Genomic DNA, 67,748 nt, shown 5'->3' with positions numbered 1-67,748 from the left:
CCGACGAGCTAGGAACCAGTTGACCACGATCCTGAGGAGAAAAAAGCGCCAAAAGGAGGACAGAGATCGTGAAGAATTAGAACAACTATTCCGAGCTAATGACACGCGCAAGTTTTATGAGAAGGTGAACCAAACTCGGAAGGGCTACACACCGAAACCTGACATGTGTAGGGACGAGGGAGGGAATCTAATTACAAACGAGCGCGAGGTGGTCGACAGGTGGAAGCAGTTCTTCGATGAACACCTCAATGGCGAAGTCGCAGAAGGAGGCGGAACGGAAATTAACCTAGGAGCGCCCATGGAAGATAGTGATGTCCTAGCACCTGATCTCCAAGAAGTCAAACGAGAAATCAGGTTGCTGAAGACCAATAAAGCCGCTGGGAAGGACCGCCTACCGGCAGAGCTTTATAAACATGGCGGGGAAACGCTAGCAAAGGCTCTACACTGGGTTATTTCGAGGATTTGGGAGGAGGAAAAGCTACCGGAGGAATGGATGGAAGGAGTGGTTTGTCCCATCTACAAAAAGGGTGATCGGCTAGACTGCTGCAACTATCGTGGTATTACGTTGGTAAACGCCGCCTACAAGGTACTCTCCCAGATCCTGTTACGCCGGCTGTCACCGATAGCACAAGGTTTCGTAGGGAATTATCAGGCGGGTTTCATGGGGGCTCGCGCAACTACGGACCAAATGTTTACTATCCGACAGATCTTGCAGAAATGTCGGGAGTACAACGTGCCCACGCATCACATCTTTATCGATTTCAAAGCAGCATACGATACAGTCGATCGAGACAAGCTATGGCAGATAATGCACGAATACGGTTTTCCGGACAAACTGACGCGACTGATCAGAGCTACATTGGATCGAGTGATGTGTTTCGTACGCATCTCTGGGACACTCTCGAGTCCCTTCGAGACGCGACGAGGGTTGAGACAAGGTGACGGTCTATCCTGCATGCTGTTCAACATCGCTCTTGAGGGGGTGATCCGACGAGCGGGCATTGAAACGAGAGGCACGATTTTTACCAAGAGTAGCCAACTTCTAGGCTTTGCAGATGACTTCGATATCATAGCCAGGAACTTTGCGACGGCGGAGGCAATCTACGCCAGACTGAAAGCGGAGTCTAGGAGAATTGGGCTAAAAATAAATGCGTCGAAGACCAAATACATGAAAGGAAGAGGCTCAAAGGAAACAAATGCGCGCCTCCCACGGACGGTAACCGTTGACGGCGACGAACTAGAAGTGGTAGAAGAGTTCGTGTATTTGGGATCGCTGGTGACCGCGGACAACAACACTAGTAAGGAGATCCAGCGGCGCATCCAAGCGGGAAATCGGGCCTACTTTGCCCTTCGTAAAACGCTACGATCAGGAAGCATACGCCGCCGCACGAAGCTAACAATGTACAAAACCATTATTAGACCGGTAGTTCTTTATGGACTTGAAGCCGTGACGCTGCTTACGGAGGACATACGCGCCCTTGCCGTGTTTGAGCGGAAAGTGCTGCGGACGATATTTGGCGGAGTACAAACTGAAAGCGGAGAGTGGCGGAGGCGTATGAATCACGAGCTACAGGCACTGCTTGGGGAGACTCCCATCGTACATCTAGCGAAAGTTAGCAGGCTACGGTGGGCCGGACACGTCGTAAGGATGCCGGACGACAGTGCGACGAAAACGGTCCTCTTCAACAACCCCACCGGCACCAGGAACAGGGGGGCCCAACGTGCACGATGGCTCGACCAGGTCGAAAGCGATTTGCGACTTCTGAGACGACTAGGAAATTGGCGACGAGTGGCCCAAGACCGAGTTGAATGGAGACGAGTGCTTGAAACAGCACGAGCCACCCCGGCTCTATGCTGCTGAAGAAGAAGAAGAAGAAGGTTAATTTGTGGCAATACGAAGTTTGTCGGGTCAGCTAGTATTCAAATAAACGTTCAGGTTTTTAACGAACACATGAGATGTACAGTAGATCATTTTGCGATGACGTCATTTTTCCGTCAAATGACACCACTTGGAGGTTTGTTTACATATTTTTTGTCACATCCAGCAGTTTCGATTTGAAATTTCGTGAAGGATTACTGCATAAGTTTTTGTAAAATGCATGTACGGCACTTTATCTTAAATAAAAACTATAAATTTTTATCATTATCTGCCGGACAAAGATAGAAAACTCAATTCAAAATTTAACACCATGTAAACAAACCACCAAGTGCTGTCAAAAAAGTGTGGTTAGGAGCTCCCGTGTAATGATCTGTACAGTGTTTGTCGCACTAACACAATAACGTTAGCCACTTTCGGTTCCGCCTTAAGCGTCTTCCATAACAAGGGGTTTCCAGTAAGAGATATAAGTGCGTAGTAATCAGAGATTACTTTTGTAAACATTTACGAATTAATTAAGTAATCAATGGTAATCAGATAGTAATCAATGATAATCTTAAGTAATCATTGGTAATCATGATTAATTTATAGTAATCACAAAAGATTGATTACTGGTAATCAGAGGTAATCTGTAAAGTAATCAAAACTAACTGTTATGAAAGGTACGTAGTAATCATTGCTGTTGGAAACCCCTTGTTCCATAAACATATAGCTTTCCAAGCTTTCATGCACTGAAGAAAAACCTTTCGATTACCGAAATTGCAGCCAAGGTTGATCTTCAAGTGCTGCTTAATCACTGGATAGCATTGCAGAATTTACCAAAGTATTTTTTGAGCAAATGCCGCTTTTACAACTACTTTGGTAGTTATACAGCCGTCGGCAACCCATATAATGATGAAAAACTTTTGCAACGCTTGCGTATAAATATGGCGTTAGAGCAAGGGGTCGGTCACTCGGCACAGCCGTTTTTATGTTAGGCGACTTGAAACGAACCGAACTGTGCCGATGCTGTACCGAAAGTGCCGAACTGCAAGATTTGTTAAATTCGTTAAAATCTGATAGATCTGGCAACCGTGCGAGATGATTTTGACAACTGGCAGTGCTCCCATTTCATATGTAAAATTGTACCGGAGGTGTGTAAAGCCCTATAAATGTTATTTTTATAAGGCTTTAGAGGTGTGCCGTTTAATATCTCTGCAGTGCCGGGGCACTATGTGCTAAGTGTCCGACCCCTTGCGTTAGAGACATTTTTGGCATTATGTAAATAACAGACCTCATACCTCTAGACAAGTAGTGGCGCTAGTGTGCCCCCATTGTATTCCTGGGAAATCATCGTCAGCAAGCAGCCAGCTCTTTCTGAGCTACAAGTGTCAAAAGCAAGTCAAAAGTATGTTTACGTTTACCAAAAACAGCTGTTCGGTGTCGGTGTTTGCGGAATAGTGTAAATCGTATAATCGGATTCCTTTTATCAAACACTCGACCGTGCTTAAATTTAATTTCTATCTATTTCGAAATCGCTGAGGGTGCCTGGAGCAGCTGCTGGTATTGGAATAAGTACAGTCTGTGCGGCCGCCCGCAGAGTTACCGGCTATCGCGCCGAAATAGGTCGCTAAAGCAGCAGTTATTTAGGATATTTTTGTGCTAGTGTTTACTACTTCGTGATTATGTTTACTACCGAGAAGTTGCCGAATATCAGTCAGTTTATTGGGTTGCGGTTAAATAAAAGTACGATCCAGCGCTCAATTGTGGAAAGTTTCACCAATTCCCTAATGATGGAAAATAACAGCGCATGAAGCTAGCGGTAGTCCACATTATTCTGTCGTATATTTGAAATTATGTATCAGCTAACCGGTAAAAATCTGCTGCAAATTGTCGTGCAGGACGTTATCAACTCGCCAATTGAAAGCACCTGCAGTTTGTCCGCATCCATTTGGGACTCAATCCGTTTCGAACAGACATATAAAACGATGCCGCCGGACCCACTTACCGTTTAGATAATCAGCAGCCACGTCTGCAGCTGACTACGTAGAATTTCCGCACCATTTTTCGCAAGAAGAATCTTCAAGTGTATTTAACCTACCAACGCTGTATTTTTTTTGTAACCAGTAGGGAAATCTGCTATCAGACATTTGAGAAGACAACTCAGGGAGTGGGGTTTGGTATCCCGACCCCCTACTGGGGCGTGTCCCCCCTGGCACCACCTTATCGGTATTACTTCAGGGAGGGGCAATTGTGCTTAACGCACACTCTTAGATAACTACTGGACTATAGTAGTTAGGCTGTTTATTCGCCGTTGATCGGCTTTCCAGCTGTTTTGTAGCTTAAGTACGATCTGGGTAGCAGCCGCGTTGACCGCTCCCCAGACGTCCGAGCTAGAACACATCCTTTGGACTAAGTTATCCGGAGTAGTGTCCTGTCCGCTCACTGCCATCATGTTGCTTCTCACGCCCGCGAAGCGAGGGTATATGAAGAAAGCATGTTCTGCAGTTTCCTCAACGTCCACGCATTCGGGACACGCGGGGGACTCCGCATGCCCAAACTTGTGCAGATACTGTCTAAAACAACCATGCCCTGACAGAATTTGTGTCAGGTGGAAATTTACTTCGCCGTGGCGCCTGTTGACCCACCCGGATAGTTCCGGGATAAGTCGATGTGTCCACCGACCTTTTGTGGTATTAGACCATGCCCGCTGCCATGTGGTCATCGAGGCCGATCTTGTGGTACTCCGTATGCCTCTAGTTCCACGTTGCTTGAAGCACTCTACGTCCTCGCTGATGATGATACCAATAGGCATCATACCCGCTAAGACGCAGATTGCGTCATGTGAAACTGTGTGATACGCACTCGCCACTCTTAAGCACATGAGACGATAGGTGCTTTCCAGCTTGGCTAGATAACTTTTGGTACCTAACGCCGATGACCACACCGGCCCGCCATACCTGAGTATGGACTGGACCACGTTAGCTAATAGCCTTTGCTTGCTGCCATATACCGCAGAGCTATTAGATATCATACGAGACAATGCCGAAATAGCTGTGGAAGCCTTCTTGCAGGCATAGTCGACGTGGCTCCCGAACTTGAGCTTGTGTCCCAGGAGTTTTAAGGACCGCGTTGACGAAATAGTGCAGTCCCCGACGCTGATATTTGCTTGCTGCACCGACTTGCGGTTGTTCACCACGCCACGATAACCTCCGTTTTATGATGCGCTAGGTCCAGGTTCCTGGATCGCATCCAATCTTCAACAATACCAACGCTGTATGATTGTTATTGATCTGCACAAGTTAAATCTAAACAAGTTTGACATTTGTAGTACAGTACATAGCAAAACAGAACATAACCCAAGGGGTCGGACACTCAGCACATAGTGCCCCGGCACTGCAGAGATATCAAGCGGCACACCTCTAAAGCTTTATAAAAATAACATTTATAGGGCTTTACACACCTCCGGTTCAATTTTACATATGAAATGGGAGCACTGCAAGTTGTCAAAATCATCTCGCGCGGTTGCTGGATCTATCAGATTTTAACGAATTTAACAAATCTTGCAGTTCGGCACTTTCGGTACAGCATCGGCACAGTTCGGCTCGTTTCAAGTCGCCGAACATAAAAACGGCTGTGCCGAGTGACCGACCCCTTGACATAACCTGTAAATAACCAGCGATGCCAGCGCCAATACTGGTCTATGGACTATGAGGTCTCTTATGTAAGTATTTTGATTAATGCGACCACCCCATCGACATCTCTATATCGTGCTGCAGTGAACGTCGCAGTGAACAGTGAACTTCAGATCGTCGCATATACATAAACGAGAATCTCACCGTGAAAGCGAGAGCAATTAAGCGTGCTGCGTTAAAACTACTTCGAGAGAATAAGTTGGCTGGCGTTTCGACTAAACTGGGTACGGTGCAAGTGAAGACTGCAGCTGGTGGACCTGCCATTCCTGTAGCATCTATTGAGCAACTGACGTCAATGTAATGTATGTTTTTTACTGTTTGATTAGTGTACTGATTTGATTTTTTTTGTGACTAAGAAAATTGTAACACAATGTGTAGAATTAGAAATAGTACTAGTATTAGGCAGCTTATTTATATACATTGCTTCCCTTACAAAACATGATGTCAACACAAACAAGTTCCACACTCTCACAGCACACTATACCTAGAATTGTGATGGATACTATTCTCAATGATCGTAAGCTGAACCTGTGCCATGCTAACGTTCAGAGCCTTTGTGCCCGGCGGTTTTGTAAATTTGAGAAAATCAAGCTTCTGCTTATTAACTCCAAGATCACGGTCGCGTGTTTTACGGAAACGTGGCTAAGTAATTCGATCTCTAATCAAGCAGTTTCCATACCAGGCTATCGCTCTATCCGTAACGATCGTGTATACAGAAGAGGTGGTGGTATTATTATTTACATCCGTGATAATATTCCTCACAGAACGGATTACACTTCGGCAGTAAATGATGGCTCCAAATCCTCCAATTATAAGACTGAGTGTTTAGCAGTTGAGCTTAATATTAATAACACTATAGTACTATTAGCGGCGATATACAATCCACCAGAAAATGATGTGTCTGATTTTTTGGCGAATGAGCGTGCTACGATTTTTGCATCTTATGAACATTGCGTTATTGTTGGAGATTTAAACACTGATTGGTTGCGAAGGAGCGCAAGGCGGGAACGCTTGGAAGAATTCGTCACATCCTATTCGTTGGAGGTCGTAGGGACCGAACCGACTTACTTCTACGACAATGGTTGCTCACAGTTAGACTTGCTGATCACGAATCGTCCGGACCTGTGTACTGCTGTCCATAATTATATGAATTTCGATGCAAATGAAGTGTCCCGGAGAGTAAATGACATTCCTTGGAATACCTTCTACTCGTTAACTGACGTCAACTAAACTGTAGATTTCTTTAATAGAAGTTTATCATCCATCCACGATACTTGTATTCCATTGCGGACAGTTCGTCGCCGCCAGGTCTATAATACTTGGTTTAACGAGGATATCCGGAAAGCTATAGTGGAGAGGGACATGGCATACAAGGACTGAAAAATTGCACCCATAGTTAGCAAAGACCGGAAAAAAATGGTTTATAAGCAACTAGCTGACCCGACAAACTTCGTATTGCCACAAATTAACCTGTGTTGTACATAAATCATGAATCTCGGATGATCTTTGTCACAATCTCGAGTTTTGCTAGCCCCCCAGTGGGCGGCGCTTCCGACGGCGGGTCACCGGCAACACTCGCGACCGTCTCGTCCTGAATGATCTAGTGTTACTATAGATAGTTTTTGTGGTCTTGTATTGACTAATGTTTTATGGAAGAGTCTTGAATTTCTCGAGTTCGATTAGTTTTTGAGTTTCGCAAAAATTTCTGTTTTATTTGTATGAGAGTCTATATCCCCCTACCACAGGGGTGAGAGGTCTCTAACTATCGTAAAATAAATTCAAGACTCCAAAATCTCCCACATGCCAAATTTGGTTCCATTTGCTTGATTAGTTCTCAAGCTATAAGGAAATTTGAATTTCATTTGTATGGGAGCTCCTCTCTCAAAAGGGGAAGAGGTCGTAATTCATCATAGAAAAAATTTCGGCCATCTAAAACTCCCACATGCCAAATTTGGTTCCATTTGATTGATTACTTCTCGAGATAAGAGGAAATTTGCATTTCATTTGTATGGAAGCCCACCCTCTTAAAGGGGAGATGGGCCATAACTCGCTTTCTAAAGAAGAGAGGGGTCTCAATTCACCATAGAAAAAATCTTGCGTCCAAAACCACTTACATGTCAAATTTGGTTCCATTTGCTGGATTAGTTCTCGAGTTATGAGGAAATTTGTTTTTCATTTGTATAGGAGCCCCCCTCCTAAAGTGGGTAGGGGTCCCAATTCATCATAGAAAAAATTTTTGTCTCCAAAAACACCCACGTGCCAAATTTGGTTCCATTTACTTGATTAGTTCTCGAGTTATGAGGAAATTTGTATTTCGTTTGTATAGGAGCCCCCCCTCTTAAAGTTGGGAGGGGCCCTAATTCACCATAGAAAATATTCTTGCCCTCGAAAACTTTCACATGCAAATTTGGTTTCATTTGCTTGATTAGCTCTCGAGTTATGAGGAAATTTGTATTTCGTTTGTATAGGAGCCCCCCTCTTAAAGTGGGGAGGGGATCTAATTCACCATAGAAAATACTCATACCCTAGAAAACTTTCACATGCCAAATTTGGTTCTATTTGCTTGATTAATTCTCGAGTTATGAGGAAATTTGCATTTCATTTGTATAGGAGCCCCCCTTCCTAAAGTGGGGAGGGGTCCCAATTCATCATAGAAAAAATTTTTGTCTCCAAAAACACCCACGTGCCAAATTTTGTTCCATTTGCTTGATTAGTTCTCGAGTTATGAGGAAATTTGTATTTAGTTTGTATAGGAGCCCCCCTTCCTAAAGTGGGGAGGGGTCCTTATTCACCATAGAAAATATTCTTGCCCTCGAAAACTTTCACATGCTAAATTTTGTTCCATTTGCTTGATTAGTTCTCGAGTTATGAGAACTTCAGTTCAGTTATAACTTCAGTTATAACTGAAGAATATGAGGAAATTTGTATTTCATAGGTATAGGATCCCCCCCTCCTAAAACGGGGAGGTGTCCCAATTCATCATAGAAAAAATTTTTGTCTCCAAAAACACCCACATGCCAAATTTGGTTCCATTTGCTACATTACTTCTCGAGTTATGAGGAAAATTGTGTTTCTTTGGTACAGGAGCCCCCCCTCTTAAAGTGGGGAGGGGTCCTAATTTACTATAGAAAATATTCTTGCCCTCGAAAACCTTCACATGCCAAATTTGGTTCCATTTGCTTGATTAGTTCCCGAGTTATGAGGAAATTTGTATGGAAGCCCCCCCCTTTTGAAGAGGAGAGGAGTTATAATTCCCCTTATAAAGAGGGGAGGGGTCTCAATTTACCATAGAATAAATTCTTGTCACCGAAAACACCCACATGCCAAATTTTGTTCTGTTATGCAGAAATTTGTGTTTCATTTGTATGGGAGCCCCCCCTCTTAGTTGGGGGAGGGGTTTCTAACCATCACTAAAACCTTTCCTGGCCCCAAAAAACCTCTACATGCATATTTTCATGCCGATTGGTTCAGTAGTTTTCAATTCTATAAGGAACATACGGACGGACGGACGGACGGACGGACGGACGGACGGACGGACGGACGGACGGACGGACGGACGGACGGACGGACGGACGGACGGACGGACGGACGGACGGACGGACGGACGGACGGACGGACGGACGGACGGACGGACGGACGGACGGACGGACGGACGGACGGACGGACGGACGGACGGACGGACGGACGGACGGACGGACGGACGGACGGACGGACGGACGGACGGACGGACGGACGGACGGACGGACGGACGGACGGACGGACGGACGGACGGACGGACAGACAGACAGACAGACAGACAGACAGACAGACAGACAGACAGACAGACAGACAGACAGACAGACAGACAGACAGACAGACAGACAGACAGACAGACAGACAGACAGACAGACAGACAGACAGACAGACAGACAGACAGACAGACAGACAGACAGACAGACAGACAGACAGACAGACAGACAGACAGACAGACAGACAGACAGACAGACAGACAGACAGACAGACAGACAGACAGACAGACAGACAGACAGACAGACAGACAGACAGACAGACAGACAGACAGACAGACAGACAGACAGACAGACAGACAGACAGACAGACAGACAGACAGACAGACAGACAGACAGACAGACAGACAGACAGACAGACAGACAGACAGACAGACAGACAGACAGACAGACAGACAGACAGACAGACAGACAGACAGACAGACAGACAGACAGACAGACAGACAGACAGACAGACAGACAGACAGACAGACAGACAGACAGACAGACAGACAGACAGACAGACAGACAGACAGACAGACAGACAGACAGACAGACAGACAGACAGACAGACAGACAGACAGACAGACAGACAGACAGACAGACAGACAGACAGACAGACAGACAGACAGACAGACAGACAGACAGACAGACAGACAGACAGACAGACAGACAGACAGACAGACAGACAGACAGACAGACAGACAGACAGACAGACAGACAGACAGACAGACAGACAGACAGACAGACAGACAGACAGACAGACAGACAGACAGACAGACAGACAGACAGACAGACAGACAGACAGACAGACAGACAGACAGACAGACAGACAGACAGACAGACAGACAGACAGACAGACAGACAGACAGACAGACAGACAGACAGACAGACAGACAGACAGACAGACAGACAGACAGACAGACAGACAGACAGACAGACAGACAGACAGACAGACAGACAGACAGACAGACAGACAGACAGACAGACAGACAGACAGACAGACAGACAGACAGACAGACAGACAGACAGACAGACAGACAGACAGACAGACAGACAGACAGACAGACAGACAGACAGACAGACAGACAGACAGACAGACAGACAGACAGACAGACAGACAGACAGACAGACAGACAGACAGACAGACAGACAGACAGACAGACAGACAGACAGACAGACAGACAGACAGACAGACAGACAGACAGACAGACAGACAGACAGACAGACAGACAGACAGACAGACAGACAGACAGACAGACAGACAGACAGACAGACAGACAGACAGACAGACAGACAGACAGACAGACAGACAGACAGACAGACAGACAGACAGACAGACAGACAGACAGACAGACAGACAGACAGACAGACAGACAGACAGACAGACAGACAGACAGACAGACAGACAGACAGACAGACAGACAGACAGACAGACAGACAGACAGACAGACAGACAGACAGACAGACAGACAGACAGACAGACAGACAGACAGACAGACAGACAGACAGACAGACAGACAGACAGACAGACAGACAGACAGACAGACAGACAGACAGACAGACAGACAGACAGACAGACAGACAGACAGACAGACAGACAGACAGACAGACAGACAGACAGACAGACAGACAGACAGACAGACAGACAGACAGACAGACAGACAGACAGACAGAAATCCTTCTTTATAGGTATAGATTACGGAATAGAGCTAACACACTTATACGAAGAGCTAAAATCGAACACCTTAGTGCTAATCTTGCTTCTGACGAGTCTTCAACCAGCCTTTGGAAAAGTTAAAGCAGCTTGGAATTGGTAAATCAGTGGGTGGTGAAGAGTGTTCCTTTGATCCCAATGTGGCAAATGCTAAATTCGCAAGCCATTTTACCAACGATAGCAACCATTACATACATTCAAATATAAGGCTTGAAGAAGGATTTCGGTTCCAACCCGTAAGTGAACATGAAGTGATAAACGCTTTTCACGATATCAAGTCAAATGCAGCTGGATCGGATAATTTCTCAAAAAAGTTCTTGAAACTCGTTTTTCCATTAGTGGTCAACCAAATCGTGCATTTGTACAACAAAATAATCGAGACGTCTGTTTTTCTCGATGCCTGGAAACGTTCAATAATCATACCATTACGTAAGAAGAAACATCTTAACTCCATTGACAATCTCCGCCCGATTACATAGTTTGCTATGTGTACTATCGAAAGCTTTTGAAAAGCTGCTAAAAATACAACTTAGTTCTTTTCTATCTTCTGCTCAACTCATCTCCGATCATCAAGCAGGTTTCCGTCAGGGACAAGGAGTTAAATCTGCACTATTAAGGGTTCACGACGATATTGCGGTTGCAGTGGATAGAAACGACAAGGCTGTTCTTCTGCTCATAGATTTTAGCAAGGCTTTCGACACGATCTCTCATCACCGTTTATGTGATAAACTTCGAGCATGTTTTTTCTTCGAACCGTCAGCTGTTCGCCTTGTTCAATCGTATATAACCGACAGGAAGCAAGCTGTGCACTGTAATGGAGCTATATCTGAATCTTTGGCGGTCATTTCCGGCGTTCCGCAAGGATCTGTACTTGGCCCCTTGCTTTTCTCTCTATATATTTCTCTCTATATATTGACGATCATCCAGGAGTGATAAGACATTACCGTATTCAGATGTTTGCTGACGATGTCCAACTGTACTGTATTCATCATGACTCCTCCACAGCTGTGGCCCAACTAAACGATGACTTCAACGTGTTACTCGGTGGGCTTCCAAAAACTCGCTTAGTATCAATCATATGAAAACGAAAGCCATTCAATTTGGGACATCTCAACGTGAAGATTCATCGGAATTACGAATAATGCTTGATGGGAATCATATCCAGTTTACTGATGATGCAAACAATTTGGGGATCATATTCCAAAGCAACCTACGCTGGGATAAAACAGTATCGCGCCAGTGTGGTAAAATTTATGCTGCACTTCGCACTCTAAGGGCTACCACGTCCGATCTTTCGCAATGCATAAAGCTCAAACTTTTTAAGACGCTGGTATTAATGCACTTCATCTTTGGAGATGTTATACATCTTAGCATGCGCTCTGCTATGATGTCCAAACTGGAGGTAGCTCTAAACGATTGTGCTCGTTATATCTATAACGTAAACCGTTACACTTCCGTTCGCCATCTGCAGAAAAACCTACTTGGATGCCCCTTTCGAAGTTTATGCATTGACGTGCATTTATCTTCATAGATTAATTCAGCGCCAGGGTCCATCGTACCTCTACGACAAACTGACAGCTCTCCAAGGACTTCGTACGCGTGGCTTTATAGTTCCCACTCACCGGACTTCATTGTATGGAAACACCTTTTTTGTGAGAGGTGTGGTAGATTGGAACGCGCAACCTACTGCTTAAAACAGCTGACTTCAGAAGCAATGTATAAAATAGCTGCCAAAAATTATTTTGCTTTATTATGATATGTTGTAGTTAGATGAGTTAGTGATGTGTTGCTAGAACAAAGTAATGTTAGATTTGATTTTCTTTATTTATCCGTTAATGACACAAAAAAGACTTGTCTTACGTCATATATGTTCAATAAACTAAACTAAACTAAACTTTGAGAGTAATACAGAACAAATGATGCCATGCCAGCTACCGTATTCAGTTAGGTCTCCTTTCTTAGGGACTTTGACCAATATGCCCTGCATGCAGTCCACCGGAAAAGTTTCGGTTTCCCATATATTGCTGAAAAGCTAATGCATCATCTGGGCTGACAAAGATGGGTCAGCTTTGAGCATTTCGGCTGAAATACAGTCTATCCCTGGCACTCTATTGGATTTCAAACTCTTGATGGGTGCTACAATTTCATCCAGCGATGGCGCCTCCGAGTTGACGCGATTAAATCGACGAACTCTAGGCCTCATACGCTGCTGGTTTTGTTGGTCTTCGACATTTGAATCATCGGAAGAGTTGTTCGAAATGTTCAGTCCATCGCTTAAACTGTTCTGTACGGTCAGTCAGTATCTGATCAGCTCTGTCCTTTAACGGCATCTTTGTATTTATTCTGGCACCACTAAGGCGACGAGAAATATCGTACAACAAACGGATATCACCATTGGCGGCGGCAGTTTCTCCTTGTTCGGCTAGGGAGTTAGTCCAGGCTCTCTTATCCCGCCTACAAGCACGTTTAATAGCCCTCTCCAGTTCGGCGTATCGTTGACGGGCAGCTGTCTTAGCCGATCTGGTTCGCGTTCGCTCAATGCCGGCTTTCGATTCGCTCCGCTCGTCGATCTTCCTCCAAGTTTCATCCGAGATCCACTCCCTCCTCCAACTGCGCGCTTTGTCGAGGGTTACATCACTGGTCGTGATGAAGGCGTTCTTGATGCCGGTCCATTGCTTTTCGACGGTTCCACTAGGTGGCACCTCCGAGGCTCGGGATTCAAGTTGCTCGATAAACACCCTTTTCACCTCAGAATTCTCTAATCAGACGTCGTCGTCCTCCCGTTCTTGTACACGTGCGACGCGCAAGCGTATTTCAGCGTTAACAAGATGATGGTTTTTGGTGGTCTTGTTATTGACTGATGTTTTATGGAAGAGTTTAAAATTTCTAGAGTTCAATTAGTTTTTGAGTTATGTAAAAAAGTTTGTTTATATGTATGAGAGTCCTACCACAGGGGTGAGGGGTCTCAAACCATTATAAAAATGTTCCTACCTCCAAACCGCCAAATTTGGTTCCATTTGCTTGATTAATTCTCTAGTTAAGAGGAAATTTGTATTTCATTTGTATGGAAGCACCCCGTCTGAGGGGAGGGAGGGGTCTCTAGCCATAAATTTTTAAGTAAATAATTAAGCATGTCTGACTAGAATGAAAATATGAAATCCAACAGAGCGCCAGGAATAGACGAAATGCTCAAAGCTGACCCATGTTTGTCAGGCCAGATGATGCATCTGCTATTCAGCAATATATGATAAACCGTAACTCTTTCGGTGGACTGGGAATGCAGGGCATATTGGTCAAAGTCCCAAAGTCCATGGTAGTGAACACGGATAATCTCATCAACTTCCGAGCAGCGAGACAACAGGTTGAGCAGCCAGACAACGCCCGATGGTGGCACCAAGACTGATATAGCCACACGGGTCAGAAAGGCCAGGAGGCCTTTGTAGGTCTGCGAAATATCTGGCGATCAAAATAGATCCCTCTACATACCAAAACCCAAATTTACAACTCAAACGTTAGATACGTATTGCTGTACAACTGTGAAAGTGCCATCTCAGCGGAGACAACGCAAAAACTGCAGGTATTTAAAGCGTATGGAATGACATTCTGTGGTGAGACGTAGTCCTACATCAAAACCAAAACAATAATCTTAACGACATTTAGCGGTATGCGTACATATTTATACCGTTTTCTACGTTACGGCTCTCAATGCACTCATGCATGGAGACTACGGTGGGCCGGCCACGTGGAAAGGATGCCGGACGACTGTGTAGTGAAATCAGTTCTCTTCAAGAACCCAACTGGCACCAGTAATAACGTTAGAGGGGCCCAACGTGCTAGATGGCACGACCAGGTTGAAGCTGACATGTATGTCTCGAGACGCGCAACGAATTGGCGACGAGTAGCCAAGGACCGAGTACAATGCAGAGGAATTCTTGAAACGCAGAGGTGGGCACCGCTAACCGAAATTTTATCTTCGCTAACAGCTAATCCGACAAATTCAAAACGTTAGCTTCGATAACCGCTAACCGCTAAAGTAACCTAAAATTTAGCGAAGCTAACGCTAACCGCTAAATTGCTTAGCAGCGCATGCTTGGCAATACTTTGATAAGCACCAATTTTGGCATAAAAAAAATCTTCGTTGCAAAGGTCTATGATATAGTATATACCAGAAAAAACATGAAATAATGCCATGAAAAAAAATGACAGGCGTTCGTAAAATTTTTTTTTGAAAAGCATAACCACATTGAAAATAGAAGAATTGGAAAATATTTCCATGAGACAGGCTATAGTTTTTTCAATTTTTCTTTGCAGTTTTTTGTCACTGTGGAAAATTTTGTAAAAGATTTTTCCAATCAATATTTTATCCGGATTGCTCAAAAATTTGATTTATATTTTCATTTAATTTTTTTTGTTAAAACAAATATTTGGTTCCTAAGATATAAATTTTTAAAGTAAAAAAATGGTGTTGGTGTAACAGGCCCAGGGATATTTTAGGAATTGGACTATTTTGGTCATCAATCTATTGTCACTATCGTGAAATTTGCTTGATTTGCTTTTATTATTTCTCGAGTTATGAGAAAATTTGTATATTATTTGTATGGGAGCCCCTCCTCCTAAAGAGGGAAGGGGTCTCTATTCACCATAGAAAAAGTTCTTGCCATCTGAAACCCCCACTTGACAAATTTGGTTCCATTTGCTTGATTAGTTCTTCTAGAGTTACCGCCATCCGGGGTGAGATTGTGCCACGGGGGTGAGATTGTGCCAAAAACCAAAAGTGTTTATTTGTGAAAATTTATTATAACTACAGAAACTGGTGAGCTCAATTCAAAATGATGATGAACATAACATATTTATTCATAACTTAGAATGGAACACAGATAATATTAGCAAACTATTTAGCCTAAACAGGGTTTCAAAGTTCGCGATCAAAAATACTCGGAAATAACGCTTGTAAACAATGTCCCGCATAAACCAACCCAAACAAGAAAGCGCATCAACTTGCTATTTTGAAGGTATATAAACTAATCATTTACAATGTATTGAAAGGTTATTATGTATTGGATAAGTTTTGATTACGAAAATAATATTTTTCGAAACTTTGTACTTTTCGAGCTTCACGGGGGTGAGATTGTGCCAAGCCATAATGATCGATCCAATTTATGGATTTCACATACACAACAAAAATACGTCAGTATACACCAGTACACTCATATTCTTTACTATTGAGCACAATATTGTGACAGATTAGATTGCATCATCCATTTTGGAGCAAACAGCATCATAGGTCTGCTAAATAATTTAAACTAATTTTTACGTTGGGAAGAATAAATGCTTAATGCGAGAAATGTAGATTCAGGCAAACTGAAAATTCTTGATACTAGGCCAAAAATATAGACTTAGCGAAGGTGAGAGTCGAACTCACAGCTCCCAATCTCTAGTTGAGCGTGTTGTTTAACCAATTACACCACTAAGCCGTCTATACTCTGTGGTCTTATATCAAGGTTTTGTTATGACGCTTGCCTGATTCTATCATTCATTCGCACATTTATTCAGCGCGAATACTTTATGTTAAGCTTAACTTTATGTTTTTGGCACAATGTCACCCCCTAGAAGGGGTGAGATTGTGCCAAAGTTTCTGCACTTCCAGTAAAATTAAGTTTCATTGTAACTAAACCATCTCTACGGTAGTTGTTACATGAACAATTTAGTATATATTGACAGGTTTGAAATCAACTTAGTTCCTAAATTGTGTGTATACTGAGCTAAAGAACGAAAACATATCCTTTTTTGGCACAATCTAGCCCCGGATGACGGTATGAGGAAATTTGTGTTTCATTTGTATGGGAGCCCCCACCCCCTCTCAGAAGGGGAACGGGTCACAGTACGCCATAGAAAGAATTCTTACCTCCAAAAACCCTCACATGCCAAATTTGATTCCTTTAGTTTAATTAGTTCTTGAGTTATGAGGAAATTTGTATTTCATTTGTATAGGAGCCCCACCTCTAACACCCTCCATAAAATTGTTCTTTTACTTCCTCCATAAAATCGCTGGTCAATTCATCTATCCAACGGCATATAAATTGTTCAGTTTCTTTCAGTAGTTTAGTAGTAATTACAATGTTACACGTCTATTTTCGTTTTAGTCACGAATGACCTAAGCTGTTAAAGTGACTATAATCAAAAAAAAAAAAAATATTTTCGTTTTCACAAAGTGCCAGCCACGTAGCCAGGGGGGCGTAGTATGGACCCCCAAAAATTTGAATGCGAATAACAATACAACTAAAACTGTAGCACAAGTATATTTTTGATGAGTGCGCCTTCGAATAACAATATAACCGACATCGTTTTGTATCTCTCATAGTTTGGAAATTATCAACTATGTAGCTCTCCTAACTCGGAACATTCGGCATAGACAAAGACGACGAAATAAGGACATGGAATGGACGCTTGGTACCTGGAACTGCAAATCGCTAAATTTTGTTGGTGGCGACAGGATGCTGCTCGATCAATCAGAACCTCGAAAGTTTGGCATCGTGGCACTGCAGGAGATCTGTCGCAAAGGCGAGAAGGTGTGGAAGATCCGTGGCGGCAAAGCCCAATTTTTCCAGTGCGGTGGAGCGACCAACGAGCGCTGGGAATGGGCTTCGTAGTATTGGGCAAAATGCAGGATCGCGTAATGGATTGGAAAGCAATCAACGAGAGGATGTGTGTGTTCTGTGTTGAGGATGAAAGGCCGTTTCTTCAACTACATCATTGTAAACGTGCATTGTCCACACGAAGGTAGACCCGACGACGAGTACGAAGCGTTCTATGCGCAGGTGTAGGCAACGTACGACAGCTGCTCACGACAGGGCATCAAGATCATCATCGGGGAAATGAACGCCCAGGTCGGATGGGAAGCTATGCATAGACCGGTGATCGGGCCCCATAGCCTGCACGCCGACACGAACGACAACGGCCAGCGATGCATCAACTTTGCAGCTTCCCGAGACTTGGTGATCAGAAGCATTTTCTTTTCCCACAACCTGGAGATCACCTGACCAACGAACTATGAACCAAATCGAGCATATTCTCATCGAGGGTCGGTTTTTCTCGAACATCATCGCTCCCTACGGGGTGCGGATATCAACTCGAACCATTACCTAGTAGCAGTCCACGTGCGCTTAAAACTATCGACGGTTAATACCTCGCGACAAAGCCGCCCTTCTCGGTTAAACATTCGGCAGCTAAACAACCCGCCAGTTGCCGAAAACTACGCGGGCGTACTGGATGAGGCTCTCCCATCTTCTGTGGAGCTCGATGCTTCAACCCTCGAAAACGAATGGACTATGATACGCTCGACCGTCAACGAGGCCGCAACCGCGGTGCTAGGAGTGGAAACCTCGAATGCACGAAATGATTAGTTTGACGGGAAATGAAAACAAGCGATAGAAAGGAAAAAAGAGCTTGGAAAAACTGTCTAAGCATATCCACGAGAGAGAATTTGGCCAAGTATCGACGAGCGCGGAATGAGTTAACCATGATCCTGAGGAGGAAAAAGCGCCAGAAGGAGGACAGAGATCGTGAGGAGCTGGAACAACTATTCCGGGCTAATGACACGCGTAAGTTTTACGTGAAAGTGAACCAAACTCGTAAGGGCTACACACCGAAACCTGACATGTGTAGAGACGAGGGAGGGGATCTAATTACAAATGAGCGCGAGGTGATCGACAGGTGGAAGCAGTATTTCGATGAGCACCTCAACGGCGATATAGAAATAGAAGACGCAACGGAAGTTAACCTCGGAGTGCCTACAAATGACAACTGCGTGCCGGCTTCCGATCTTGAAGAGATCCGGCGTGAAATTCGTCAACTGAAGAATAGAATTACCAGTCTGATTAGCGCTTTGTACATCGTCAGCTTTGTGCGGCGTATGCTCCTTGATTGAAGCGTCTTGTGGAGGGAAAAGTAAGCTCGATGCGAGAGTGCCAGAAGCTACGCAGTATTTAAATAAGCATTAAATATATTCTTAAACAAATGATTTTCTGCATAATAACTTGGCCTTTCACCAGAGGCGAGTGAACCTCTTAGGTTTAAAATTTCTCTAATAAAAAAGTGGCTTGCCAATAATACAAAGACGTCACGTCAAAAATACGTCAAAACTACGATAGACTAATAAGTTGCCGGTAAAAACAATTTTATATAGAACGTTTCAACCTGTCGACAGAATAATCATTCGCGCTTCAAAATACTCTATAAATGTTCTACCGCTTCGTTCGCGTTCGTCAATGTTCAACTTTATGCACCATGTCGTCGGGGTACTGGTAAAATCACATGTGCGCAAGCTTGTGGAAATATGTAGGAAGACGATCACAATTCCAGGCGCCGCGACGCCACATAAACTTCTTCTTGTTGCAAGTAATTCGCGTCCGCCGAGAGCATAGTTCTAGTTTGAAGAAATTCAAAATCTTCAGTTGCGTGCTGACGATCGAACCGAATGGACGTAGGAAGGACCAAGTGAAAACGAGTAAACGGGAGAAAAATTTAAACACTGAATCAGATAAGAGTTGAAGTGGAATATTTAGCATTGTGATTTAGTGATAATTAACCTGCGGTCGGAGCCTGGAGAGTTTGGGTAAAGTGAAACGTCTAGTCGAATTTGAATATGCAAATCACGTTTTGTTACAAGTTGTCGTGTTTGGTTGCCGTACTTTTGATAATTTCAAAGGCCCAGTTTTATAATGAAGTTTTGTAAATCATTTCAAAGTGAAAAATCATAGGCTGATAGCAAAGGCAGCACTTTAAAATTAGCCATATCGAAGTGCACCCTAACAATTTTAGTTATGAAATATGCTTGCTTATGCATCCTGCTGTAGTCATCATCGCCAACGCGTTCGAATTCATACGAAGCATGTGAGAATGAGGAAAACGAAGAGGATGCATTCAAAGCTGATTTTCAACCAAATCATGTTGGTCGTCGTTAATCTTTCTTTTCGCGTTGACAAAGAACCGAAACTAAGAAAAATAATCCTAAAAACGTAACATATAAGAATGATTATAAAAGTTGAATGGAAAACTCAAACGAAAAGGCTGAGAAGATCAAAAAAGTTCCAAATTCGTGTCATTCGTTCCGTAGTGTTAGCTCATTCTGGGAATGTGTCGATGATGTGTTTTTTAGTCTTGATGGGTTGGGCTGGTTTGTGCTGAGAGAAGCGTATATGTGGTATATTTAGAATTTTATGCTCGTTAGTGTTTTACTACAGTTTGAGGCGAAGGACCGGTTGTGTTATGCACGTGTGTGAAGTTTCTAATGGAGATGGATTTTCACGTTTCTTAGGAATGTGTATGCAAAGCGAAGGTGTAGGAAGCATGGTAAAGGAACGAGTTCAAACAATCAAAACAATGTTTGGATTACGCATGGTGAATCTCACATTCGATTCACATGTGAACACATGCGTGCGAGTTATATGATTCAATAGATACCTTAAGCGTAGATATGATAGAATAATTATATAACTGATTAAGACATTATATAATTCGTGTCAAAAAAATTCTCCTGAATATTCAAAATACCAACATAAATATTATAGCTTATCATTGGAAATGATTTTAATTTTTTCTGATTCAACTAGAGTCGTTCCGTTAAAACGCGATCGAGCGATGGGTCGCTGTTACGCACCCACAATTACGATCGCACTGTTGCTATCCGTGGCGATAGCTTCGGTCCGGTCGGAACTCACGCCACCTTATTTCAATCTCGCCGAGGGACGTAAAATCACTGCATCGGCCACTTGCGGTGTAGACACTGACGGTGCCGAGTTGTATTGCAAGCTGGTTGGAGCAAATACCGAAAACGATCATCTTAATCAATACTCTGTTATTCAAGGACAGGTAAGTTTTTTTTTCAATTCAATTGTTGTATGTTAGCACCGCGCAGACATTTTATACAAAGACTCATGGAGTCAGTCGAGCTTTAACTCTTATCAGTTTTTGAGTTTTAGACTGCTTGACCGGAAATGAGCATAAAGTTCACTCTTCGATAGTCCTATCGCAAGCATGTTTAATATTTTTCTCGCATTTTATTCTGAAATAGGTTTGTGATGTGTGTGATCCGAGCGTTCCAGATAAGAGCCACCCGGCCGAGTATGCCATCGATGGAACAGAAAATTGGTGGCAGAGTCCTCCACTCTCGCGTGGCATGAAATATAATGAGGTCAACCTTACTATCGACTTTGGACAGGTTAGTTATTATTAAAAATATCAAAGTTATCGGCACGAATATTTTATAAGCGTATGGCTTTGCTGTATTTCCAAATGAATGTGCACGTGGTGGTCTTGATTGAAAAAACTTTGTAATAAATAGAAATGACATAAACTTTTCTATTCAGAAAACTGGTCGTGCATGTTTGATCTTCTGTTTTGTATAGCTATGACTTCATTCTTTATTCAAACAAACGTGATGGAATACAACAAGCGTCTACCAGGGAGTAGTACAGTGAATGCCAAAATACTAATAACGGTTTTAAATTTTTCAATGTAAAAAAATGTAGAGTGCAATGTGTTGACAATGACTGGCGATGAGTAGTTTTGGAGACTACAAACAGGTGCATGTTACCCGGTTTTTGGCTATTCAATAGTTGAAAAAGTTACTACATTCAAATAACATGTTTGTTGGTTCCTAGTTCCCGAATCAGCACAGGTTAGACGTGGTAAATTTTGATTGATCGAAAATCGTAATTGTAATTTTGGTATAATGAATATAGTGTTGAGTTTTATTTTTATCTATCTATAAAACCGACCGAACGCTATTTCTACCAAACAAGTGTTTAATTATTTGAAATCACACTGATAGTAGATGTAGAGGCAACCATGTAGATCGCGTTTCAATTTTACTGCATGTGAGATCATACTGCATGAAAATATGGTGCAGAAATGAGCATTACTGAATTGCGGCGTTCTACATTTACATTTACTTAAATGCTTAAATATAGAGCAGCAACAATTACTGCACTGAATGCACTTCAACAATTATTCCCTTCGTCAGCAATTTACTAACAAGAACGGCTGTATCTTTTCTGAATCGTTTAGGAGTTTCATGTGGCGTATTTGTTCATTCGTATGGGGAACTCACCCCGACCTGGCCTGTGGACACTGGAAAAGTCTATCGATTATGGTAAAACATGGCTTCCATGGCAACATTTTTCGGATTCTCCATCTGATTGCGAGACATATTTCGGAGCCGAAAGTCTACGTCCCATAACTAGTGATGATGATGTTATTTGCACCACTGAGTACTCAAAAATTGTGCCACTAGAAAATGGTGAGGTGAGTAAAACATTGCGTTTGAGAATAGAGAATTATACGCCGTTGATCATTAGTATCAGCTTCTTAGGTAGTTTCTTACGAGCTAACAAGGAATTTATTTCAGATTCCCGTTATGCTTCTGAATAACCGTCCATCAGCCAACAACTATTTTAATTCGACAACGCTGCAGGAATGGACTCGTGCAACTAATGTAAGAATTCGTCTTCTTCGTACAAAGAATTTACTGGGACATCTTATGTCTGTTGCGCGACAAGATCCAACAGTGACCAGACGAGTAGGTTTTTGTGTCATATACGAAAATAAATAGGTATTGACGGTTAATTTTTCCAGTACTTTTACTCAATTAAGGATATTTCGATCGGTGGTCGCTGCATGTGTAACGGTCATGCAAATACTTGTAACGTCTTAGATCCACGATCACCAACGAGAATCTTAGCCTGTCAGTGTCAACACAATACCTGTGGTATTCAATGTAATGAGTGTTGTCCAGGCTTTGAGCAAAAGAAATGGCGGCAAAATACAAATGCTAGACCATTCCAATGTGAAGGTACGTTATGAAAGGAAAATATTGATGTTTCGAATTAATATTTTTTTGAAAACGGTGGTCCTACAATTGATGGAGGGACGGTAGGGGTAAAGTAATGAAATTTTTTTTGGAGTGGAGGGGAAAGAGCGGGAAGGTGGGAGGGGGGGGGGGGGTTATTAGTAGCTCCGCTTAACAAGTAGTCGTTATGACTCCTATCTTTTGTCCAATGCTGGAAGGTGCATGGGTCGAACCAAGCTATAATCTGAGATTATAACCGGATTTGAACCCTTTGAACCGCAGAGGCGCTGGACAAAAGGAGACTGCAAAACCCACTTTTTAAGGTAGTAACGTATCTGGTTGGGTTATTTTTGGACACAAATTCTGCCTCTTCCTCCGTCTACTGTAGAAACCACCGACCGAGAAGTTTTAATCTCCGCATTTCAAGGTCAAAGACTAAAAACACGAGTTTGGTCTATTTCATAGGAACGGAGCTTTTCTCCGTTCGCGGCTAACACGCTGACAGACGAACAGCGTCACGCGCAGTACCTTGCAAGTCGTAAGGGCCTGCATAGTGTCGTCGTCCTGACAGTAAAAACAAATTAGATTAAAACTTCTCGGTCGGTGGTTTCTACAGTAGATGGAGGAAGAGGCACAATTTGTATCTAAAAATAACCAGATACCAGATACGTTTTCATTATTTCCCCCTACCGTCCCTCCATCAATTGTAGAACCAACGTTTTCAAAAAAATATTAATATTAATGCCTGACCGCATTCAAGATCAAAGACTAAAAACACGAGTTTGGTCGATTTTTCGAAGTTTAGAAGCAGATTTCGTGCTAAATCTGATCATGAAAATATATTCATTATATTCAACCAGAACCAGAATACTGTAGAGAATCTATTTTCAAACACATAATTGTTATTTTATTCGAAAAAGTATTTTTAATATACGATTAGTGTTTCGACTAATTTGATGGCTAATTTCAAATACTATACCAATATTTCTGCATTGTAGCCTGTAATTGTCATGGACATTCAAATGAATGTACATATTCGGAAGAGATTGACGAACAACGACTTTCCTTGGATATTCATGGTTTCTATGAGGGCGGTGGTGTTTGTCAAAATTGTCAAGATAATACCGAGGGTATTAACTGCAACAAGTGCAAGAATACCTTTTATCGGCCATATGGAAAATATTGGAATGAAACTGATGTATGCCAGCGTAAGTATTTGCAAGGTGCTGTGCATCCATTGATAAATAGGTAATACCATTGATCTTCATCTTTCAGCATGCAACTGCAATCACTTCTATTCAACCGGAAATTGTGAAGAGGAGACAGGACATTGTGAATGTCGACGTGAATTCAATCCTCCGAATTGTGATTCCTGTTCGTACGGGCATTTCGGTTATCCCAATTGTCGCCCATGCGAGTGCAACCTAAACGGCACGATCGGATATCATTGCGAAGCTGTGAATGGAGAATGTCCCTGCAAACCAAACTTTGGTGGGGCACACTGCAGGCAATGTGCGGAAGGCTATTACGACTTTCCGGAATGCGAACGTAATTGTTTAGAGTGTGTCTATGTGGTGTGTAACTAACTGTTTTTCAATTTTCAGCTTGTGGGTGTAATGAGATCGGGTCAGTAAGTCACGTTTGTAGCTATGAGTCGGGTCAATGTCAGTGTAAGCCGAACTTCGCTGGTCAACACTGTGATAAGTGCAAGGATGGGTTCTTCAACTACCCGACATGCTCATGTATGTACTCACATATTGTAAAAGGTCGAAAATAAGTCTTAACCAACTATACAACTTTCAGATTGCAACTGTGACGTTCGAGGAACACAAGAAGAGGTTTGCGACAAAGGAAATGGAAAGTGTCTGTGCCGGGAAGGTTATGGGGGTCCACGTTGTGACCAGTGTATTGCAGGTTATTACAACTACCCAGATTGTGTACCGTGCAATTGTTCTGGAGCTGGAAGTGTATCCACAGTTTGTGACATAACCGGAAAATGTGCATGTTTACCAAATTTCTCTGGGCGACAATGCACAATGTGTCAACCAGGGTATTATCAATATCCCGAATGCTTACCGTGTAACTGTAATGCTCACGGATCAATTGGATTGTCTTGTAATAATGAGGGTCAATGCCAGTGCGCTGATAACTTTGATGGTAAAACATGCAACCAATGCAAAGAAGGATTTTACAATTTTCCTGCATGTGAGGAGTGTAATTGTGACCCAGCTGGAGTAATTGCAAAGTTCGCTGGATGTGGATCTGTACCTGCTGGAGAGTTGTGTCAATGTAAAGAACGTGTTCAAGGAAGAATTTGTGACAAGTGCCGACCTCTATACTGGAATTTGAATGCAAGCAACCCTCATGGGTGTGAAGATTGTGAATGCTTCATTGATGGTACAATTGGCGCATTAGACACATGTGATACTAAAACCGGTCAGTGTGCTTGTAAACCATCTGTAACTGGTCGTCAGTGCTCTGATTGCAAAGACGGCACTTTTGACTTATTTGGGGCAAGCTTATTCGGTTGCAAGGATTGTGGTTGTGATATAGGAGGTGCAGCTGATGATATTTGTAACAAAGAGACTGGTCAGTGCAAGTGCCACCCAAGGATTTCTGGGAGAACTTGCACGTATCCGTTGACTACCCATTATTTTCCTACACTATATCAGTTCCAGTTTGAATACGAGGATGGATATACTCCTTCCGGAGCACAAGTACGTTATCAATTTCACGAGGATGTGTTTCCTGATTTTAGTAAACGTGGTTACGCAGTTTTCTCTGGTCTTCAAAATGAAGTTATCAATGAGGTTAGCATAAAGAAATCTTCGGTGTATCGTCTCGTAATTCGCTATAAAAATCCAACGCAAGATAACGTGATTGCTCAGATTTTGATTACGCCGGACAATCCAACGGAGTTAGAGCAAAAAGCGAAAGTTCTTTTTAAACCTAATGGTCAGCCCGAGTTCGTTACTGTATCTGGAGCAAAAGGTGAGATTCCTTCTCCTGTTGTTTTGGATCCAGGTCGATATACAATCAGCATCAAAACCGATAAAAATGTGTTTTTGGATTACTTCGTGCTGCTTCCTGCTGCGTATTATGAAGCCCCACTGTTGACTAAGAAAATCGAAACACCTTGTGAGATAAATGATCGAGGCCTGTGTCGGCACTACAAATATCCAAATATTATTGAATTTAAACCACAAGTCGAAGCCTATGTTGCTGAGGGTGATGAATCATTCAAACCAGGAGAGTACTTCAAAGATTATGAACATCTGGATGTCATAAAAGAAGAAAATCTTCCGTTGCTTACTGTTGATCAAAATGAACTCAACTATATACTGGATGTTCCACGACCTGGTAGATATGTTTTGGTGGTTGACTATATTACTAATCGGAACTATCCCGAAATTTCCGTTCTGCAAATCAACCAAATTGGAGATATTGAGCAAGACGGCACAGTGACAGCTTATCCATGCACATACACCACAATTTGTCGCCAGCCGGTTATTGATAAAGAGTCTCGTGAAAAAGTATTCTATATAGACTCGAACAACAGAAAACCAATTACCGTCTCGAGTCAAGAACCAAATGGGGCAGTCGCGATAACATCTATCACTGCAATTCCATATGAAGAATGGTCAATTGACTACATCAGTCCCAGCCCGGTTTGTGTGATGGAAAATGAAAAATGTGTGCTGACAACTTATCGTACTGCCCCGGACTCTAAGAAGATAGAATTTGAAACTGATAACGAAGACCGTATTGCCGAAACCAATCCAAGTGATTTGTTTGATAATGCGACCAAGCTGATTTATCTAGATAAGGATGAGCAGCCGTTAAATATCAAAACAAAAGTTCCTAACAACCAACGTTATGTAGTGATTGTGAAATTCTACCAACCGAACCATCCGACGTTCAATATTCAATATCACATTGAAGCGGATCGACAGAACTATGATGGCAAGCTACACCTGAGACATTGTCCAGCCAATTCTGGATGTCGCGAGATTCTTAGGCAAGACAACGGCATGATTTGGTTTGACTTGGAAGATACGTTTGATTTAACTTTGTTGAGTGGAGTTACCAAAGGCGTATGGTTGGATTATATTTTATTGGTACCAGCGGATCAGTTCTATGACGATTTGCTGCAGGAGGAGACTTTTGATCAAACTAAGGAATTTATTCAGAAGTGCGGGCAGGATCATTTTCATATTCAATTGAATGCAAGCGAATTTTGCAAACAAGCTGTATTTTCGCTAACGGCGGATTACAATAGCGGAGCTTTGCCTTGTAACTGCGACTATTATGGTTCCACTAGTTTTGAATGTGAACAATTTGGAGGTCAGTGCCAATGCAAACCTTTTATTATAGGACGACAGTGCGAAGCATGTAAGACAGGTTATTATGGATTCCCGGATTGTAAGCCATGTGATTGCCCATCAACGGCTCTATGCCAAAAAGATACTGGCGAATGCATTTGTCCAGACCGGGTTACTGGCGAAAAATGTGACCAATGTATGCCCTTCACTTTTGGTTACGATCAGATCATTGGATGTGAAGAATGTAACTGCAATCCCTTGGGTGTAGCAAACAACAATCTTCAATGTGATCTTGAAAGTGGAGAGTGCGAATGCAAATCCAACGTAGTGGATAGAGCTTGCGACCGTTGTCAGTATGGATTCTTCAACTTTCCATATTGCGAACCCTGCAAATGTGATATCCGTGGAACAACATTTGAGATTTGTGATCAAACTGACGAGACGTGCTTCTGTAAGAAAAATGTACAAGGCCGGGAATGTAGTCAGTGTGTTGATGGAACATATAATTTGCAAGCTGCGAATCCAGAAGGATGCACAAAATGTTTTTGCTTTGGACATACCACGTTATGCGAAACAGCTTTCCTTAGACCATTCAACGTCAGTATGATGAAAGATGTTTCTTTGAATACTATTAAATTGTCAGGAGGAAAACCAATTATCTCGCCGTGGCTTGTAGATGGCGATATTATGATTAATGAAACCTCGGCAGAGGTAGCACTTAGCGACGTGGATAACGAGGAGCTGCTTTCTGGTTTAGCATATTTTGGTATGCTGGATCACCTTCTGGATTTGAACAGCCACATAACTGCATATGGTGGTTACTTAACATACAAAATATACTACACTAACGGTCTCTTTGGAAGTTCGCTGATAGGACCTGATGTCATTTTAGAAGGAAAGAATATGGTGATTACTCATCAGAGCATTGAACAACCGGCTTCAAATACTTTATTCAGTGGACGAGTTCAAATGGTGGAATCCAGTTTTCAAACAGCTTCTGGTGGACCCATTTCACGCGAACAGTTTATGATGATTCTACGTGATTTGAAGGCGATCTACATTCGAGCTTCTTACTGGGAGAATGGTCTATCAACAGTCGTTTCGGATGTCAGTTTAACTATGGCCCACGATGATCCTGGTCATTATGACATGTATGAAGAATTAGCTGTTGAACGATGCACTTGTCCGCCAGGATACACAGGACTGTCATGTGAAGATTGTGCTCCTGGCTATTACCGTGATCCTAATGGCCCATACGGAGGGTACTGCATTCCTTGTCAGTGTAACGGACACGCGGAAACTTGTGATTGTAATACTGGAATATGTAACGCTTGTCAGCACTACACTACTGGAGAGCATTGTGATCAGTGCATTGAGGGCTATTATGGTAACGCGACTCGAGGATCTCCTAATGATTGCATGATTTGCGCTTGTCCGCTGCCGATCGAATCGAATAATTTTGCTACTTCATGTGAAGTTTCTGAGGATGGATATGAAATTCATTGCGAGTGCAAGCCGGGTTACACAGGAGAAAAGTGTCAGAGTTGCGCATCGGGATTTTTCGGTCAACCGGATATTGAGGGCGAGGTCTGTAGGCCTTGTGATTGTTCAGGTAATATAAATCCAGACGAACCAGGTTCCTGTGACTCCGTATCGGGCGAATGTCTGCTTTGTTTAAACAACACGTACGGACGTGCTTGCAACCTTTGTGCTCCTGGCTTCTACGGTGATGCTGTACAACTGAAGGATTGTCAAAGCTGTATTTGTGATACTTTGGGCACGGAGCATTGCGATAACTTTGTTGGTACATGTAACTGTCACATGAACGTGATTGGTGAAAAATGCGATCGATGTGAAGATGATCACTATGGGTTCGAATCCGGCCATGGTTGCAATGCTTGTGATTGTGGTATTGCTTCTAATAGTACACAATGTGATGATCATAGCGGAAAATGTGCATGTAAGCCTGGCGTTACTGGACGACAGTGTGATCGTTGCGAACCTGGTTATTGGAATTATACTGAGGACGGTTGTGTGCCATGTTCATGTAACACCGATTACTCCAGAGGATTAGGATGTAATGCTCAAACTGGTCAATGTGAATGTTTGTCTGGTGTTGTAGGAGAAAAATGTGACTCGTGTCCCTACAGGTGGGTTTTGATTCCTGATACAGGCTGTCAAGTTTGTGATGGTTGTCATCATGCTTTACTGGATGTAACGGATGCTTTAAAAGAATTAATTGACCCTGTGTTGCATGATATTGAAACAGTGGCTGATGATTACTATACATCACAAAAATTGAATTATTTCAACGATCTAGTTGATAAAATTGAACCTGCGGTTCGTAAGTTGGATCCTCATGGTGTTAATTTGAACCCATCACGTCAGCAAGTAGAGTCATTAGAAATGGATGTGAAAAATTTGGATCGCCGTATTCAGTATGCAGATCAAAACACTAACGATCTGTCGACAAGAAGTGAACAATTACTTACAGCTTCTTCAAATATTAAAGATTCATGTAGATTTGCGAATATCAACACCAATAATGCCATTAGCGAAGTAGAAAAATTGGCGGAAAATCTGGGCAAATCAGAAACAAACAAATTGGATCAAGCGTACGCTGAAGCAGTTAATTATCTTGATTTGATTAAACAATATTCAGCTACACCGGGAAGCTTAAATGTACAGCTAGAAAATGCAACTGAACTATTGGCGAAAGTTGACCAATTTGCCCGTCCAGTACAGGAACAACATGACAGACTTAACAAATTGTTATACAATATTGGCGAATACGATGTTAAACTGGAGGACTTATATAATTGGAGTTTGAAAATAGAAGATGAGAGTCGTCTTACGGCGAAGCTAAACAATAAGAATAAGGGTACCTTGGATTCAAAGTTTGATACTGTATCAGCTCATTCAAAGGAAGCTCTGGATAATATAGAGAATGCCAAAAAATTGATTGATAATTCTTCAAAGCTTAGCTTAGATATTTACACAACTCATAATGAGCTAGATATTGCAAATTCGGAACTGAAGCAGCTGAATTCCAAAGTTGACAAAGATTTACCTGAGCAAGAGAGGAAATACCAGGACTTATCAAATAGCATTCAGGAAGCGATTGAGTATGCCGCAAATCTTAAAGATGAGTCTCAACGTCTTACTGCCAATTATTCAAATGTTACGGCCAATTCAGAAACAGCATTAAAGGCAGCGACTGCTTACTCGAAAATTGCCTCCGCTATCAATGCAGCTAGCGAAAATATAGAAAATACACAACAGCTGGCGAATAACGCTACAGAATTAACTTCCGGAATCGAACAACGGGCAGGAGTATCCGATAGAGATTCTAGAGAGTTATTAAATGATGCCATGCGATCGCTACACTCATTGCAAACAGATCTAGAACCGCATATTAATAAATCCGTATCAACAGTAGATTATATAAAAAATAGTAATCAGCTAAGCGATGATGCATTATACTCAATCAATCAATCGTTGGATGGAATATCCGAAGAATCATTTACTAACACTTGGGAAAATGCTAGAGATCAAGCAATCGATGCATTGAATGATTCACAAAATGCGCTGAAAATTCTAGATCCTATTATAACCGACCTGCCGAAAAGTGTATACGCGGCAGAACAGTTGCCGAAGGATATCGATAGAACTAATAAGGACATTCAGCACGCTGGTAGCCAGATTGAACAATATAAGAAAATGATTCCTAAAGTTGAAATACTCGTTAATGAAGTAGAAGATAAGCAAAATAAGATTGATTCGATAGTAAGTGACGTAGGCGACAGATTAGAATCGCTGAAAAAGCAAATTGCCAGTGCTAGGGCGTTGGCAAACAGCATAAAGTTTGGAATGACCTTCCATCCAAATACAACACTCGAGATTAAACCACCGGAAGTCCTTTCACAGATGGCCACGAACTCTACTGTGTCAGCCTATTTCAAGACCAATAAACCCGAAGGTTTTCTATTTTATGTAGGTAATGAGGTGAAACCAGATGCTAAGAAAACATCACGAGACGACTATATGGCATTGGAGATTGAAAATGGTTACCCGGTGTTATCGATTGATTTGGGTAATGATCCTGAAAAGGTCATCAATCCGAAGTATGTGGCGGATGATAAGTGGTATCAAGCTATTATCGACAGGAGTGGAAATAACGTTAAGCTCACTATTAGAGAAGAATTAGAAAATGGCACTGAGATGATTCATCCGAAGGAGCAAATACTACCGGGTGCTTACAATGTATTTAATGTTGATCAAAATAGCAAACTCTTTGTAGGTGGCTATCCAGTAGATTACAATATGCCGAATGACGTTAAGTCAGGTGAATTCAATGGTCAGATTCAGAACTTACAAATAGGAGGTGAGCATGTTGGTTTGTGGAACTTTGTTGATGCTCAAAATGTGCATGGTGGTATTGAACGAGACAAGTTGCTAGACGAAGATAAGCCCACAACTGGATTTAGATTTGGTGGTAATGGATATGTCATGGTAGATGCCAAATCGTATTCGTTTAGGCATCGTTCGCATATTCAGTTCCGATTCAAAGCATCCCAAGACGCACAGGATGGGTTGTTATTCTATGCTGGAAGAAATCGTCATTTCATATCCGTTGAGATGAAGCAAGGAGCAATTGTATTCCAGTTCAAGTTGGGTCAACACGCTGAAGCAGTTACGATTGGCTCAAGCGGATCATTTAACGACGATAATTGGCATATAGTTTCTGCTGAACGGGATGGTGCAACCGGTAAGCTTACCGTCGATGGTAATGTGGTTTATCAGGAAACATCCAATGTGAACTTCCCGGGAACGGTTGAACCATTAAAGATCTCGGAATCAATGTTCTTCGGAGGCTATCCTGGCAAGATAAATCATACTGAAGTAACCACTAAAGGATTCGATGGCTGTATCGATGATGTTTATATTCTGGGAACGAAGGTGGATTTGAGCATCAACCAGAAGGCTTTGGATGTGCGTCCAGGATGCCCAATGAAGTTCTCTTCGCTTTTATCATTCCCACCGCATCAATTCGGATATGTCAGTCAACCTGGAGTGGCTTCATCAAATGGACTACAAGTGAATATTAAATTCAAAACAATTCAAGGTCATGGTATTTTATTCTATACCGCGAATAACGATCAGAGTGGTACATTTGGATTAACAATGGAAGATGGAGTGTTGGTTTTGAGGAGCTCCAAAGAAGAACTGAACACTGGTAGCAATCGCTATAATGATGGTGAATGGCATGCTGTTACTGCTACACACGAAAATGACCGTCTCTCGCTGGTTGTTGACGATAGTGATCCGTTTGTATCGGATGAGGTTCCACCGCCATTATATATTGCAGATGGAGAAATTTACTTTGGTGGATTACCGAAAAATTTTGTGACACCAAAAGGAGCTATCGTTACTCCTGCATATTTCTGGGGATGTCTTCGTGATGTTACTGTCAATGGTCAAATTGTAAACTTTGCCAATTTGAAAGACAAAAAGTCGGCTGTCCTAGATCATTGTTCTAAAGATTTGTTTGCAGTTAGTACAAGCGAAGTGCCTTTATACTATCCAGATGGTGCGAGCGAACCAGTTCTATTTACTGGATCACGATTCGGAACTGAAGACGCCAAATCTAATGCCGACAAGAAAAATGAAATCGATGGTGATAGTGAAGAGCAACCTAGACCACCGTCTAAGCCGACTGAGACAGACATTGAATATACTACTGATACAAAAGTTGTTTTCACAACCACGGAGGCAACTACAACATCTACAACTACACGTCGTCCAAGGCCACCACCAGAAAAACCGGAACCAACATGCAAATTGCCTGTTGTTCCAGATCAAGATGTCGATTTTGATGCAGGTTACCGATTTGGCACTGGACCGTTTAGTCATATTGAATTCAGTAAAATACCAAAGGAAATTAGGAAGCATTACGAGTTTTCACTAAGTTTCAAGACGGAGTTTTCGGAGGGAGTCCTCTTCTACGCTGCTGATGCACGGCACACAGATTTCATCGCCTTATATTTGCGAGACGGTAAAGTCTTCCACTCATTTAATTGCGGCTCTGGGTCGTCCAATATAAGTTCAGAACGACGATACGACGATAACGAATGGCACACGGTGCTCTTTTCTCGGTATCAAAACAAGGGTAAATTGGTAGTCGATAGCGAGGACGAAGTTCATGGGGAATCAGCTGGAAATACTAGAACTATGCAAGTGCAGGCTCCATTCTTTGTTGGTGGAGTATCCGGAGGTGAACATTATGAAGATGTTGCACTTAATCTTAAGATTGATAAAAACATCTTGGAGCGAGATCAGTTTATTGGATGTATTAACGATATTCAAGCATTCAACCGACCTTTAGGAGCACCTTCTAACATAACACAAACTATTCCGTGCTCATCACAAATTGAAAGCGGAGTATTCTTTGGAAAGGGAGGCGGTATCGTCAAACTTCGTGAAAAGTTTAAAGTTGGCACGGAGTTAACCGTTAGTATGGATATTAAACCACGTTCATCAACCGGTCTACTAATGTCAGTTCATGGCAAACGAGCCTTCTTTGTTCTGGAATTGATCAACGGAAATATTAGTTTAACAGTAAGCAATGGCGACGAGCCATTTACGGCTATGTACGTGCCAGATCCTAGTGAAAATTTGTGCGACGGCCAATGGCGTACAATAACTGCGATCAAATCATTGTACGTGATCACTATTAAGGTCAATGATGTTAGTTCTAATCCGGCCATTGGTGACGCCCGTTCCGGATCGACGGATACCACAAGACCACTGTTCCTGGGTGGACATCCTCACCTTCAAAGGGTTCGTATTTGTTTTTGCGTTTAAGCAATAATAATATTTCCTTTTTTTGTTACAGATACGAGGTTTAACAGCTCGCGAACCTTTCCAAGGTTGCATTCGTAATGTGGTAATTCGTAATCAGCAGGAAAAAATTACTACGAAAATGAGTGTCGGAAACGTGCAAACCGGCGTTTGCCCAACGATTTAGGGCCGTATTCAATATAATGAAACATTTTTAGACAAAAAGGTTATCGGATATACTGCGAAAATTACAGGGATACGATTTGGATTGCGAAGAATTAATTTTTTTTATTTGATGTGGAAGATTTAATGTCGATGAAAAGCTATATCATACGGAAAATCTTTGTAACAGAGAACAGATAGCCAAAGACAATTTTTTAATGTGCTTGCGTTATGCATTCAGCTAATTTCAACTATAACTTTTTTTTTTCAATCGTGTCTCCGGTAAGATTCAATAGTTGTTCGAAATTTCACAGATAAATTTCCATGCCATTCCTTCTGAAAATTAGGACACATTCCTTCACCAATAATGGACCTTATCCTTTACCAATAATACATCTATAGGATTTTGATTGCATCATGAAAATAACTGCTAATAATGATTATCCGATATTCTGATGAATAATGAAAATGAAAAGAATGAAAGAATGAATAATGAATATTGGATACGGACAATGCACCGTATCGAAGGTGTCGAGATGCTTTAAGGAGAAATGCAATTGTTACTGTTTGTTACAATTGTTCACGATGAATATGTTTAGCTTATTTAGCTGAATTGGATCTTTGGTTTTTTCTTCGGCTAGGTTGAGTTATATTCATATTGATGAAAATACCGGAAATTTTAAGCAATTCTTCGTCGATCTTTGGTATTTGTTCTCTTTATGTTTATGTGTTTACTCTATATGTATTAGTTTCTTATTATTTTGCTTAAATAGCATCGATGTGGCACGACTGCAAATATGTTTTTCAATTAAATATTGTTTATCGGACCGCCAATGATAAAAATATTCATGCTGTTAGGCACATGGTAGCTAGACTTTTTTATACTGCTATGCGTTGCAGGGAAAAACACATTTAAATTTTATGTCTTGAATGGTGGATGGATTTACATAATTACAACATTTTGCAATGTTACGTTGTCCTAAATCAAGAATAAGGTCTTGAATGGATATAAACAGATTTTGCTTTTTCAAGATTTTAATACGAAATGCCCAATAAAACCATGCTTTTTTTTGAAAACGAAAGTATTTTTCTTAAAGATTTCTATAATGGTTTGTCGTAGGAACATGTTTTGCCTTTCTACTATATAAATATATAGTATAAAGGTATAGAAATCACTTGGAAAACCGGAAATGGAAAGAAGGTCCTGCGGGCCGAATGTTATATACCATTCGACTCAGTTTCGAAAACTGAGCATTTTCTGTGTGTGTGTATGTATGTGTGTGTGTGTGTGTGTGTGTGTGTGTGTGTGTGTGTGTGTGTGTGTGTGTGTGTGTGTGTGTGTGTGTGTGTGTGTGTGTGTGTGTGTGTGTGTGTGTGTGTGTGTGTGTGTGTGTGTATGTGTGTGTGTGTGTATGTGACGCTTTTAATCTCACTCACTTTTCTCGGAGATGGCTGGACCGATTTTAATGTTCTTAGTGTCAAATGAAAGGTCTAGGTGTCCCATTGGTCGCTATTGAATTTCATACTGATCAGACTTTTAGTTCAAAAGTTATGTATAAAAATATGAAAAATATGGCACTTCATTATCTCATAGGTCCCTTAACCGATTTGAACAAAATTGATTGCATATGAAAGAGGAGCCTTGCAAACCCTTAACTTCCAAATTTCATGACGATTGGGCTTGTAGTTCGAAAGTTACATAAAGAAATGTGAAAAAATAATATTTAAAACATATTTTTGTAACATATAAGCATTAATTCAATGAAAAACATCACACATTTTATTATTATGTGAAAATAACTGCTGAGATCTATCAAACGAAACCGAGTTATTTAAAATCGGACGGTTCATTCAAAAGTTATTTAAACTTTAACACTTAAGCACCGTATATTAAACCGTTAAAACGTGTGAAATCAAAACAAATGTTGATTGTATTTAATGCGTGTGATGTATGTGTGTATGTATGTATGTATGTATGTATGTATGTATGTATGTATGTATGTATGTATGTATGTATGTATGTATGTATGTATGTATGTATGTATGTATGTATTATGTATGTATGTATGCATGTATGTATGTATGTATGTATGTATGTATGTATGTATGTATGTATGTATGTATGTATGTATGTATGTATGTATGTATGTATGTATGTATGTATGTATGTATGTATGTATGTATGTATGTATGTATGTATGTATGTATGTATGTATGTATGTATGTATGTATGTATGTATGTATGTATGTATGTATGTATGTATGTATGTATGTATGTATGTATGTATGTATGTATGTATGTATGTATGTATGTATGTATGTATGTATGTATGTATGTATGTACGTATGTATGTATATATGTATATATGTATGTATGTATGTATGTGTGTATGTGATCCCAAGCAACAATGTGAGTTTGATTGTACTCTTATGGTGGTTTTCATGACCAATTGTGGTCTTGAATGCTATCATAAGAGTGTAATAAAACTCAAATTGTTACTTGGGATGACAATTTGCAATTTTTAAATTTGCATTGAAATTCAAGAAAAGTCTTCAAGAAATTGTCTGAAGTTTTTGAAGCCTCTTAGTGGAATACGAAATTTGAAATTAAAGAAAAGAAAAAACTTTTACCGACTAAATTCCACTATTTAATATTTATTCGCGACAGATACGTATACGCTTTGGAATAAGACACTCATGAAGCCTGCACGTCGTAGGCGAACTACGTATCTGTTGCAAATAAATATTAAATAGTGGGATTCAATCGAAAAGCTTTTTCTTTTCTTTGATTTCAGTTCACTTGCTGTTACTCACAATTGTACACGAAAAGCAAACAGCGAAGAAAAGCAGTTAATTTAAGCATGTAGGTCTTTTTAATCAATAGATACTAGAGCTTAGAAATGTTACATGAAAAATAGTCCTGAAGTAAACGTTGCACGGTAGTAATTTTGTAAGATTTGTTTTCGTTAATGACATTTTAAAGGACAGATGTCTTATGTCATGTATCATGTTTCAACAAATAAATCAAAAATGACAAGCACTGAAAATCATATCGATCATATTTCCTATTCTCAAGCATGTTTAAGGCGCAGCTTGCACTATTTTTCGACCTCATCTTGTTTTCCTAACCCTCTAACATTGTAAAAACGATGCGATTAAGCTAATGACTATCTTTTCATAAAAGTACATTCAAAAGAAGCTCAAGTTTTGATTTTCATGCAAAAATAATTATCTGAAGGAGCGCCAGCTAAGAAAAAGTTCAATTTCTCTTTTTCATATCTAATGCTCTATTCAGTTATTTTTTCTAATTCAGATATATCGTAAAATTGAAGCCAAGCAAACTAATAGTAAAATTTTGAGATTAATCATTTTGTTGTCGATATCCTTTGTCTTTAAAAGCGAAGTATAATAATAATTTTTCTGAACTCTTGTTTTTCAAAGATGCTAACTTTTGAACGCATGGTATTAATTAATTATCAAAAAATCTGTTTTGAACACATATTTCATATTGTCAATTCAAAACAAGTTTCGTATATGGCTCTGAAGCCCAACAGTTAAGGCCGACCGATTATAAAACTAAATAAGGTGTTACAAGTATTTACGCACCCAAGGAAAGAAAATTTAATTATTCTACGCAATACGTTGGTAATTTTACTGGCAAATAAGGATTTTGAGGAATACGGAACGGATATTTAAAAATATAGTCAAGTTAATTATACATAGACGTTCCTGAGAAATTAAATAATGATTATTGTGGCAGTAGAAAGGCTACGTCACGCCGCTAGGTGGATTAATTCGGGTTTTTATGTAACGTTTTGGACTAACAATCTAACCCTAATCTGTATTTTTATATTTTATCTAAAGTGTTCTTAACTTTTGTTATTTATAATTTCATTTGCTCTTGCGTGACGTCCTGAATCGATAATGTAAATACAGTTTGGTAAACAGTTCTTTTTCCCGTGTTGGGGACTTACCACCGCGACCATTATTTTGATCTATTGTGGTGTGTCCTCTTTTAATTTACGCCATGTCGTATCGGTGAGCTATCAAAGTTTGATGAGCCACCTCAACTACTGTCGGCATTTATCCCAATCAGGTGATGCATTTCGTATGAAATTTATCACCTGATTAGGAGCAGCATTCCAAATATCGCAGGGCTGAGTCAGCCCCTTATCAAGATATCTACGTCGTTTATGATATAGTGCAACACAGTCGCACAACAAATGTTCGGAGCTTTCAATCTCATGATTACAAAAGCGACAGTTAGCTTCATTAAGTTTACCGATGAGTTTCAGGTGGTACTTACAAGGACAATGTCCTGTTATCAAACCGGTGTATGTGCTCAAGTCGGGTTTTGAAAGGTTTAATAGTTTTTGTGATTGAAGAGCATTTGGCTCTATAAAACGTTTCGATTGCCGGGTATTCGAGGTAATATTCCAGTTAGACTGTACCTTTAGTTTTTCCCAATTCCTAAGTTCCATTTTAAGGGCACATGAAGATAGTCCAAAAAAGGGTTCGGGTCCTATGAACTGCATAGATGATCCCTTCTTTGCCAATTGATCAGCGGTTTCGTTCCCTTTGATTCCGCAGTGACCAGGAACCCAATAGAGGTTGACCATATTGCGACAGGAAAGTTTTTCCAACAGTTTTATGCATTCCCACACCAGTTTAGAAGTGTGAGTTTTTGATTTCAAAGCATTCAATGCTGCTTGACTATCCGAGCAAATACAGATATTTGCATTTTTGTAGTTTCTTTTTATGCATATCGATACACACTCTAGTATTGCATATATTTTTGCTTGAAATACAATGGGATGTTTTCCCATTGCAACTGAAACGTTAATCTCTGGGCCTGTTATACCAGCACCTGCCATGTTATTTTGTCTTGATCCGTCTGTGTAGAACACCAGTGATCCTGAGCGAAAGTTTGGTTCTCTGGCATTCCAATCAGAGCGAGTAAAATCAAGAACACGAAATTTGTGATCGAAGTAGTTACGCTTAGGCATATGATCTTCGTTCATTAATATTAAGGGATTTACGGAAAACTCTTTGAGAATACTCAAGTGTCCAACGAGATCACCATCGAAGAACCTCATGGATCGCTTGAGCCTCAAAGCACTTTTCATAGCATCCAATTGGATGAATTGATGTAGTGGAAGAAGATTGAAGCTCTACTTCTAAGGCTTTAGAGGGAGTGCTACTGATAGCTCCTGTTATGGAGATGGTAGCAAGCCTTTGTAACTTGTTCAACTTAATTTGAGCCGTTTTTTGTTTTGTTTTCGGCCACTAGATAAGCGATGCATAAGTGATTCTGGGTTTAACTATTGCTGAGTATATCCAGTAAATCATATTTGGTTTAAGACCCCATTTTTTGCCGAAGGTTCTTTTACAGACCCAAAAAGCATTTATTGCTTTACTTGTTTGTTGTTCGATATGCGTGTTCCAACAAAGTTGTTTATCTAAGGTAACGCCCAAATACTTGACGTCTGTAGATAGAGACAACTTAACGTCTCCTAGTTTTAGATCAGTGAAAGACACTCAACGCTCAATCCCTCGCTTTTGCACCATGATAATGTAAAGTTTAGTGCGCTTTGCATTCTATCAGAGATGATAGTATCGTACTTTCCGCGGACTATGATAACAATATCATCCGCAAATCCGATTGTTTCAAATCCTTTATGCTTCAGTTTAACGAGAAGATCATCAACTACTAGAGACCACAAAAGAGGGGATAGGACACCCCCTTGAGGACAGCCTTTGACAGCTATTACTTTTACTTCTGTGTCTCCAAGATTGGCTGATATTTCTCTGCTTGATAGCATTTCCACAACCCAATCGATTATACTCACATTGAAGCCACGATTTCTAAAGGCATTCTTCATCGATAGGAAAGATGCATTATCAAAAGCACCTTCAATATCAAGAAATGACGCTAAAAGAATTTCTTTGGTAGCGAGAGATTTTTCAATTTTTGTTACAAGAGTGTGAAGAGCTGTTATCGTTGATTTGCCTGCTTGATAAGCAAATTGCTCTTTGGTTAGTGGATTTTTAGGAAGTATTTCAGATTTAACGTACTCATCGATCAGTTTTTCCATTAATTTCAAGAAAACTGACGAGAGACTAATTGGTCTGAATGCTTTGGGAGAGGACTTATCTTTTTTATTAGCTTTTGGTATAAATATTGCCCTGACTTTCCTCCAAGTTTTTGGAATATATCCCAATACAAGACTTGACCTAAATAGTTTTTCTAAAGCGGGAATTATTACCGGTTTGCACTTTTGAATAAGTGCCGGAAAAATTCCATCTGGACCAGGTGATTTGAATGGACTGAAAGAATCGATAGCTCATTCAATTCTAGAGTATGAGAAAATTAAGTTTGCTAAATTTGTAGGTTCTTCGCTGAACATATCTAGTGACCTAGTAGGTTCATTCCGGACCTCTTGTTCTTCTGTAGCATTTTGCATGCTATTAAAATTTTGCACTTGATCGGTGAGTAAGAGCGATCCTGGAAAATGAGTATGCATCATTAGTTCCAGAGTTTCATTTACGGTTTTCGTGAATTGGCCGTTGGTCTTTTTGAGGGACCCAAGGCCATTTGAATGATCTTTCGAGAGAACTTTTTGAAGTCTTGCAGTCTCAGGAGCGCTTTCTATGTTTTCACACATATGCCTCCAATCTTTCCGCTTCGATCTACTTATTTCTCTGTTGTAATTACTCAGGGCCTCTTTGTACTCAGACCAGTTTGACGTTGTTTTAGCACGATTAAACAGCTTCCGTGCTTTCCTGCGTAGTTTCCCTAACTTATCATTCCACCATGAGACATCTCTGTTAGTCGTACGCTGTTTTAGAGGACAGCTGGCAGTATAAGCTTGATTAATATTTGTTATTAGGTAATTAGAACTATTTTCCAACTCTTGGATGGTATCTATATCACTTAAGATGGGTTTATATTGATTAATATTAGAGATATATAGATCTCAATTTGTTTTTCGGGCATCTCTATAGGTTTCCTTGATTATATCACTAGCTGCAATTTCAAACAAAATTTGTCTATGATCAGATAAACAGATGGTAAACAGTTAATTTTACGTAAAATATTGCTCAGCATAGCGAAAACAATTTCTCCTTGAATTATTGGATCACTCATGGTTTCATGTTTTGTCTAGGTTTACTTTCGTTGATTACGCTATTACAAGAAAATTGAAGGTCATGACAATTTATTGCTTGCTTTAGTGCATGTTTATGAAATATTTAGTGTCGCCTTCTCAGAAATGTTGGTATTAAAAAAAGATTTTAAATTGGAAGGATATTTCATTGAATAGGAGAGCATCTTTTGATAAATCTTTCAGAAATGTTTTCTATGTTTGTCAACTCGTGTACATCTTGCTATTATAAAAAATTCGAAATATAAAAAAAATCTATTCAACAAAAAATAGTTTATGGAAGATCCGAAATTTCATTTAAACATATGAATAATTGCTCCAAATAGTAGTTGTACAGTTTTCTCATCAACGTTCTTGAAATTTGAATTTCAGTTAGGCGTTATAATCTGTTCAATAATTATAAATCAAATGAACTTGCTAAAATTACCGGTAGATACCTACATAACATAGCATGCGATTCAGAGCGGAAACTGCAGATTTTAGTTTATCCTGGTGTGATTTGGAGGTCTGATTTAACTTTATGGAGACATCAAAATTAAATTCGACATCTTAAAATTCAAATTTTCTTAGTCTTCCAATTTTCAGAAATATATGCCCTATAAATAAATTTAAAAAAGAATGCTTCTTTGAGCATTCCATCCATTTTTTTACTACACTTTGTTTTCTCAAAATAAAAAACTACAAGGTATACAGCCCTAAGGGTTGCACGAGTGGGTGACGTAGGACTACATCAGATCATTAGACCTAGGATTAATGTAAACTGCATTTCTGGCATTTGTATGGTTATAGCAATGAGTGGGTGTCATTGTTTAATTGAATTTTTAAAAGAGAAGAGCGAAATATTTAAATTAAATTCTTTATTGAATGCAATGGTGGCTTTGAAAATACGTGGACGGGGGTTCATAAGTACAACGCTTGCAGCCATTAAGACATAGAGATTTCTTTTAAAAATCACTTGTGGACATCATAAAGGTTGAAATAGTAATGAATGACCAGCCCACAGATTATTGTATTAAATAAGATTCTGCGTCGTAGCTTGACATGTTTCAATAAAATTACTTTAACTCGCTTGTGGCCTTTAAAAGGGCCATTGCATTGGTTACAAATAACATTAAAGCCAAAGCACGTTAATCGCAAATATGACGTGCCATTCGAATGTCCTTCTCTTTTGTCATGAATGCACCAGGCACGTAAGTTAGCGGCGTCGATTCACTTTTGCTTCTTTTGCTCCGAGAAGATTTTAGTAGTACTTTACACTACTTTCACAGCTTACCGCTTCTTACATAGCAGAAAATATGGCTCGTACGCAAAAATGTCTGTTTTATTTGTATGAGAGTCCTTATCCTCCTACCACAGGGGTGAGGGGTCTCAAACCATCATAAAATAAATACCAAAATTGGTTCCATTTGCTTGATTAGTTTTCGAGTTATGAGGAAATTTGTGTTTCATTTGTATGGGAGCCCCCTTTTAGAAGAAGAAGGGGTTTCAGTACACCATAGAAAAAAATCTTACCTCAAAAACCTCCACTTGCCAAATTTGGTTCCTTTTGCTTGAGTAGTTCTCGAGTTATGAGGAAATTTGTATATTATTTGTATGGGAGCCACCCTCTTAAAGAGGGGAGGAGTCTCAATTCACCATAGGAAAAATTCTTACCTTCTGAAACCACCACATGCCAAATTTGGTTCCATTTGCTTGATTAGTTCTCGAGTTTAGAGGAAATTTGTCTTTCATTTGTATAGGAGCCCTCCCTCTTACGCCCTCCTTGAAATTGGTCTCTAGCCCCTCATAAAATTGCTGGTCATTTTATCTATCCAATGACATAAAAATTGTTCAGTTTCGTTCAGTAGTTTAGAAGTTATTAGCATTTGAAATCTTTCATTTAAACGTTACACTTCTATTTTTGTTTTTACAAAGTGCTACCCAGTCCCAGTATAGTAAACAAAGACGTAGTCCTACGTCAAAAAAATCCTCAGTCAATCCGTATTGTGGAAAACTGGACTCGATGTTATCATTGATCAAAAACGCCAATTTCGCCTTAGCATTATAAGCAGACCCTTCGTCCGGCTAAAATACATAATCATCATAAAGATATGTATAAAAGGAATCAAAATTTGGGACAACGATTGAGTAATGTATTTTTTATGATTTAATGCCAACTTAGTCTGATTAAAGAATGCTCCACAAATACCCTGAGAAGGGCATAACATTTGGTTCATTTTTTTAGTTTATACTTTAGGAATTGTACATCTTTTGTGTAATTGCCAGAATGTTATACTGTTTCACCGTAACTTGTGCAACAGAGAAAGCGAATCAACCTAAGAAACTACTGCAGGTGACGAGCCCTCGTGAAAAATAAGGTGAAGCTATGTCTCCGTTAGCTACTATGAAACATACGTTCGTTGTTTTGCTTTGATCTACTAACTGGATTCTCTATGGTTTAAATGTAGAATGCACATGCACAGTATTGAATCGACTTACCGTCTCGGTGCCTGAATGCATATTATATCGTGTATAGTCCGACAGAGTAGTACGTCTTAACTTAAGCAAGAATAATGTATAATTCTATTTCAAGGACTGCAACATTAGAATATAGGAAAAACTATTCCACTAAAAGCGAAATTGCTATGATACAGATGCTTTTAGACTCCCGACCGATACACAGCGGTATATTTCGGAAAAATTTTTAGTCGTATTTTATGCATTGGGCGTCTAGTGAATACGTATACGGTACGATAAGCATTTCATCCAGCATCATAGTTATATTGAAATTAGGATTACGATTGAATTTGACTTTTTCGTGTGAATCAATGATCAAATAAGAATCAACCCTTGCAGCAAGAATCAACCCTTCAGACAACTTTTTGTTGTTAATATGATGTTGTTCTATGCCTTTTTGAGTTAATATTTTTTTTAAATAACTCAGTCGATTTCTTATAATATTGTGTCAATAGTTCTAAAAATTATTGCTCATTCATGAAAAACTCGCGACCAGTAGCGGTTGATTTTGGAAATATAGGACAAATAAATCTAAAAAATACAATAAAATTCCTGAATTAACGAGAAAGTATGAAAGATGTTCTATTGAGGTAGCTTTACGGATGAAAGTGGAAATTATGTTTCCACGCTTTTAGAAATATTGTACGTATTTATGTTTATAAAAATAATAACAACATTACATAATTTTGCAATTTTTGCCATGAAATATCTTTGTTGTTCATAATGAACTACTATTAAGTAAAGTTGGTTGAATATAAATATTTTGAATACAATTTTTACAGAATTATATATAATTTTTTTTTCATTAAATAAAATTGAAACTGCAACAAATTATAAATAAACAACAGTACAAACGGGTTAAATACCAACTATTGTAGTTGCTTGTCAAAAATGGCACAAAGCTGGTTTTTCAATCATCCCTAAAGTTCTCAGTTCACATGCTTTACAGTGTGTGGCAATCGATTCCCTGCGCAAGAGTGATCTTTTCACTGATGCTGCAGGCGAATTATTCTGCTTGCAGGCATCTGTGCTGCCGCTGTTTTGCACGTTTACTGATGTTTTAATAAAGTGGGTTACAGTTAGAAGGTCAGTCGTTTGACATTTTTATAATTTCATTCAATAACCCTATTGTATACACATACTAACTGAATGTGTAATAAACATGGATATTGACTTTAAATTATAGCCTCAGAAGAAGCCGCATTAATCAAAGTTTTATGGCAGAATTTGATGATTTGTGCTATAGGTAGTTAAACCGCTGCTCTGAGCTGCTGTTTAATTAGCAGCTCATGTTGAAGTAGCTTTCAACGGCGCGTTATAAGAACGCACATTTTAATTAATTAATCATACTCCTCCGGCGATTAATTTTCACCCGTGGCACCGAAAACGTGTTCTTATTTTGCATTCCATGGTTGCATGTATGAAATTGCAATTGCATTCAACTGGTTGTACGCTAACACGAGCAGGAAGTCTCCAGTGGCATGTGGAGCCTTTAACCTTAATTGTGCTCTATTTATTAGATTACAACTTAATTCTAGCTTTAGTGCTTCTGAACAGACATTTTAATATTCTTGCATATCCCGACACGCGTGTTTGATGGCGGCCAGTGCCGGAGTATTTATTATTGAAGTCCTCAAAAGGTCCGGTCTCCGGCAGCGGCTGTGGCACATGCTTGAGTCATTAGGCGCAATCAATATAGATGAAAAGGATCAACAGAGGAGCATGCATATTGCAGTAAGATTATATACGCATGGACGCGGTGTCTGGCGATCACAGATCTGTGTTGTACGCAATTAGTTGGCCATGCGTCATTCTTAAAGGGCATTTGAACTTTTCTTTAATTCATTCATTGTCTTATTTATCTATTTGTTTATTTGTTCATTTATTTTTATATTAGTTAATCCATTATTGATGGATTTGTATTTATATTAATAAACTAACGAATTAAATTCTTATTATTTGCTTATTCAACGAGAACATTCGATTGAATCACTTCGGAATTAAATATCATAAATTACGGTAAGTTAATTACCCCATTTATAAAAATTCGTATAGGTGAATTAGAATAATTTTGGATATAGAATCTTATTTATTAGTTTTACCTTATTACAAGTGATGGGTTGACTAAGTGGGGTATATCCAGGGTGCTGATATGACGTTATATTTTCGTTGTTCACATGAAAAAGGCGGCAAACGCAAAACGATTTCATAAAACGAATTTAACTAACCATTTTCACAGTTTCAAGTATTTCGCATCAATTGCCTGCCTGGCATGGGCTATGTGATGTTAAAACCTTGGCTAAAATCAAACTAAAACTAACAAAATTCAACAATCTACACATCCGACTCTGTTGTCAGTTTGAGCCTATCTATGAAGCTGTCAGCTTGGACCCGATCTATGTGGGCTACGTTTTTTGTACAGGTTGGTATAGGAAGTGTCATTCTAGTGGGTATATCAGCATATCAATCTTCTTGCTACCTTTAGTTCTTCAAGCTGTTACCACTGGAAGATACTACTATTGAGCTAAACTTTTGATTTTTTGTTTTTAAATTTGGAGTGATGGAACTATTGACCAAACTCGTGACTTTAGTCATGACCTTGAAATGCGGTCAGGCATATATTAATATTTATTTTTGAAACGATGATTCTACAATTGATGAAGGGACGGTAAGGGAAAGTAATGAAGAAGGATTTTTTCGGGAATGAAGGGGAAGGGTGGAAAGGAAGGGGGGGGGGGTAATAGGTAGCTATGGTTAACAAGTTGTCGTTGTGACTCCTATCTTTTGTCCAATGCTGGAAGGTGCATGGGTCGAACCAAGCTGTAATCAGAGATTATAACCGGATTTCAACCCACAACACCTGCCCCCCCTTCCTTTCCACCCTTCCCCTTCATTCCCGAAAAAATCCTTCTTCATTACTTTCCCTTACCGTCCCTTCATCAATTGTAGAATCATCGTTTCAAAAATAAATAGTGATGGAACTAATTTTGATCAGACCGAACATATTTTCACCCCAAGGTGCTTTTTCAAGCAGTCCTGAAATATGAATTTTTATGCGCCCCCATAAAATATCGCTCTAACTTTTGACGTAGGACTACGTCTTTGTTTACTATACTGGGACTGGGTAGCACTTTGTGAAAACGAAAATAGAAGTGTAACGGTTGAATGAAAGATTTCAAATGCTAATAACTACTAAACTACTGAACGAAACTGAACAATTTATATGTCGTTGGATAGATAAAAAAATCAGCAATTTTATAGAGGGTAAGAGAGCATTTTTAAGCAGGGCGTAAGAGGGAGGGCTTCTATACAAATGAAACACAAATTTCCTCAAAACTCGAGAACTAATCAAGCAAATGGAAACAAATTTGGTATGTGGTGGTTTCAGAGGGTAGGATTTTTTTCTACGGTGTACTGAAACCACTTCCTCTTCTAAGAAGGGGGGCTCGCATACAAATGAAATACAAACTTCCTCATAACTCTAGAACAAATCAAGCATTTGGAACCAAATTTGGAATGTAGGGCTTTCTGAAGGGAAGATTTTTTTCTTTTCTATGGGGTACTGAGACTCCCCTTGTAAGAAGGAGGGGGGAGGGGTTCCCATACAAATGAAATACAAATTTCCTCATAACTCTAAAACTAATTAAGCAAATGTAACCAAATTTGACATGTGTGGGTTTTTGGAGGCATGAATTGCTGAATGGCATGAATGGTTGCTGGCGTTGTACTTATGAACCCCCGTCCACGTATTTCAAAGCCACCATTGCATTCAATGAAGAATAGAATCTGAATTTTGTACTCTTCTCTTTTAAACATTCACTTAAACAATGGCACTCACAGATTCTTATAAACATGCATATGCCAGAAATGCAGTTTACATTAGTCTTTGATCTGATGATCTGATATAGTCCTACGTCACCCTTTCGTACAACCCTTAGGGTTGTATACCTTGTAGTTTTTCCCCTATTAAGTAAGTTCGCGTGCCTATCCGCCACCTATTTTGCTTCCTACTAATCGGCATATTTTTGCAACAGCTCTTATGGGAGTTTTACAGGGGGATATAGGGTGCAGGAGGGTATTTCCAGCATGTTTCTAAATTCAGCCTATTTGCCTTTTCTTTCGCCAATAAAAATACTTTGCCGACATACAATTTTAATATGTTATAACTAGTTTCCTAAGACTGTAAGAAATCTGCTATTTTTTATTAAAAGAACGTCAAAACCACCTGTTCTTCCACTAGAACTAGGCCATAGGCCGAAAAAATAGATGCTATCACTTAATGGGCCCAAAATACCCTCCCGTGCCCTACCTATGTGAGCCTGTGACTAGAACCGACTAAGTTGGATGTTTAGTAGGGTGATGAATTAGAGCTGGTCTGCGGAACCAGACGAAATAGGTTGATTAATCGGAAGATGAAAATTATCACAGACACAGAGGTGGATTAGTTTGTGCATAAGACTGACCAGCCTACACAACCAGGCCAAATTGGCGGACAAATTGAATGATGAATTACTTAAATCCAACGGAATAAGCAAATCAATCGGTGCATAAAATTAGTAACCCTACGATACCACACTAAACACGATGAATAAATAGCATAATGTTAAGCGCTGTATAAACCACCAAATCACTGGATAAATCGCATGATGTTTCGAAAAAGCTAAATATTCTCATTGTTGCTGTTCTTTTATTAAAGAGTTCATTACTCAGAAAGCGCGAAACAAAACTGTTCAGTACTGGGTCTTATACAAAAAGTATCGGAAAGAAAAAAACTTAGTAATATGTATAACTAAATATATACAAGATTTCCGTACAAAAGATATACACATCTAATATTTAGACTTGCTTACGTTTGGTTAAAGCTGTCGGTGCCACTAAGTGGAACTAATACAACCGCACGGACCAGCACTGAGACTGATTCCCTGGGAAACGCACTTTCACTTGAATTTAATTATCCGGAAACCTTCTCTTACAAACACTCCGGTTCCTTTCGAATAGCACCTCCTCGTCCAGCGGCTTTACCAAGTAGACTTTTGTTTGTTCGTTCTAAAACACAGATCTTCTTTAGTTTTACGTAATTTCTCTGTTGAAATCACGCTATTCAATATCCTGCGTCTCGACGCCCGGTTCCATACAGGCTTTGGCTGTTGCTTCGTACACGTCACCAATTACAAATAAAGACAAATAAATGCACTAATGACAATAGTGTTTGTAAAATAATCAACTAAAACACTCGAAAACAGGAGTGTCATTTCGGTTGGCAGAGTTAATTTACCTACGAAATCTGACGATGTAGCTTCATTAATAGGTTTGATAAATATATTTGTTCGGCAGATGCGTAAAATGTCATCTGTCTAAATTGTTTATCGGGGCATACTACTCACCGTTCGGCAAAATGAGTTCGTCGTCTCTTTTATTCTCTAGTATTCTTATGGGAAACTGCGAGTTTGATGTCTCACTCGCTGTTCATAAGGACAGTGGCAGAACAAAAGAGGCAAACATAGCAGCGTACACGGTCCGGCACACAAAACAGTGTTGTCAAAGCAAATAACATTGAAATACATCGTTGCTTCATTAAATCAATAAGAAAATCGTCGAAAATTAATGAAAAAGCTGTCTTTTCTGTTGTTTTTAATAAAGATTAAAATTGTCGGCTATCATTTGAAAAGGGCGGATAAGCCAAACGCCAAACAGATCGAGCGAGAGTTATTTTATGCTGGAGCAGCATAGGAAAATGAACTCTCACTCGTTCTGTTTGACAGTTGGCTTATCCGCCTTTTCAAATGTTGGTCGACAATTAATAATGAACATATACAATTTGCTATGAAGTATTTTGCGGTTTCGTCACTAACGAGAATGACATTAGCTGCGGATCGTTTATGTAGGAGTGAGAGGGGAGCAAAGAGTGGAGGAGAGGATCCGGGAGTTTGGAATTTCTTTTAAAAATCACTTGTGTGCATCTTAAAGTTTGAAATGAATGACCAACCCACAGATTATTGTATTAAATATGATTATGCGTAGCTTGACATGTTTTAATAATCTTACTTTAACTCGCTTGTAGCCTTTAAAAGGGCCATTGGTTTCAAATAGCATTAAAGCCAAAGCGCGTTCTTCGCAAATATGACGTGAGGCCATTTCCTCACATGCGACGTCTTTCCGGCCATGTTTGGATTCAGTACCATTTCCCCTTAAAGAATAAAGAATTTTGAGAAGCACTAGTTATAAAAGTATTCTAATCCCTGCCGCATTTCTTGTATTATATCTGTGGACGTCACTTCCCCTTACAATTTAATCAGATAAAAATCGAGGCAGCAATCCAATAACTACTTTAAATATGAATACCATTGTCAAGAAAACAATTCGTTGCTTCACCGACAACCATTGCAAAGTGTCCATTATCAACGTTGAAGAAGTGAATCTATTGCGTCTCAAAATCAAACGCATGACTTTATATTGTAAACGCTGTACAGTGGAAAAAAAATGGGAGAAACCCAAAATGAAGTTGAAGTTTGTGTATAAAATGGGGTAGGCAAACGAGAAAGCGTGCAACAGCTTTGGCCAGCCCAAGTTTCTGCCTAGCGTCTCCACGCGACCATACCCGGTAGTTCTCTATTGAGTAGCTAAGCTAGGAGGTGCGATGCTGCGTGGTTCCCGGCTGCCTGATTTCAAAGCTGAGATTTTGGGCAGACGGTTGAACCGCACAACCTTGTTATCGGGTAAGCCTAATATGTTAATTTAATTATTTGTTTCGTTTTAGCTCATCAAGCATCTATACGGTAGAGATTTGGCCTTAATAAGTTTTAATAATGCACATGGATATCACATGGAAAAATTAATTGAATTTTTGGATATTAGATGCACTGACGGAAACTCAAATGACGCGATAAGTAAGAAAATATTATATTGACTCAATCAGAAATTTGATAAGATTGTTTCAAGTCGAATTTTTTCTCATGCCACTATATACGGGTCGACCCTTTTGGTAATAACATACCAAACGAGTTAAAAGTCCGAATGTAATAGTAAAATCCATATGGTTCTAGTATTACCTTCTGGCGGGGCTTGCTGTAAGGTAACTAATTTAGCTGATAATCAAAACGACTGAAAGTTTTATTCAGGCAACTAGAAGGATATACTTTTTAAATCTTCATTAGAGTCTTCATTAGAATATTGCTCTGCTGTAAGGATTCCTCACTACAACAATGCCATTCAACGCATCGGAAGCATCCAGCGCCGATTCGTACACTACGTGCTTCGAATGCTACCTTGGAGACAGTCCACGAGGAATACACGATACGCGGATCGCTGCCAGCCAATCCGATTAGACACCCTCGAATTACGCCGAGAAACAGCGCGCGCCATGGTTTTCTGATATCCTAACTTCCAATATCGATTGCCCCGACATTCTTCGCCAGATCAATCTGAATGCACCATTAAGAGTGTTGCGACGGATTCCTCTGCTTAACTTGCCTTTTCGTCGCACCAACTACAGTGCTAATAGCGCCATCTGCAACGTGCATTCAACCGAGTTTCAACAGCGTTTGACTTTCATCTGTCTAAGCAAGTGTTACGTTCTAAATTTGTCTCAATGTTTCGATGTTTGCTGTATTGGGTATTAAGAGCCATTAGGGCATTGTTACCTGTTGGTAAAGTTGTAATAGATTTATAAATTAAGTTAATGGTTAAAGGTAATGGTTTAAGGAAACTCATTAGTAATTTTCGCCAAATTTTTTTTGAATTTTTGAAACAAAGTGTCTCACTGCAGATGTTTTTCCCTACCTACTACACATTACATAATGTTGGTGATTTTCTAGTCTTGCAAAACCATAAATGGTTGCTAGTAATAATAACCCTCATTGTTACATATGGCGGCTTTAATGATTGTTTGACATTACTGTCTCAGCCGAGCAAAATTTGACAAATATATGTATGAAATATTTGTATAACTAGTTATTATCTAGAATTTTGCAGAATAAAGTGTTGCTGTATCTTTTGTAGTTATTACTCATTAGTAACTAAATGAACGTTCATTTAGTTAGTAAAGAGGTACTAGCATTGTAGCGCTGTAACTACAAAAGTTACAGCAACAATTCCTTCAGCAAAATTGTAGATAATAACGAATTCAACAAAGGTCTCATTCATAAATTTGTCAAATTTTGCTCGGCTGACACGGTAATATCAAATGAATCAAAGTGATCGAACCATCCCTGATGATTGTAACCGCCTGGACACTTGTTTGTTTATCACTCGACGACCACGGCAACGGCGCAGCTAGCGACAGAACGTGGTATCGGCCGATGATCGTAGCAGCCACTGACATGGAGATTGCAAATTTTATAAGGAAAATTAATTTTTCGAGTTTTCCTATCTTTACTGGAAATATTATCAAATATTTTTTGCCGTTAAAACATTGCGGTGGTGGTAAAAGCGAACACAATAAAAAAGACAGCTCAAATCCGACGCTCCGTTCTCATTTGATGCGCGGTTCACTTTTTTTATACCTACATAAGAAGATGTACGATATTTTATCATTTGCGCAAATTTGGGCTCGTGGAAGTTTATTATCCTGTACATTATGTTGATGTTGCTGTGATTAAAACACTTACCTTCATTTAAACTGCGGTCATATATTATCACACCGTGAAAGCCACCGCGACTGTTCAGTTGTCAATAAACATTCCATTTACATATCACTTGAAATCGATTTCCATCCCGTAATGCAAAATTATTGACAGTATTGCATCTATAAACGGTTTGTTTATCCGCTATCATCGAAAGCGCTTGTATTTATCGACATGTGCAAAACGCACTCCTAATAATCTCGTCAAAACTGGTGTTGCTGTCTACCGTTGTGTGAAAAATGCGCACGCACGCTAAATGCATTGCCGTTCAGAAATAAACATGATAATTAATAAATAAATAATAAACCATATTCAACCTGCAGCAGCTTTTGCCGCTTGTTTTCATGTGGAAATGGTACCTAGCAGACATTGACTAGGTAGTATAAATTCGTAACAGACCGTAATTCCTAATTATATGTTAAGACTATTCATATCATCACTTCTTGATTTACGCGGATTAAAGGAAAAATTGAACTCAGCACTTGAAATTACTAGCGACAGTAGGTAGTTGATTCGATCTGTGTAGACAAGCTTACTTAGTTTATACACGCGATTTCGCTTGCCTACTGCATGGTAGGTATACACTGATAAATCACCTGGGAGGATGCCACTGGCTTGAGCGGCTTCGGCATACAACATCGGCGATCGTTAGCGTGCTGTAGATCTTGTATCTTGTCGACCGTAATCAGCAATCACGACAATGAAGATGATGATGCTCAAAAGCGGTCAATCCTGGAGATGAAAATCAATTCGAAGATTATTGAAAGACATAAGTGTTAATAGCTCGTAATGGAGTTAATAACTCGTAATAATTTCGTTATCTTGGTAGGGGTTTTGCCAACCGCCGCTGCGCTGCTTAGTTCCACTTCATGTGTCACTTGTAGATGAAGGGATTCACTAGCCTTTATCTTGTACGTACACATGCGGTTTTGCACATTGCTTCGAAGAGCCACTCGAGTGAGGATGCTTGAAGGGCTTTCAAAAGGCGTTGGAAAGTTTACGTAGTTCGGTGTGCAAGTAGATTGTTAAACCATTGATGGTTAGGTCAACTGACACAGATTCATTCAACATATTAAATAAAAATAAATTTGAAGGTTTGAGCATTTGAAGTAATAAAGATCCAAAAGAAAGTGTTGTTTATGATTGTCTCATTATTTATTTGTAAAAGCTCGTCACGTAATAACATTCTACAGAATTAGTAAAGTTTTCTGTGGAACAATTGATTCTTAGAATACTGTCACTTATAGATTTGAATTAGTATTCTTGCTCAATAGCCCATGTCGTCATGGCTGCATCGGCGCTATTATTATGTGTAGATAGTTATTATTTTTGCAGAATTGCAATTCTTTTGCATTTAGCACCATTGCGTGGTTGAAAGGCGGCACGTTCTGAAAATTAAGCTGGGAGAATAAGACAGGTACTGCAATCAAGCAATATTGGGTGTATCCTACCCTCCTAAGTTTTCATGAAAGAGAAAAAAAATACTCACTGTGGTGCTGCAGAACATTGATGTTTATCAATATAGAAAGTTTTAAGTAATGAATAATTTGCTAACTATGTAGGTTTTTTTTTATTTAATTCAATTATCAAAGATAAACTGCAAGTATTTATTTCCAATAATAAAATACTTGAAAAAGTATTACAAAACACTGATTATGTTCGATTCATGTTTTGTACAAAATAATTTAAAAGCTACGGAATACAGTAATTTTCCTGCCCTAGTCAGCATACAATTTAGCAGGAAATTATATATTAAAACGCACACTCAAGTGCACGCGTGTTCATCGATGCTCCATCTTTCAACGACGACGATGGCGGTATGTTCCCTACAATAACTGGCCAGCCAGTCGTTATGATCCACGCGATCACGTTTTGTTAAGCTCTCCATCGTGATCTGAGAGCATTGTTCGATTTCTTTGGGTTATCTCAATCACATGCCATATCTCTTCCACTTTCGCTTCCTTACTCTCTACGGTTCCTTATGCGCACACAGTGCAGAGCAATGGAACGATAACGATCACAAGAATCGCATAAGTGCAAAGAACAATAAGGAATAACATCTTTAATTATTTATTCTTCGATAATTCTTCCAAACAGTTGGCGGGCGATGGGATGAATTATTGGTTGATCCTCCCCGGTGGTACGGTTTTTTATCGATATTGATAAACTTGTAAAATAACGATTAAGATATGCTTTAATATTTTTTCCACTTTTGGTGCTGAAGTTTGGACGCTTTTTTGAAAACATGATTGCATTATTGCTTCATAAGGAAATGTTTTAAAATCACCTAAATTAAGGATTCGGAATTGTAAATTTTCGGAGCTCTCCTCGTTGAGTGTATAGAAGTGATGCACACAAAAACAAGGTTTACATCATGTATGTATGATACATGTGATGGATATTTGGCATGTAAGTGTTAGGCATATGTAAAGTGACCAGATTATTTTCTTGATAAATCCGAGATTTCTTAAATGGTAATGAAAAAGATATTTTCCTAGAAGTGTTAATTAGGATAAAAATTTGCAAGCTTTGACTGAAATGTGGGGTGCGCAGAATTAAGCACCATGCGCAGAATTAGGTGCGCTTGCGGTACTTGTCAATGTGAAACTAAAAAGTGTACGTGTAGAATGGCTAATCTCAATAGATAGTAAATAAATTTTGTTGACAGTAAATGGAATGAGTTCTACAGGGTTTTCTCCTTGCTGGGTAAATTTTCCAATGTATCCAATTATTCGATCTATTTCTGCTACATTAAATCAATACTATTAAAGTATACATTTATTCAATAGTGTATACAAATTTGCAAATTTCATGCAATATTAAGCGTAATACAACAATGCTTCAAAACCTGAAATTGTGATTCTATAGTACGTACATTTCGGTAATACGTACGCTAAACGAAGCAAAGGTGTACGTACCTACTATCGAGGTATCCTTGTATAGACTAGCTTTTTACCTTTTGTTATACTATAGGGTAAGAGATCTAGTTTTTCGAACTTGTGCTAGTTTTCGCACTACTACTGAAATGTTCATCAAATAAGTTTCTATAACGGTATTTTTTACAAGTTTCGGTGGGAACGGTAGAAGAAAGTCATTCTGCTACCGTTCCCGCCGAAAATTGTAAAAAATACCGTTATAGAAACTTATTTGGTGAATATTTCAGCAGTAGTGCGAAAACTAGCACAGGGTTGAAAAACTAGATCCCTTACCCTATAGGTAACAAAGGTTTAGGAATTGGTCGAAAAACATGAAACTGAGCTGAGCCACATATACCAATCGATCAGGTTTGGCGAACTGAGCAATGTTTGTGTGTGCATGTATGTATGTGTGTGTGATGCATGGATTTTCTATCGCCTATTTCTTGGAGATGGCTTAACTGATTCGTTCGCTTTTAATTTTGTTTGAAAGGTATTATTGCTTAGTAGTAATTCTCTAGGCAATGTAAAAACTAGGCAATGTAAAAAATGGCATATCGGAAAAGCATTTATACAGTGTATAACAAGGTTTTAGGTTTAGAAATTGGTCGAAAAACACGAAGTTGATCCGAGGCCGAGGTTGATCGGAGGGCCGAGTCACATATACTATTCGATAGAGCTCGATGAACTGAGCAATGTCTCTCTGTGTGTGTGTGTGTGTGTGTGTGTGTGTGTGTGTGTGTGTGTGTGTGTGTGTGTGTGTGTGTGTGTGTGTGTGTGTGTGTGTGTGTGTGTGTGTGTGTGTGTGTGTGTGTGTGTGTGTGTGTGTGTGTGTGTGTGTGTGTGTGTGTGTGTGTGTGTGTGTGTGTGTGTGTGTGTGTGTGTGTGTGTGTGTGTGTGTGTGTGTGTGTGTGTGTGTGTGTGTGTGTGTGTGTGTGTGTGTGTGTGTGTGTGTGTGTGTGTGTGTGTGTGTGTGTGTGTGTGTGTGTGTGTGTGTGTGTGTGTGTGTGTGTGTGTGTGTGTGTGCGCGTGAGCGCATTTGTGTGTGCAGCTCATTTTCTATCGCCTGTTTCTCTGATATGGCTGAACCAATTTATGCGCTATTAGTCTCATTTGAAAGGTATTATTATATAGTATATCATTATTGAATTGTTTCGTAGTCCGACTTTTTGTTTAAAAGTTATAAACAAAAATGTGAAAATTACGTGACACGATGTTCTCCGCAACTATACAATCGATTTCAACGATCTTAGTGCCAAATAAAAGCTTTTATTATTAGTAAACTTTTAACTAAGTTTTATTGAAAACAAACAAGTAGTTTAAAAGTTACCCTTAAAAAACCTGTTTTGACTAGGCACTAATGAAAGCCTGTTTCTCAGAGATGACCAAACCGATTTATGCACTATTAGTCTCATTTGAAAGGTAATATAACCGGATAGATTATTGTTGATTTGTTTTTTGATTGGACGTTTAATTTGAATGTTATGTGTTATGAGTGTACAATACATCAAAATTAACAATAATTTATATTGATTTTACCCCGAAATAATTTAACTAGTTTCAATTATTTTAATACTAAACGAGAGGTTTTAATACTACGAATATGTCTACGAAATTTCATAATAATTGGTTTTACCGGTCAAAAGATATTTAAAAATAATTGATGAAATTTATTCAAGAAAACTTAACTGATACGAACCAGTGGGTCCAAAACTCAAAAACGCGTATATTTACTATAGCGTAAAAATGCATAATTTTGACGTAGGACTACGTCTTTGTTTACTATACTGGGACTGGGTAGCACTTTGTAAAAACGAGAAATAGAAGTGTAACGTTTGAATGAAATATTTCAAACGCTAATAGCTACTATACTACTGAACGAAACATAACAGTTAATATGTCGTTGGATAGATAAAATGTCCAGCAATTTTATAGTAACATACTAATAATAATTTTTTATACGCTAAATAGTGAAAATGTGTGTAAAGATTCAAGGTCGAATTTTTCCACACATTTCCCTTGTTATCGCCTAGCTTCACAGGCACGGACGACAATTAGATACACCAAAGGATTTGGATCCAAATGATAACCTTGAGACTACTTTGTAAGTCACACCCCTTTTCCAATCCAATCGGCAACATCGATGGCTATTGACGGCAACACCGACCCCGAAGACAAGCGGAGTCAGAGGGCAATGGCCAACGTGAATCCCACACGATGCACTTACCATTACATTTTGCATTATCCCCATCGCAGACATGCGACATTGTTCGATAGCTTGCTCAATCAGTGTCGGACAATCATTTAAGCAGCAGCAGCCGATATGGTTTCCTCCACCACCTACACTAGCTTACAAGCAGCAGCGGCAGTGCCAGTGACTATAAAATGGTACTCTTGGTTCGCCGTCTGCTCATTCATCGCACAATCGCACTGACGGACGGTCAGTATTTACCATCGACCCGACCATCGAAACCCAATGGCATTTTGGCGGTAATTTTCGCAAACCACTGAAGGCAAATGAAAACGGATCGACTGACGGGCAGCATATTCAGCAGTAGGCCGTTGTGGTCTTAAACAGTTCTTATAAGAACTATAGTAATTGAAGAATGGAAAGATTTTTCTACACTTTCTAAATGGTTAACGTTCCATTTTGCGTTATACCATGGAAAATGCGTGCTCATTCAGCGTCGGATAATCATTCGAGCAGCAGCAGCAGTTGATTTGGTTTCCCCCACCACCTACACTAGCTTACAAGCAGCAGCGGGCAGCGGCACCTAAGTAACCAGTGAGCACTTAAAGAAGCAGAAATCTAGCTTTTTATTAGCCTATGGTGCACACCATATCGTGCAGCATAGTTCAATATGCCAATAAAAAGCTGCTAGAAAGCCGGTTTTGGCTAAATATCCGGCTACATTAGTGCTTGGAGATTTACAAATGTCATAAAACGTAACGCCTGTTGCGTAACGGTAAAACATCAAACATAAAAAAAATACGAAAAATAATATTGTACATCCTTTTTTTTATCTTCCCTCTCTGTTATGCTTATATAGCGTACTTTGTTGACGTTTCAAGATTGCTTTTTTGTTATTTTCTTTTTCGGTTAGAATTGAACCGCCAGCCAATCTGTCGATTACGTGGCTTGAAGTGGAAGAGTAGGGCAACGCCTTTACCAGTTGATCTGTTAACGGTAGTTGCGAGTCAGCTGCCAATAGCTCTACTTAAATTACCGAAATTCCTAACTCGAATGTTTGATTTGCTTATCAAGGCGGAATGGAGGGAAAGATTTTGTTTTTCACATTTCTTCCATAAGTTGCACTTTGGGAGAATTACCTACCTTTTATTTTCTTTTTATGTGATGGTATACATGTATAGAAATATTTCTTGCATATTATCAGTATGCATATGCCCTACAGATTCGTGTTGATGTTTAGTCAATCGGCGGTGCAGGATTTTGCGTAAGATAAAAAGAGAGGGAAGCATTTTTTCTGTTATCACACGTACGTTCGCAAGGAGATTTCCTGCAAGTGTGAGCAGTGTTCAAAATCTCTTTTGATGCCGGTAACGGCAATAAAGCTTGCTTAGAGCACCTAATCAGCTTTTCATAGTGCTTCAAGTAAATTTTAATTCAGCATTTAAAGCTGCTACGCTTTGACAATGCTGAATTATATCTGGCAGCATGTAACTTGCAAATATACAGCAGCTTTCAAGCTTAATTCAGTGCTTAGCGGTTACCTGGGCAGTGCCAGTGATTATAATAAAATGGTACTCTTGGTTCGCCGTCTGCTCATTCATCGCACAATCGCACTGACGGACGGTCAGTATTTACCATCGACGGCTATTGGTGGCGAAAGCAACGGCATTTGGCGGTAACACCAGCGATCGGAGGCAACACCAATAGCAATTGGGAGGTAAAAACGATAGCATTTTGGCGGCAATTGGAGGCAAATCCAAGGACTTTTGCGGCAATTAATGTCATCTTCGATGACAATTCGAGGCAAACCCAATGGCATTTTGGCGGTAATTTTCGCAAACCAACACTGAAGGCAAATGGAAACGGATCGACTGATGGGCAGCAAATTCAGCAGTAGGCCGTTGTGGTCTTAAACAGTTCTTATAAGAACTATAGTAATTGAAGAATGGAAAGATTTTTCTACACTTTCTAAATGATTAACGTTCCATTCGGATAATTATTTGAGCAGCAGCAGCAGCCGATCTGGTTTCTCCCATACCTACACTAGCTTACAAGTAGCAACGGCAGTGCCAGTGACTATAAAATCGCACACTAGGTTCGCCGTCTGCTCATTTACCGCACGATCGCACTGACGGACAGTCAGTATTTTGTATTTCCTATCACTCCTGTATTAGCGGGCAACCATCATCCTAGAGTCTAAAGGACCGAATAGCGACATCCATCTATATATTGGCAACCGTAATTATAGTACTGATTTTTAAGAAGTGCTATCAGCACAGTGAACAGATTAACAGGCTCGTAGGAAGTAATCGATTTTTTGTGTGTAAAATCTGTCGGTAGCGCCCTCCAGAAATAGTTTGCCAAACGCATCAAAAATATCCATGTACCTTTATCAATATTTCTTTGTGCTGGAGTTACATAGCAGCGATGGCAGCGACATCAAGGTTTAATTTGCCACTTACTGCTCGAGGGGTGCTCTATTGAAGGATTACTCGTAGATTACATAAAAACCTTTTACGCACTTTTTGTCAATTACCTGGTAGTCTGTTCTCTGTGCTATCAGCTCAAACATAGTTCTTTTCAGGGCCACCAAACAATTTTAAACGGTTTTTTTCAAAACCACCATTGATTCAATGAAGAATTAAATCAGAATATTGCGCTCTTCTTTTACAAATAAACACTCAAACAATGATACTCACAAATACTCAAATATGCATATGCCAGAAATGCAGGTTACATTAGTCTTTGATTTAATGATCAGACATAAAGTTATACTTCATCGCTTAAAACATGTTATCAATATAATGAGTATTATATGACACAGTTCTACGTCACCCTTTCGTACAACCCTTAGGGCTGTATACCTTGTAGTTTTTTCACAAGTATATCTTTGGAATAGTTTATTTATAAAATATAGCGCATTTATTTACACTATTAGGGTGACCGTGAATCCGCATAATAGGGTGATTCAAATTTTTATTTTTTTGAATGCGTCCAAAAAAATATAGTGTCTTCATAAAAATTGTAGAACACACTAAAATAAACAGCTTTACTGCATATAGTAACTATCTATCTCTTACTGGTTGTGAAATATAACGATTTGTGTCGAAGACGTGTCGATTTCTGTATGAGAATTGCCAGATCAAAACGTTAAAAAAGCAATTTTTGATTCGATTATATTTGATTAGAATTGAAATGTGAAAATAGTTTTTTTCTAAACCTATTTCCAGATATACCTATAAGTAACAGAAAATAAAAAAGTTTCACAAACCGGGTCTTTCCTTAAAAAGGCGGTTCTACCATTAATCGTGGGGTGGATTATTCGGAACCAAATTTAGGATTTCGCAAAGTAATCTCATTTCTAAATACTGTAAACGCACCCAATTCGGCGCACCCTAGGAAATCTAGGAAAATATGTGGATTAGAGCTATACATTTGAGAATGTTATGATTTTTAAGGAAAATATGCGGTGCGCAGAGCTTGGTGCGTTTACGGTACGTCCTTTTGAAAAGTTACTCTTGACAAAAAAATATTATTTTTAATAGAAAATGAATCCTCGCGTGGTATCTAACATATCAGCAAAACTTCGTGTCAATCAGAAATAATCGAGGCAAGCTGATTTGCTATTTATTCACTTCTTATAACCCGAGCAGGAGCGAAGAGCAAAATAATATCAAAATGTGTTATTGGAAGTCCATCATTGGGTATCAACATTGGGTCTTGTTTTGGCTGACATAGTTGGTAAAATAACAAAAAATAATATCAAAATTTTACTCCTTTAGGGCCAAAAGAATAACTACTTGTGTTATTTTAATAACAAAGCAATAACATGACTGTATTCAGAGTTTAGAATAACATATTTTAGTATTATTAAGGTATTGAATAACAAATGCAGTAGTATATGAGATATTAAAAAATCATTTTATAAAATATTTATAATCTAAAAACTCTTTAATCAATAAAATAAATTGTATGAAATATAACAAATGTCATTTTGAGGCCAAAATAAGACATGATAACAGAATCAGTTATTAAACTCATCTTACAACCACTGTTTTAAATATCTACTCAATAACAAAATGTGCTATCAATGTATCTCCATATCTATTCAATAACAAAATATACCATTATAACATATTAATTTATATTATTTTGCTCTTCGCTCCTGCTCGGGAATCATACCGTAAGGATAATCCTTTTAATATTTGAACTGGAAATGTTATTATCAAATGACAATTAAGATGGTATAACAAAGGTTCCTTTCATCATTAGGTGGATTAAATCGGGTTTTTGAAAACTATAATTACTTATTTTACTTTCTTTTATCGTTTCCTTCGTTTGTAAGAACTACCGTTATAAAAAAAATTAAAAATGGATTCATAGTTGACGTAAAAGCCAAAATGATCAAAATGTACTTTTTCGGTCCTACGCATTCTTAACTATGTAATATACATGCCTAATGCTCAAACAACATTTGTTTGTTCGAAAATATTCGAGGAATTTGGGAAAATAGAGCTACTCTGCATAGTTGACGTAACTCCCCGCATAATCATCTAGCATAGCAACCTGCTTTTCACGAACTTTACGCCTAGCTATGAGAATAAACAGTCTATTTATTTGCATAAATTGGCGTATGCATTTTTTGAATAGAATAATCGAGAAATGAATCACATAAATTGACAGATTATTTAATTAAAAAAGTATACAGTTAAGACTATATGGCCTTAAACATTTTTCCCGATAAAAATACGTTTTTTCAACAATGCTGGTGTTGGTCGTTACGTCAACTATGCATCCATGGGCAGCATAGCACCAGTGTTGCCACATGTACAGATTTATCTGTAAAAGTACAGATTTTTCCGATTTTTTTGGTACAGATTCTGTACGGTACAGATTACAGATTTTTGTCATAAAGTACAGATGGGTACAGATTTTTTTGGGTGTCAAAAACTATTTTTTTTTATTTCAGTTTTGTTACTGGAAATCAATAGAGGAGCACTTCTTGACATGAACGCAAACAAAACAAAACGTGTCTGTCCTTAAGGTTAGCAAGAATATGTACAAATATCATCATAGAAATCAGAAATTTGCGATTTTTATATTTTTTAAAGTAAATAAACCAGGTTTTCCTATGTAACAAACAAACTTTGTGGTACAGATTTTGGTACAGATTTTTGAAAGCAAAAGTACAGATGAAAAAGGTTTTTTTTACCTTCCAGTACAGATGAACATGTGGCAACACTGCATAGCACTAGCCCCGCAACTGTTCTGTCACTAACAGTTGGCTATGAAATCTTTCAAACAAAAAATAGAAAGCTAAATTCCGTCGGAATGTAGCGCCAAGACTTTGCTTTGTTTTGCATGACATTGCAAACGTTGTTCCAAAATGACCATGCAATAGTTTCCAATGCACTATAGCCGGAAAATTGCGATTTTCGGCCAAAATTATTTTTAGCGCTATTCCAGATAATGCTTATTATGAAGAAATGTTGAGAATGCATGTTCAGAATGTATTGGGGCAAAATGATCAAGTACTTCGAATATAAACATCAGTTTGACAAAATATATTATCTGTCCTTCTCGCATTAAGTAAGTTCAGTAGCATCATAGCGTCTATTTTATCAAAAATAAAAGTGTCTAATCTAAAAAACTGAAAAACAGTCGAATCTCAAGCGTGCCTCACATGCATTAACAACTAATTGGTTGCCCATTTGAAAACTATGCGCAAATGAGATGTCTGTTTTTGCACAAGCTCATTAATACTAGAGGACAATTTATTCAACAAACTTTAACTTTTTATGTGTTCTAGATGCTGAAAATTTGATTATGTTTAGTATTTAGTGTTTATTTATTCACATACTTGTAGAGTAAGAGTATTAATTTCTACAATCGATTTCATTGTTGCTCATACCACATTTACAAAAAATACTACAATTTAATTATAATCCTTTACACAACTCAAAGCTCAATCCACTCCACATAACTCCCTCTACCAAATCAATCCAAACCCTCACGGCAGGATTACGCCAAGAGGATGATTTATCTTGTATAGTATTTAACATCGCTATTATTATGGTGTGATCCGGCGAGCGGGCATCGAAACTAGAGGAATGATCTTCAGCAACTCCTAACCTTCGCAGACGACCTTGACGTCATTACTATAAACCGTGGGCCGACGGAGGTAATCTCCTTCAGACTAAAAACGGAGTCTAGAAAAATTGGGCTGAAGATCAATGCATCCGAAACCGAATATATGATAGGAAGAAGCTGCAGAGCAAACATTGTTTGTGAAGTGATGAGCTTGAAATGGTTGATGAGTTTATATATTTGGGATTTCTCGTCACTGCTGATATTTACATGAGTAAGGAAATTCGTTCAAGCTAGAAGTCGGGCGTACTTTTCCCTCTGCAAAACACCACAGCACAAAGCTGACAATGTACAAAACGCTAACTGGACCGGTCGTCCTTTACGGTCTCGGAAATGTAACTTTACTTTCGGAAGATATACGTGCACTTGCCGTATTTTAACAGAAGGTGTAGCGAACTATTTTTTTATGGAGTACAAACGAAAGCAGAGAGTGGTGCAGACGTACGAACGATTTGGAAAGATTCCCATCGTACACCTGGCACAAGTCGCAAGACTACGGTGGGCCTGCCACGTCACATGGATGCCGAATGGCTATTGCAGTGAAATTTATTCTTCTCAAGAACCCGATTGAATAGAGGAGCCCAACGTGCTACATGATTCGATCAGCTTGAAGCCGACTTGCAGATGTCGCGACGCTCAACGAATTGGCGACAAGCAGTCCAGCACCAACTACATTGAGGACAAGTTTTTGTTACAGAGCGAGCCACCCTGATTCTATACTACTAGAGGAACAGGAGCATATGTAGAGCTTTACCAATTGCAAAACGAATAATTAAACAGTGCAGATTTTTTTTTGGGTAGAGGACTTTTTCGTATAGTTGCTCTACAGCGAGCATACTTTACTTTACTAATCTTTGCGCGTTATTTTTCTTTAGTTTTATAGTATATACTTAACAGTATTTCCTAGTCGACTGTTAGACTGCAGTGTCGTACTTTGAGGTTAACTGAGAGGCTAGGATGGAGCAAAAATAGTAAAAGAAAGTTTCTGCGGAAATACTTCTAAAGTAGTTTTAAATTTTTCGCAGTTTACCACAATATAATGATACCATGAATTAGGATAAATTTTATTACAAGCAAGCTTAGTGACAGTTGACACGATAAGGTACCCCGAGGCAAGTGGGAATACGAGGTAAGTGGGAACGGAGCTTATTACTCCCTTCAACCTCATTTTCTCCAACCGAACCGTTCTAGAAATGAAAGATACAACTTAAACGCATGTATTAATATTATAGATTATTTATAACAGGCATTCCAAAGATCGAAATTGGGCTTTAAATTTGAGCGTTATTTTCAATTTGCGTTGTAAGTTTGACGCACCTTTCTATAAATGATATTTTGGCCACAGGATTTACGTAAAAGTACATGTTTTTCTGACAGTAGGTAAACATAATGAGTGTATTAACAAATTACACCCGAACACTAGATGTTTAATTTGACAAACGGCATTAAAAAAATGGGTCGAAATAAGGTCGGCACTTCAAAGCACCCGGGGCAAGTGGGACCTACTAAAAATAAAGTGTTTCAGCACAAAACTTCCTGTCTTAATACATTTTTTAGATTAACTGTCGAACATTTTCAGTTCAATTACATAATATTTATACCAGTAAAGCTTTTAAATAAAACCGAAAAGGACTAAACCGAGGGGCCCCAAAAAAGAAGCCCATATGCACAGCTTGTGAGGGATCAAACAGTTTGGTCACATTTTGGTTTCACCTAAACGATGTTAATTGAATTTGGAAAGTCAAATTTGATATAATTAAGCAGAGCTGCAACTGGAATTGAAACAATAAAGTGTTGTGGTTATTATAACGTAACTTTCTCTTATGAGTAGCTACCGAATTGGGCATGATAGAACAAACAGATCATAATCGTATTTTCGAGCTATTAAACAATGGTTAATCATAAATTACGTCTCGCAAAAATTGGATACAACGACTTATTCAACTACATTTCATTACAATAATGCTTTATAGCGTAATTGCTCACGATTTGTGTTTTATATAAATTATAAAGTCTCCCGTTGTGATCTGATTTTGTTACGCTATTTTTGAATGAACCCTTCGTACAAATATTGTTTTTGATTGCTTCTTGCAATGCTTTAACATTGCTGTATATTAACTTACACAATTTACTATTATTTTATGCTTTTAAATCAAATTTGAATATAGGTCCTAGTTGGCCCGGTAAATGGGGCAAGTGGGACCTATCGCCATAATTTTGAAAATTCTCCTCCAGATTCATTTCATGTAAATTGACAGGCATTTTTCGTAATTAATCCTTCGAAGTGATACCACTGAAGAGTTTCTGTGCTGAAAGAATTTGGAAATAATCATAGGTATAGAAAACACAGTGGAATAAACCCAAACTATGCATTTTTTAGGTCCCACTTGCCCCGGTGTACCTTATATAAGTCTAAGAATCATACAGTAAATAGCATTTAACGGTTAATAACGTTAGAATAGAAACAGTAGAGGAACTTATAAGGATTTTATTGGTATTTGAACCGTAAATTTGCGAGGAAAATTGTTTGAATTACAACTACTCAGCTCTTGCAAAAATAATTGACAAGTAAAAAACTGATGCAATATTGGTACAGCGCACTGCTCATATAGATTACGGTGAATGCAGACCCGACATATTAGTATCGTGAAGAGTAAAAGAAAAAGTCATAAAAATAAATTAATTGAATCTATTTAGCGATACAAATGTATCGCGTATGCAAAATAACCATCATAAATTTGCCAAAAACAAGATAAACATTTTACACCATGCAGTCTCAGGAATTAACACTAATTTATACTTGGCGGAAATGAGCGTGAGACAGAGGTACAGATCGTCAAGGCAGGAATGGCGGAACAAGGCGAAGGGGAAAAGAATTGAAATGATACCCGAAGAATCTTTCTTTTTGAGCCGCATGCGAGAAATCGTCATCATTTGAATAATTATTTAAACAAGCCAATTTGTTTGCACGATTCCGGTCACCACAGACCCTGCTCGGGCTTAAGCATGGCGCGAGGGAAAAAGTGTTAAAGCGGTGCGTCTTGTTTGAGACGGTCGTTTTTTCAAGTGATGGTGTGAAACGACAGATAATATTAATTAGGATTAAGGAACGTGGCTATATGGATATTTATCACTCGTACTTATCATTAAAATGACTCGTTTGAATGATTCTGACGTCGAGTTAAGAAAAAAAAGCTTGACTGAGATATAATTAGCTTTAGTTTGGCGGACCTGAAATAGTCAAGATGTTATTAATGTTCTATGGATAGAATATCATGAACAATTTGAAGTATAACGAGTAATATACAGCGTTCCAATCTGGAACTCAACAAAGCTTAGGATGTAAGCTACTTTTCACGCAGAATTAGATGGATAATCCGTTTTCTCCATCAATTGGGCTGAGATATTGCGATTGCACAACATTTTAATGCAGAATAAAGAATTTTTGACTATAAAAAAAGAAAGGTGAAAGTAAATGTAATTACACATTATCTGTTAATTTGATTTTAAAATAGAATTTTTACCAGATTGTTTCAATAGTGCTCAAAGGTGTTTTAGTATTTTGGAACGGTAGTTCTTTTACAATTGAATGTAATGAAATTTTTAGAGTGAAGGAGAAAGAGCGGAAAGGTGAGGGGGGGGGGGGGGGGGGGGTTATTAGTAGCTGGGTCGAACCAAGCTATAATCAGAGATTATTACCGGATTCGAACCCACAACACCCGCCATGGCATGTGGCCCACTGGTACTAATGTACCTTTGAACCATAGAGGCGCTGGAAGGTTTTTTTTGTATAAATCTCACTAATATAGATACTAGGCTATATGATTAGAAGAGTTTGCTGTACTTCTCCCATAATAAACCTTAGGGAACAGCAAACTGTTTCACATGGCCGACTGACAACTTTAACGAAAATTACATTTTGGTCAGCCAAGTTATTTTTAAATTATGATACTTTACAAATATGCATTATGGATACGTCCTCAGACAAAAATCAGCCTTGAAAAAATAAAAC

The 67,748-nt window shown here is 39.3% G+C and overlaps 1 protein-coding gene across 1 annotated transcript; it reads left to right on the top strand.

Moving 5' to 3' along the window:
- The first annotated feature begins 19,516 nt into the window (after positions 1-19,516).
- On the top strand, positions 19,517-35,385 carry LOC128738750 (laminin subunit alpha). The gene is made up of 11 exons (XM_053834100.1): positions 19,517-19,645; positions 20,643-20,901; positions 21,104-21,250; positions 22,099-22,335; positions 22,439-22,609; positions 22,666-22,882; positions 23,878-24,087; positions 24,155-24,427; positions 24,484-24,621; positions 24,683-34,041; positions 34,097-35,385. Exons 2-11 carry the CDS (start codon positions 20,671-20,673, stop codon positions 34,226-34,228), a joined length of 11,115 nt encoding a protein of 3,704 aa, XP_053690075.1. The 5' UTR covers positions 19,517-19,645; positions 20,643-20,670; the 3' UTR covers positions 34,229-35,385.
- The last annotated feature ends 32,363 nt before the right edge of the window (positions 35,386-67,748 follow it).

This window comes from Sabethes cyaneus, chromosome 2 (assembly GCF_943734655.1).
Source record: "Sabethes cyaneus chromosome 2, idSabCyanKW18_F2, whole genome shotgun sequence".
Lineage (NCBI taxonomy): Eukaryota > Metazoa > Arthropoda > Insecta > Diptera > Culicidae > Sabethes > Sabethes cyaneus.
Note: the sequence above shows the minus strand (reverse complement) of the source record. Positions and strands in the feature narration are given on the sequence as shown.

Excerpts from the sequence above, each read along its gene's own strand:
- LOC128738750 (XM_053834100.1), top strand. The coding sequence starts at position 20,671 with ATGGGTCGCTGTTACGCACCCACAATTACGATCGCACTGTTGCTATCC. Across the intron at positions 22,336-22,438 it reads TGCCACTAGAAAATGGTGAG|ATTCCCGTTATGCTTCTGAA; the intron begins GTGAGTAAAACA and ends AATTTATTTCAG. Across the intron at positions 34,042-34,096 it reads GACATCCTCACCTTCAAAGG|ATACGAGGTTTAACAGCTCG; the intron begins GTTCGTATTTGT and ends TTTTTGTTACAG.